This window comes from Calidris pugnax, unplaced genomic scaffold (assembly GCF_001431845.1).
Source record: "Calidris pugnax isolate Ruff unplaced genomic scaffold, ASM143184v1 scaffold127, whole genome shotgun sequence".
NCBI lineage: Eukaryota > Metazoa > Chordata > Aves > Charadriiformes > Scolopacidae > Calidris > Calidris pugnax.
Genome location: NW_015090883.1, coordinates 1,947,718 through 2,019,806, shown reverse-complemented (window position 1 = coordinate 2,019,806; position 72,089 = coordinate 1,947,718).

Here is a 72,089-nt window from a genome sequence, read left to right as displayed (position 1 = left end):
GCTGGCTCTAAAATCCCCACTGAGTCACCCTGCCTCTCCACGCTGTGCTTTCTACGGCTGTAAAATGGGGTTTTGGGCCAGTAGCCTGGGTAATGGTTTTATAAGGCATTATAAAGGACTACGAGGAAGATAAACAAATAACTTTGCTTTTTTCATGTGGGAGGGCGGGAGCAAAGACAGAAGGGAAAAAAAGCAAATACACTGAGTGGGAGTGTGGGGACAGGAGTTGGGACAATTTATTAATTTGGTTTCCATCTCGTTCTGGTAAACAACTTACAGCTGGGTGAATCTGTGCTGTGATCACTCACTTTGCTCAGGCTGGTCCTGGAGGCTGCCCCCCGCTGCCCTGCCTGCCAGCATCCCCTCCCTGGTGGCACTTGCTCCCACCCCGAGGAGCTGAGCCCAGCTGGCTGCCCCCCAGCTTTACCCCATGAGGGCAGTGGGGGTGATGGTGACTTTGCACCCTGGTGTCACCTTGCCTTCCCTCGGTCTGAAAACCCAGCTGGGGAAACATGTCTCCTTCTGGTTTGGTACAGAAGGGGAAGGGAAACTGTTTTTCTCCCCCTCCAACTCAGATGTCCCTCTGGAGACCTTGGTGCAAGGTTGGAGGGCACCCCTGGGACCTGGGAGGACAGGGAGGGGGAGCGGGGCAGGTCTGAGCCCTGGGAAAAGCCATCTGGGGAAGACAAGGTCTTGCTTTTGTCCCCTTCTCACTGAATCTCTGGGAAATCATGTCCTTGCCTGCCGCTATAATCACTGATTTCATGCCATTTGCCTGTTGTATTAAAGCTGCTTGCTTAATTAATATCATTTTAAAGGGCGGTCTTGGCATGAGGGAGACAAGCTGTTTTGAACTCCAGTAAACACATTTAGTATGTGATCATCGTCAGCAGCTCCTGCAGCCTTTCTGTGGCGAGCAGACAGAAAGCCCCACGAGTTAATGAACTGTGTTTTAACCACCTGATGCTGGTCAAAGCTTTGATCTATCAGGTTTAAGGCTGGGTGGAGGAGGGGAGGACAGAGCTCTTTGCCAGGCTCCCCGGTACCACCGAAACTGTTAATCAGCCTTGCTCTGCAGTCTACTGCGGAGTTTGCTTTATTAAAGCTCCCTGCTGCCTGTACACGTTCGCTGGCACAGACACCGAGAGAGACAAGCAAACACTTACCCGAGTGCAGAGTACTCGCTGCTGCATTGCAGAGTTTACTGGCATAAAATGATGGGGGTAGGTAACCGCAGGTGGAGGCTCGGGTCCTCCCTCAGCCCGCCCGCATCTGCAGTCGCGTGGAATTCTCTAACAGGGGATACCAGGAAGGCTGGGGGGCAAAAATATGCACATTTAGGACTCTCTTTCCAGCTCCTAGATGTCTGGGTAACTGGCGTTGCTTGTACTAGTCTCCAGTGTGGTCTGTGCTGTTTAATGTGGTTTTTATTCACAGTTATTCTGTACAACTAAAAATTAATTTCTTTTGAGGTACTCGATGGGGTAAGCGTAATTTTATTTGTTATTGTTATAAGCTAACTGTGCCTCTGCCCAGAGGCCCTCTGTAAGGTTGAGGATGCTGTTGAAGCATTCAAAGTAAATTCAGCTGCTTTTCAAGGGGCTTGCAGCCCGAGTGTTAGAGGCTTTCTGGTTTTCCTATACCTTGTCTCATATAGAAGCTTGAGTAGGATGAAATCACTTTCATAGGAAATTGTAGGTGACAAATTCAGTTCATTTTTTTCTCCCAAATAATCCCATCTGCAGGGTTATGATTTTTTTCTTTTCTTTTTTTTTTTTTTTTTTTTTTTTTTTTTTTTTTTTGTGCCAGCACAGAAATATTTGATTATTCAAATCATTTATTGAGGTTTAATACCAAATAGCTGATCTGTTTTGTAATGTCTGTAACCACATTGGATTTGTTGTTTTCAACAGACAGTTTTTTTCTGGAAGAAAGCTGGTATTTGCTTAAGAATTGTTAGGTGCTTCTAATGTACTGCTGTAAATGTGCATGTGGAAATTTAATTATAATAATTTTGTTCTTTGTGAGGAGCTGATTCAGGATTTCTTACATACCTGAGGAATACGAGGGCAAATATCTCAGCTGCTTTTTTTTTTTTTGTATTTTAATGGAACAAGGATGGCTCAGATTTCTTCTCCCTGCATGTTTCCCAGTGATACAATACTGCAGTCTCTGCCTTACTCAGCTTATGTCTAATTGCAGAGTATTTAGCAAAAGAATTCATGTGCAAGTTTTAGATTTGAAGTTAACCACCCATTATGCTCGGCTTTGTTAACTGATGTCAGCTCAACAGCAGGTACAGTCTAACAGGGAAAAATTCATCTTGAGGCCTACGTGAAGGTGGGCTCGCATCAGTCAGCAAGAAATTGTAGCTTGGGAGAGTTTAGGGAAAAGAAAATATTCTAGGCTGCTTTTCATCAAAAAGCCAGGATGTTTCAGTGCAAGTGTGACATCTGTGGCAGCACTGGTTACTGACAGTCTTCTGGGACAAGCTGAACTGGCTATAGTGGGAATTAAAGCTCCGTGTCCGTATGGCGGCTTAACTGGCGAGAGCACACGTTGTGTGTGCATAATTTACCCAAAAATGACTACCAGGGCTTGACTTTTGGAGCTGTTGAAGATCCCTTGACTCCCACAGAAATTGGTGGGAGACCTGGGTACCAGATGCTTCCAAAACCACAGTCTCATTGTAAAGAAAGATGAAGATCACCAAAGAAAAGCCAAATATGATTTCATTATGATTTTAACCTTCCACATCCCAGTTTTCGTACCAATAAAATGAGGACGCCATTTTACTACCCTTAAGGAGCTTTTAAGGGTTAATGAAAGATAATATAATCCTAGGAGTCCTGCAAGGAAGACATTGGGAAGCGGCACAGTTGTTATGCTGTTAAATTGCTCAAAAATGGCCACTTTCTCATCATCCAAATCCTGCTTTAATTCACTTCCTCCAGTGACCCTTTCAGTGTTAATCCACCACACAGAAGTGTTGCAGTTTTAATTAAAAAGGAAATCTCTATCTCAGTAAGCTTAGTCTGCCATCTGATCATGCAGTATGGTTTACGGACAGTATTATCTGTCTAATTTACATCATAAAACCGAGACCTAAGCAAGGCAGAGCACGTTGGCAGCCCTCAGTAAATGATGCTGCTCTAACCCAAACTGGCAATGTTTTAAGCAAAACTCTACTGTGAGAGTGGGGACGTGAGGACGTCACACACAGCACTGCACACAAGGAGGGTTATGGGGACACAGAGAGCTCTGTGGGATACCTTACTAAAATGAAATTGCTAAATTGAGTTTAGAGCAGCTTCTGAAAATATATGTTCCAGCTCAACCACAAGATATGGATTTGAGGCAGGATTTACGGGATTAAATTATTTGGCTTCTGGTATAATGAAGGCTAGTGGTCCCTACTGACCTTTAAAATCTATCATCTTAAATATTGGCAGTGGTTATGTCCCAGGTCATTAGGAACTCCATAAATCAAATAGTGTGGTGAGCTGCAAAGCTATGGACTGTCCCAAGGGCCTGCACGGGGCAAATATTCACCCTGGGCTGACTAATATCCCCAAATCCTGTCCCAGCAGGCGACGGCATCAGCACGAGTCCAGGACTCCAGCAAAAATCTCCTCTTAGTTGTTCTTGTGTCTGGGTGAAGGCAGGGCAGCAGTCCCAGGGCAACACAAGGGTGAAGAACAGCAGTAAAGAAAGGAGTCTTGCTGTTCAGCTCCCACCAGCGCTGGCACGTCAAGGTAGGGAAAGTGATCTGGGAGTCACTCACTCTGAGCAAAAACAGAGCCCTAAAACCATTTTTTTTTTTTCACATTACTGTCAGATTTTTAAAACACTGTGGGAGGAAAGCAGTGGGGGGAAGGAAGAGGAGAGAGAAACTGGATCTTGTATTTCTTATTAGCAGAACAAGGAGGGTGGCACAAGATCTGTGTCACACTGTAAGCGCTTTACCTCAGAGGAAGGTGAACCACACCTGGCAGAAATTAAATGTTAATGCATCAAATCATGTCCAAAAGCACATAAAGCTCAAGGGACAGCTTATGATACCCTTTGAAAACAAGATCTAATGTAATTCCTTTGCATATCCTGATACCCAATCCTGCAGATTAGCATCAGTGGGTTAATGCACCGCTACCATTAGGTTCCCTTGGGGTTATCAGAAAACTGTATTCAACAAACTGTGGGCACTGAATTGAAGCACCTGGTCAAGGAAAACCAGACCAAACTACATTGTCTTAATTGTGACCCAGTTTGGGATGCAGTAGAGTGGCAGCAACCCTTGGTAGAAAGAAATAGTAAATTGATTTTGCTGAGAACCTCATCAATCACCGATCACGGTGACCCATGGATCATTAATCTCATTAAAAAGTTCAGCCTCATGGCAGAAGTAATAGCAGGCAGACCAAAAGTGTGTAAATTAGATATGCATTCACAGATTTGAACAGGTCTGGCTGGCATCCCTGAGGAGAGCTCCATTTCTAAATTGGGCAAACTCTTCACTGACTCTGGTCGAACTTCAGCCATTTACTCTGTGTTAGATACTATCTTTAAGACCTTCTGGACAGTCTCCGCAGGCATCTGGCCTGTTATTGAGCCATGTTTATAGCACTCAAGTTGGGGAAGGAAGAGCTGAATCAAAGGGCACAGTACATCACCTCTTAATGTTGAGATCTTTCTGACAACAGACCTCTTTGCTGTCCAAGCTCTTTAGGTGAGGTGGTTGGTCAACAGGCTGGGAAAGGCATCTGGGAGTACACAGACAACTGTGATTTTCTGTGAATTCAAAGATTTTGCATTGTTCTGGAGGATGATATATGACAAACAGTAAAGAAAGTCAGTTGTTCATGCTGGTCCTTTTAACTATGGCAGAGACTATTGTGTCGCTGAGCTGGGATTCTGTTGTCTTCACTAAGGGCTTTGGTATAAAGAGGGTGAGTTGAGAGGGGTCCTTTTTGTTAGATGTTGGACTTTTGGAGGGGAAATTGCTTAATACCTTGTCAATACATTTGTTTAGTGTGTGGCCAAAACAGAGAGGTGTAATCCTGCAAGGCGGGATGACCATCCACCACTGGATGGGGAGGTCCTACTGTCCCCCAGCTTCTTGCATTTCCAGCTGTGCTTGCCTGCTCTTTACCTTGTGCTGGCTCTGGTGCTTCTCAGAGGCACCTGCGATCCACTTCCATTTGCTAATCCAGAGGAAACCTAACCCAGCAAAAAGAAAATATATAGCTTTCTCCTGGTTTATGGGGGTGCATGAGCTCATGGATAAGACCAAGTGTCTGAGCTCGCACAGCAGGTGGAGGGGGAAGTGAATGGTCAGGAACAGGAATGCAAAAGGGAAATAAGTGTAAGGAGGTGGCTCTCACCTGCTTGTGGAACCACAGCCTATGAGTAACTGGGTTGAGATGCCATCAGTAGACTGTTGAGATACAGATCGATAACTCATTTCCACTGCTTCCAGTCAGTAGAGAGTCCCAGTTTTCCAATAACAAGATATGCAAACCAGTGAACTTTAAAGCCCAACAAAGTGTCGTTAGTCAATTGAAAAAGTTGGTTGTCATATGCCTGATTGGTTTCTCTCTTCTTTCATGAGGTAGACAAGTGCATCTGGGGTATTTTTGAGTACCTATTTGTAGAGCTGTAAGAGCATGCATGCAGTTGCCAGAACTGCTACTGTGCAGAATACAGCTAGAAAAATTGTACCTGTTCCTCCCAGACCTTGTGAACACAATCGTTGGCTCTGGGCACATCCATGCAGTCCATTTGTAGTCAGATTTGCTACTTGGCCCTGGTGTCCTAGTCATCTACACGCAACCACATCAGTCCAGCTCCTACCTGAAGCAAGTTAAATAACTACCGCTGTGAAGAAACTCAGATGCTTTTGAGAGGGTTCTTCTCAAGGATCTGCACGCCACAGACACTACCTGCACAGGCCTGGGCACATTCACTCCCTCCCCTCAGGAGCATTCTCCAGCACCCATAGGTGTCACTCAGCTGTGCTCACAAGACTCCTAGTTGGCATGAGCAGTACAAATCTGGGGAGCTCTAAATCAGCCCTCTTGCTATTTGACCATTTGTTTTTGTATCGAACCTTGTGGTTGAAAAAACTAAAAGTTTGTCAGGTACAAAAAGAAATTCAGGACTTGCGTATTCAGGATTTCCAGGTTGTCCACATGCCATGAGCTGGCTGAGGCCACTTCTTGCTGTGGGTTTGGCCTGCAGCAGTAAATAATTTGACTTCAGATTCATCAAAAAAAAGGCTGCACATAGAAAGAGCTGTGAAGCCAACCATAATGCTGGCACAGCTTGACATGCATGCCCCTATCATGAAGCTCTGTGCTTCACGGTCACCTGGGACTTGACCATCACACTGAATCTGAGAGCTCTATGACCTTGACAACCTTTGAGACAGGTCAGACTCACTGTGACCATTTATTCTCCCCTTCTGGCTTAATTGCCACACTCCGGAGACTTGGAGGGGCCCCAAGCATGAGGCCATGACTCTGGCATTGCCCCTAGCTCTGGTGGGTGTCTTGCCTAAGTTATATTTACTGGAGAGATGAGCGTAAGAAGTAATGTTTAGGTACAACTATGTCTAGGAAAGATACGCTGTGTGATTCAGGCATTCTTCAGCAGACATGGGCAGCTCAGGGGCCAGGACAGAAGAGACCCATCTCACCCCATGCCTTGGGTACCACTCACACACACACGAGCAGCCTTCTCCACCAGCAGCCTCCCATCCTTGTTTGCCAACAACGACATCCAGGCCCTGAGAGCACTTGCACATAACAACTTGCCATGTCACAGCTTGGCTGGCAGCTAAGAGCCAGGCACGTAATTGGGGCAACAGTAGTGCACAAACACCATCTGGCCAAAATCAGCTCTAGCAGGCATCTGTGTGTAGCCATCCGTAGCCCTAGTTTGAGCTGGCCTTGCCTGCACCCCAACATGTGAGGTTTTCTGTGGTGGGACCCTGACATCCTGTGCTGAGGAAGCAATGGCAGCAGACACAGTCACAGCAGAAGGTGGCAGGGTATTTTCGCAGCAGTCTCTGCTCTCATTTATTTGGCTTGGTCACCTCATGAGGAGGTTGCTGGTGTGATCCTCTGCCGTGCATGGGGTAAGCGCATTCTGCCCTCGATGCTGGGGAGGTGTGGGGATGCTCACCCCACATGGGGATGCAGATATCAGTAGAGACTGGTAGGATGCCAGGTTTGTTCCTGGAGCCCTGCAGTGTGGTTGTGGTTCATGTGCTCCTGAGGGACACAGGACAAATCGTACAGGACAACCAGGAGACTGGGGCTTGCTCCAGGTGTGGGCTGCAAAGACAGTGTTAACAGGCTTTTTGCCTCCTCTATAACAGGGTCCCAGTACATGATGGTGTTTTTAAACACAGTACACAAAGCCAAGGCTTAATCGTGCAGGGTGCAGGGAAGCACACCAGACCATTGCTTCCTAGACTGCTGAGTTAAATGTGCAATGCCTAATGTTAATATTAACCTATATACTGAATGGTTTGGAAAGTACCTGTTTGTACCGAGCTCTCCCAACTGAAACACTTCAGCTGCAGAGTTCTCTGCACAGAATCGTTATTCTGAAACTTGTTTTCCCAATTAGCTGGAAAGAGCCTGATTGTTTTCACCTTTTGGATCACATTTTAACTCCTGTGATAGCTTTACCTGAGATAGATTGATGAGCAGAGATTTCTTTAACAATGCTACGATTACGGGCTGATTACACTTTCTGTGTGAATAAAACTTTTTGTGTAATTGGGCGTGAATTTAGGGAAAGCCTTTTTAAACTCTGGAAAGCCTTTTTAAACTCCATTAGCAATTCAGCTGGGTTGTCTCTTCTGACTGGTACGCCTTGCATCTGTCACACGAGGGTACACCATTGAGCCGTGCACGTTATCAAATGTAAATACATAAATGTAAAATTAGACCGAACTGAAAGTCCTGAGTCTGCTTACACCCCAGCATGAACCCAGGGTCTCTGTCATGTAGTTTCAACTGGTCAAGTTGGACATGACTACCTCCTGGCAACCCTATACATCATCAGATGTGTCTGCCTCATCCCTTCCTGATTAAAAACATAGATGATGTGATCCCAAGCTATTGCCAGCAAGCTGGGCAAATCCTGCATAGCTCATGGGTACCTCATGACTAAGCCTGTGGTCAGACTGGTGCTTTCAACTCGATATTGTTGGGTTTTGTCTATAGCTTGCAGAATATCTGCCCTGCCTTCGCAGGCAATACACCATGGAGTTAAAGACGTTCAGGAAAATATGTTTCATGAGGAAAGACTGAGAAAGTTCAGGTTGCTTTGTTTGGAGAACGGTTGACTGAGGAAGAAAGGATAGATGGTTTCAAATATAAAAAAAGGTCTTTGCAGAGGGGGAAGGATTATATGCTCTATGATTATATGTGCTATGGACAAGACAAGAAGTAAGATGCTTGGATTGGTCAAGGGAAAAACTTCCTATTGGTAAGGAGGTGAAGGATGGAAACCAGTAATCGGATGGACATGACATTTCCACCATTCCACCAAATGCCTGCTGGGAACATCGTAGGCAGAGACAGGCCACTGGCGTAGCATAAGCTGGCAGAGACAGGCTGGGTCTGAAGGGAGACCCAGCACCTCTGAGCAGATCCCAGGTCACCATGAGCAGCAGCAGAAAAGCTCACGTGCCTTTGGCCCCTCCATTAATGGGGTTGCATAAATATCTGCCACAGGTACAGCTCATTCAGACCTATCTCCTGGGCACCATCATTAAGTTGCAGAGCTGAGAGAAGAGTGCTGGTGTTCTGATTCTTAGTTATCTGTTCTGCCCACTAGACCACAAATACCGCCGTTCCCCTGAAACATGAAATTAAGCCAGGCTAATAATGACTTTTCACCACAGTACTATTTAACACAGAGGTGTTAGCAGTAGCTGCTCCAGGTCCTAGGAGACCATGGGAGAGCTTAATTAGGAGGTGTGAATTTTTCTGGAGGGAAGTGATTTCGTGGGCTAGAAAGGTATTCTTAGTGTCCTCCCATGGATGCGACCGTGAGCAATAAACGATCTTTGGGCCATCGTTTTTGTAGCAGGCCATATTTTCACGACGTCAAGCGTGCTGCTGTCTTTTCTGCAATAAAGCTCACCTAATCAAAACAAGTCAGAGCTTATCTAAGCCCCTAGCCGGAGATATCTCTGTGGTGGCTACAGAGCCGGGTTTCCTAGCAACCTAAAAGGCATTAGACAGGGCTTTGTCGACATTTATCAGTTACACACAAAACCCTCCGTTTGAATAATGTTATGGGTGTGACATCAACCGACAAAGCCAGGAAATTCAGAGCTGGGGCTGATTTTCTATCCTTGCTGCTCATCACGCTTAAAAAACAAAAGGCACAGTCATGTGAGTGATGAGCAGAGCAAACCAACGTTTATATTTCCTGGCTTTTGTCCCAAATGAGATGCCATTTAAATGAGCTGCTTGGTATTAATTTCCTCTGTTTAAGACAGGTTTAATGCTCACAGTCAGTAGCATGTTGGTAGCGCTGTCAGGTTCCTCACAGTCTCCCTTCTTCCACAGAGGGGACAGCTTGCATGAGGAAAGAGATATCCCAGCCCTTCTGTGATCTTTGGTTTCTCTATGGTGCAAACAGTTTTCAGATCTGTGCCTTCAAAGGCTAAGGCTATGAAGGTGCTCTACACAGGGCCACCACTGCGTCCTTCAGCAGTAAAGATGCTCCATTTTTGTTAGCCCAGGGTGGAGCCAGTGAGGACACACAGGCTGAAAACACTGCATCTTCCCAACAGTGCCCAATTTTATCAATAAGAAGATGCCTTTTATAGTTTCCAAGGAATTCTTTGTACAAGAGCTTGGAATGGATCTTGTTATCAAGCATTATGAAAGCAAAAGCTCAGGAAAAAAAAAGAATTCATGTAGGTGTTTGGTTTTTTTTCTCCCAAACCAAAAATTTATGGAGAACTGATGAATGATCTGAAAAGTGATGCTTCAGCAATATCTTTTATTGCTCCACTTGTAGTAATAGAGTGTTTAAAATCTCACAGCTTGTGGTTTGTGGAGGAGACTGGTGGAGGCAGAGATGGAAGAACTACCATTGTTGCTGATTGCCACTTCAAATCCTTGGGGGAAAAGTCCTCTGGAAGTGAATGGGATCTGATCACCTCCCCCCAGACTTCTTGAGTCATCCCACAGAATTTAACAGAAAATAATTTTTTTGCTTTGGATTGGTATAATTGGCTTAAAAGTGTTAGAAAAAAGATCTGTTAATTTTCACAATCTACATTATCAGCTGGGGTGAACTAACTTTATCTGACTTCTCTGCAACTCTTTGAACGTATATCAGCTCAGATTCTAACTGTATAGCTTTTTGTATGTGTCTTCGCAGTGCTTTGCTGGTTTCATCTCTGGGTCTTTCAGTCAAAAATAACAGCCCTTTTTGATGTTTATTTGAGGCCTGAAGGGTTTATCACCATGTAAATTTTTCCAGCCCAGTTATGAAATCTCTGAAATGGTTTGTCAAGAAAGTTCTGATGAAACTTAGCTGTAGTGGAGCACTCTGCTGTTGTAAGGGAAAATCCCTTGAATTGCTGTCAGTGGGTAAGTGGCTGGGCTTTCAGCCCCTCCATTCTTCACTGTAATCTTCATTAACATAAGAGTTGGTGTTTGGGTCCCCACTCAGGGATGCCATACTGTCTGAACTCCCAGGGGCTGGTGCAATCAAGGCACTTGCACAGGCCTCTCTACTGACGGCCAACAAGCATATCATGAATATATACCCTACCTATACCACAATGGAGAGGAATTACTATGCACAAGGCTTTGAGAGAAACAGAAGCAGGAGGAGGTTCTTGCACTTTCTGCCGACATCATCTTTACCGTCCATCCGTTTGTTCCCCATTTTCCCTCCCCACTGGCAAAGCCTCCATTATGTGCGGGAAGACGAGACAATGGGAGCCCACTACACACAGCAAATGTGTACATTGTTCCTCAGGCTCCCTATAGAAATCACTATTTTTGCATGACCCGTTTTCCAAAGTTTGGGATTTTTTTTTTCCTGAGGGGGGAGGGTAGGAGGAAAAGGGACAACGTCTCAAAGCTCTGTGCAGATTAGTGGTATGATCACGTCCATACATTGAGATGGATAAAATAGCCGTATTTTGTTCCCCAAAGTGCCAATTGGTGATGCATACATGGACTCACTTAAAATATTTAGTGAATGTTGAGCAGAATGGAGAGTATGGGGATGGACACACAAAACTAACAGAGATAATTGAACACATTTGGCAGTCATAGCAGCTTTACATAGCTGTATCATGTTCTCTATGGGTAACACAGCTGGGACAATATGGTCCGAGTTTTAAAATATCTAGGGATTTCTGTCTTAAGATAGTTATCAATAATTGCAAACTGTAACATTAAACGGTTTTAGCTCGGTTAAAAATATATACCTCTTTTCTTTAATGCATGATAAAATATTGTAAAATAGGGAAAATTTTCCCTATGTCATTTTTTCCAGGGCTCAGGTAATCAGGAAAGGTCTCTGAGATGGTCTCCCCGGGAACTGAAGTCTGTCTTGGGGAAGCCACAGGCTGCCAAAGGCGGGCGGATTAAAACATGGAAGGCAGAACTCCCTCAGATTTGACAGTGTGTGAAATGCCAGATGAGATCAAGGAGACAGGTTGCTCTAACACAGGTCCATATGACCTGTAAAACTGGTGAAGCCCTTCAGCAGTGGAGAAAATCTTGCTAGATCAAATCATGATTTTCCAGTTTCATTCCAGCTGAGCCTAAATCTGTACCTTTGCCCTTGTTCTGACTGGGACCAGGACCTCAAACCCACAGTCTGCAGCAACACATCCATCTCAGCTCACACTTAATTAACTGCTTAATTAGAGCAGCACTGGGGGAACTCTGCTGTTTGGCTTCCCTTTCTCTCTGGTGCCTGATGCTGCTCTTGGCGGGACCACGGTTCAGCACGGAGCGCTCAGAGCAGCTGAGCCTTCCTGGTGATGCACGGCAGGTTCAAGGTGAAGGTCTCCTCTGCTGGGGCTTTTCCTCTCTCTTCTGAGATAGTTGACCTTGATGCCACCACAAAGTTCTGCCCTGCGTCGTACCACTCGCACTGCAGCCAATTACCTTGGCTGGAGCTGGGGACTAATGCCTGGCCGTTTAATTCTGAAGAGCAATGTGAAGGTCACTGAGGAAGGTAATGCAGTCCTCTTGATTGAACATGTGGATAAGGGCACCACAAAAGCATAATCTACTTTGTTGGGGATGCGATAAACCAGGTTTATGTATGCAGCTGGCAAGCAGTACTTCTGAGTGTTACTCCATCAGATAATCCAGGCAGCAGAGCAATTATATATTCTTCCGGTCTCTTAATATGGCTTTAATCTAAGGATTAGGTAATTTTCATATTTTTAGGGTTTTCTAAAACAGTATAAAAAGTAAGTCTTATTTATTTCCTACTTTTTTCCTAATTTTTATTAATGAATTACTTATTTCTGTAATGAAGCAAAGGTAGTTTAAAGGGAAGATTTCTGATATTCCAAAGGGCAAAACCTCAGTGGGACAAGCCCTCTTTTTCCACCTGGAGTAAGATGTCCAGAAACCCCAGAAGACAAACTGGTGTTTGCAGAGAGATGCAGAGCTGCTTCTCTGTGTGTGTGCAGATGGCTCACGTGTCCCTCACGTGAGACTCACCACATGCATGAAGCCCAACTGGTCTGTGGATGGACAGCAAACTCTCTGTATAGGTCTATCCAGCCCAGCCATCCCAGCAGGTACCGGGGAGTTCAGGTCTCTTTACAGTGGTCCTGCCCAACAACTGCAGGGGAGATGGAACTAGATAATTTTTAAGGTCCCTTCCAACCCAAACCGTTCTATGATTCTACGATTCTATTAAAATAGAAGTGTGGCTTACTACCTGGTAATGTGAAAGGATAAGAGTGAAGTCTTGCTCTCTTTGGATGTGGATTCACAATTGGTTTAAACAGATCAGTGTCCAGACTGTTTTGCACAGGGTTTCTTGACCTCTCTCTGCCTGTGCTGTATAGTACTGACACCTCCTTTGGCCCAGTGCATATGCTTGGATAACTGTGGGATCGTGGATCTTTTCTGAGTTAATTTTCAGCTTAGATGGGTTTTCCAAGACTGGTTGACCATGAGCTCAGCAGTAGCGTGAGCACTAGCGTGGTACAGAGGAGGAAGTGTGACCACATTGTGAAGAGCAGAGACGCAGGATGCGCCTGTGCCACCGGCTGGAGGGAGGTGAGGGGATGCCTGTTTGGCAGCAGCTCACACATGGAGTCAGCTTAAGCTAAGCATGAAACCAGAACTGAGAGGTTAACTTCATCCAGGGAGAACTATTTAAGCTATGGTACAAGGCTGGCACAAGAACAGGTGGACATATGGCTATGAATAAAATTAGGCTGGAAATTAAAAGGCTTCTAGCCACGAGAGGAGTGGGGTTCCAAAATAGCTTTCCGATGGGAGTAGGGGGATTCAGAAGAAGTCAAACAAGTGTAAGATTGAATTTAAGAAGATTTACATGACATGGTGCGATAGTGAGGAACCTGGGCCTCACCCAGGAGGTATATTTTCACCCTACCTGCCCTTCTTGTTTTCAGTTTGACTTCCTCTGTTACCCTTCTTTGTACTTCTCTTGTTTCCTACTCCCTTTTTCTACTTGGATGACAGGCTGGAAAAATCCTCTCTGTGCATTTTCTCTGTTGCTGGTTACCTTAATTTGGCAGAACAAGGCAAGGGCAAATCCTGCTCTGGTACCTCTAAATGGGTCTATTGAAGGGCTCGGGCAGAGCCAGCGTGGGGTTGACCCTTAGCTGGGGCTGTGGGAGGCTATGGTGGCCTGATGACACAGCAGAGTCCTTGCCCTCACGGTGCACGGCTGGTTCCCCTTGCTGCTGTGCCATGGACATGCTCCTGCCTCAGCAGCCCACTCAGCGGCAAAGCACTTGTTTTCTGCTTGGGGAAGCTGATGAGACAGTACCTACTCTAGAAGGGTGTTGAGAGGTTAAATTTATTTAGAAGATGAGGTGCCCTGAGATGTCCAAATGCCTGCATAAACTGCTGTTTCTGTGGAGCAGAAAGGTTCAAAGTACATGAAGAGCTGTAATGAACATCTCTGTAAACATGACGTTCTGCTTAATTGGAAATGGAGAGGCTGAGCAGGTAGCACCTGCTGGGGAGAAGCAGGAGATGCCCTCGGAGTGTGGTGCCAGGAACTGCTCCGTGCCCGGCCATTGGCACTAGCTGTGGGTACCCATCACTTCTGGGGTCTGGTCCTCCTGCGCTCTGCAGGTGAAGCAGCACAGCATCAGGCTTCTTCTGCCATACCAGTGGCACCATCAGAGTGTGCGATTCAATCCTGCACCTCAAGGCTCTGAAATTCAGCTTGCAGAGAGCAGATTGTTTTAAGATACAATAACTACAAAGAGGGCCTCTTGGGCAGGGGGTACAATACTTCCTGGCACTGGCTCCCTCGTGTGCACTGGTGCCCACTTGCAGTGACTGTGTTTTACAGCTTGGGAAAGAATTCCTTGGTTTTCACAATATGCTGTTATGTAAAAGGTGAGCATATTTTGCAAGAAGTTGGTCGGTTAACAAGAAAAAAAGTAATTTAGATGCTAGCTAGACCAAGTCACTTTTTTCTTCTATTGCAGCAGATGTTTAGGTCGCTGGCAGTTACCTAAAAAGTTGTCCCACCTCTGTTGACATTTGTGCCTTCCTTTTATTGAAAGAAAACTGTTGCTTTTCACAGTGAAGGCTGTAATTCCATGAGGACCTCAGACATATATCAGTTAGTTGCCATGGTCATAGTCTTCCTCCCACCCTGGCCGTGGGACCCTGCCTTCTCCCTCAAACAGCTCCAGTACTAATCAGCCCTGGTGCCCATTCATTTCAGCATGTTAAACAGCCAGAAAGCCATTCACCCTTTTTTTTTGCCAGGCCAAAGGGGCATGCCCAAAGGCACGGGAGCTGGCCAGAGAGCAGCCAAGCCTGAGGAAGCAGCAGTCAGCTGGGTCCAGGCTGCTGAGGAGCAACAGCATCCTTGCGTTGCTCACAGTATGAGGGGAACAGATTTAAGGAGCCCTGTGGCTTAATTCAGCTTGGGTGTGATCCTGCTGGAGCTTTCCTTAATTGCCACCGTGATGAATTTAGCTCCTTTTGGTAAAACCTGGCTATTAGAGATAATGTGCACCTACGTACATCCCCATCTAAATAAAGTATAACCAGCTGAGTGAAGGGGAATATTAGAAGTACTGCAGTTTCCCCCTCTTCATCAGAGTTCTCTGGGTTTTCCCTTGCTGGAAAAATAAGTTAATGCTCATTAAGATGAAAGCAGAGTACAAAGTGGAAACTTCCAAAGTGTCTGTCACTTGTATTTGTGTAAATTAAAGTGTCTCATCTACAGGAAGCCCTGGGCCTTTGATTTTTTCTCCTGTAGATTTTAGATCCCACAGTCAGCTCTGCGGCATGTGATGCGCATTGTCGTCCTGCCCACTCTAAGGCAGCCCACGCTCCGTCAGTCCCACAGAACCTAACAACAGGTCGGTATCCCACACTGGTACCTGTCTCACCATCAGGTGCCAGGAGAAAGGGCTGCCAGCTGGAAGTGTCTGTAGCACAGGCAGGAGGAGGTGACCAGGCGTCCTTTGGGCACTGTGGTCCCTCAGAGTGGTCAGTGAATATTCAGAGTCTTTACAGGTTTGGGATTTTTTTTCCCTTCAGAAATTTCTCATGAGTTTAATCGTAAACAAAAACAGTTTATTTACAGCCAATGCACACAGAATCTTGTTTTTGTGCTTGCAATAGAAATAAAAAAGCATCCAGACCATTTTCACTCCCCAAATCTGCCTGTATTCTGTGTCCACAGAGCTTCCTGCAGACTCCTGCTTGGGGCTATTCTTGCAACATCATCCATTGCTCTTTGAGTAGGTTTTAGCTGGTTTTCGCCCTCTCTCTCACGTTGAACTTGTGTTGGTTTGGGCCAGAGAATCCCTCTGCTCGACTCATCATCGAGCTCAAAGGTTGGCCCACTGCGTTGGATGGCTGGTACTTTTATCAGGTGTTTCACCAGGTGTTTCACTCTACAAAGGGTCTTAACCGAGTCTGAAGGAAATGTTCTTTGTACTTTAATCAAGTATATGCTTTTCGGTAACACATATTAATGCCTTCCAGTACTGTTAATTCTCGTACAGCAATGGGTAAAGTATCAGATTTTAGAGAAACACTGATCAGCTGTGATGTACTTCTCATAAAAATCTGAGCCTATAAATAATGAAGTTCATCCCTTTCTGGAACATCCTTGATTATCCAGAAGTATTGTTACAAGCTGCAGGATGTATCCATGCACATAATAAAATTTTGCATGGTGCCAAAATATCTTCTATAGTTGGTGGGATCACATAATAAAAAAGGAAGAAATTGTCCAGCATTGTGGAAATCATCTGCTTAAAATGAATCATGATTGAATGAACTGCCTGAGGAGTGGAAGGAGCTCGAAAAGTCAGCAGAGCCCGTGTTCTGGGTGCAAAGTAATATTGTCTACTGATCTGCACAGAAATGTGCACATTTATATTACTTATATGTGAAAAGGCACGTCAGCTGAGGAGAAAAAATAGCTGGTACTCTATCAGGTTAGACCTGATGAATACCTGCCCAGGAGCTAACCTAATATCTGTGTGCTTAGACACCCTGACGTGATGCCCAAGCCACAAAACAGCCTGTGATAGCTTGACTTTTTGGTGAAAGGCTGTGTTTACTGAGGCAGATTAAATAATATGAGACAGAAGAACGTGGGGGAGAATTCAGCAAATGTTTGTGGTGGCTCGGTGAGCTGGGTGAAGCTTGGTATGTTTGTCTCTAGACCTCATTGCTGCTCCATCCTGCCTTCAAGTTCATGGCTGTTCTGGCTGACCCACCTTCTGAGGTCTTCTTCAGACATGGTCAGTGGTGCCTCCAAACCTGAATCCCCAGCCGTTCTGTTGGCCATCATTCGCATGGCATCAGCAAGTAGCACCTTTTCAGCCACCAGCTTCTGGATTTCTTGTATGAGGTTCCTGTTTCAGTTGGAATAATGTGGGATCAGAATGAGCCGTGGATCGATAGATGGTTTCCTGTGCTCTTCCCTATTCCTCATTGGATTGTAGTTTCACAAGTAGAGTTTCATTAGAAAGGCCCGCAGCGGAGATTGCCTTCCCACTCTTTCCTGTTTACATGATACTGCTTATGCGTGCCGGGCAGAACAGTCCTTTTCTTCTCTGCATTCCCAGTATCAGACATTTATAGATGCATAGAGGCCACTTTGGTCTAATTTTACAGTGTTTCTGTAGGAGGGAAGGTAGGGTTAAAGCAGTTCACTGGGGCTCAAGAACACCAGGATCAGTTCTTCACTTGATATACAGATAAATTGGATAATTCGGTTCATTTCTTTTTTATCTTAAATGTCTTTTTAAAATGGGGATAATGACATTTATATAGGTAGAATCTCAGCAGGCCAGAGATGACTGCTGCAGCAGTGGGCATCGCCATCACACCTTTAAGCTCGCTACCACTGGTAGCAAGGAAGGAGATTTCAGCCCAGGCTTTCACACAGGTGTGGTCCAAGATGCCCATTGGACTGGTATAATTTGTCCCAAAGCCTGTGCCTGCTGTAACTGCTGGCTGCCAGCAGCTTGCCTGCATGTGGCTGCTGTATTTTGTCTGGCAGGGACACCTCCCAAGGCACTTAGGAAGACAAGGCAAGAAGCAGCACAGAAGGCCAAGGGTGGTAATCTGGCACCAAGAAAAACCCATTCCTAATACCCCATGGTGAGATAATACATGGAACTTGATTTATATTCGCCCCAAAATTCTTCGTGTTTGTGCTAATTACATACTCTTAACCCATTACAGTGTCTCGTCTCCCTTTGAATGTATACTTTCATTCTACTCTCCACTCAGATATCTAACAGCCTGTGACAATGAGTTTCCCTGTCTAATTATTCATTGTATGAAAAAATATTCTTTGAAAGGCTCTGAATTATCAGACTTTCCCGCTAACAAATATCCTCTGAATCTCTGATAAGAATGCTCTATCTTTTCTGTGTCAGTTCTACAGAATTTTGGAGGGATACCCACATGCTGTAAGAACTTTCCAGTATTGTGTTTTCTTTAGGAGCCCTAGTGTTGAAGTGGGATATGGTAAAGCCAAAGAGAAAAAAAAAGGTCATGTTTTTCCTACCATGGCCAATGCTTGCTCAAGCAAGAAGAAAAAGGAAGCTTTTTTCACTTAAAATTTGTATAACTGCTTTGCTTCTTTTCAGCCAAACTATGCCTGGTACAGGCACATACAAATGCATATGAAGAAATTTCTGTTCTTTCTGATGAGGATGATGCCATGTTTTGGCAACTAACTAGCACTGAAGATTCAAATGATGGAAATAACTAGTTTTGATTGATTCACATAGTTCTATAATCCTAAATTATGAAACTTTTCAGAGAAGGAAGACGTACTTGAACATAATATTAGAATGTTACCTGTTTGATCTTATATCTTGCCCTAACTGTTGACTTCTCTAGTGCTATATTTAGTCTCTGGTTCAAGAATATGCCCACATACTACAGTGTTGAATCAGTTCCCGAAGGAGAAGACACATTTTCAGAGCTGGAATCAAGTCAGCATGACTAGAAGTGCTTGAATATACACTGCATTTGGATTGCATCTGGGTTTGCTTCTTACAGACATTCCTCCCCCTTGCAGGTTTCTGGTCTCTTTGCTCACATGGATTGGGTATTCTCAGTATCTGCTTGGAAAATGGGGTGACTTAGATGGGCTGCAGCAGATCTAAGGTTTGGATTCAAGAACCTCTCTGTGTGTTTGCTTACTGAAGACAAGGAGCAAAAGAGCAGAGCTTAATTTATTCAACAGTGACTATAAATACATTTTATTCTCTGCCTGTAGTCACCCAATTCATTCAGAAACCACAGAAGCAGGAATTTCTGACGTGAAAAGCTGTGTTAGGTCCCCTAGGTCTCTCTTGTGCCAACAGCAGGGCAGAAATGAGGAAAAATTGACACTTGCATGGGAGTTTCAGGTAGTGGCTACCGCATATGCTCCAAACTTAAACAAGCACCGTTTTTTCTGCTGCAGAGGCTGACTTTGAATGTCCTTGAAGTATTATGCATTCTGGCAAGCAAGTAGAGAAATGAGCCAGATGCACCAATTTGGTCATACAGGGAGGTTTCTAGTAAACTTCTGCACGGCGGGGTAGTGACAGTGTACTCAGTAAAGCCACATGCTTTTTTTTAAAAATAGCACTATTGATTTTGTTAGTGTGTGTATCAAATGTTAGCACATTCATTAGAACAGCAGCCTTCCAAACACTGCTGCAGAACAACCAGCAGGCCCAGAGTCGATATCCATCTGAATACTGGCTCGCTTTCAAAGGGCAACTTAAAATTAGGGCATTGACTTTTCATGTTATAGAGGAAAGATTTTAAAGGGAGCATTTATCAAATAGAGTTAGGCAATATTTATCAAATGCAGCTGGGCTGTGAGTCCCGTTTGAGCAGGCAAAGATGTGTGTGTACAGCCACATACAGCACCAGCAAACCAATACAATATATGTTTGTACATATATATTAACATCCAGCGTAACGGTCCAGTATAGAGGCATAAGAATAAAGAAGAAGGCATTTATTGAAGGAAACTTCCAGTTCCAAACTTCTGTGTGGGTATATTGAAACATCACTGAATAGGGATGTAATGTATTACAGTGATTAAATAGATTCTGTGTCTGTGTCCTTATAATGTAATTTCTGTACAGCGCTGTGAACAAAGCAGCACATTAGGACAAATATATCCTTTGTTGGCAGCAGGTTTACAGCAACAAAATACAGTCTATTGTGTCTGTTGAAGAAGAGTTAAGATAACATAGTAAAATCAACTTTTTTCTCTCTCCTTTGTAAGGATGACAGTTGAGGGAAGACGAGTGAAGGTCGTTCCACTTCTCATAGATTTACTATGAATTTGTGACTTACCTTTTTTTACTTTTTCCCTTTTGTGTCAGTTCATGCAAGCCTTCAGACTTTCCTGGTCCCTGAGAAAATCTGTAGAATGGGTCAGTACCTGTTTCGCACCTCTGTATTCTCAATGTAAAGCCACGAGGATGATTTATGTCTCTGGAGAACAAATGCTCCCACTATCAGGGCACTGCTTGTTTCCTCCACTAAACTGATTAGGTTTATCTAATATCTGTGGGGTTTAGTTGGTTGGTTGGTTTTTTGGCAGGGTTCCTTTTAACCCAGGTGGGGTCACAAACCCAGTTCAGCCCGCTGCTCCCCTGTCAGCCACCCACCTGCGATGGTACAGATGGGGAGAAGAGGAAGAAGAGATGTCTGATTACATTGCTATAGCTGCCAGAAAAAATGGCTATAGGGACAAAGCCAAAAGTACCTCCTGAAGTGAACCGATTTCTTTTTTATTAGACAGGGACACAAGAACCTCAAAGCTCCTAACTTAAGGATCTTAGGTGAAAGAGAATAGGCATTTCTGCAGTTACATAGAAATTGTCGTTGTGTTGATTCACCTCAGCGATGGTGAAGGGTGATGATGATGGGGGTTGGACTAGAGGAGGTCCCTTCCAACTCCGTATCATTCTGTGATTCTGTGATGCCTCCCTTACTGTTGTGACTGCAGAAGGGCACTTTGGTGAGGTGTCATGGGGTACCACTGTGTCCACAGTGGTGGCTCCCAGCTGGCCCAGGCTAGGACTGCTGGTACAGATACTGAATTCAGTGAAATCTTCACAAAATCCCATGTTGACATATTCCTACTTCCTAGCCACATGCTGAAAGCATGGAACTGCATTCTCCCTCCTTTCTGTATTTTCCTTACTTTCTAATTTTTAATGCAGAGCATCAGTCCAAGAGGATGATTTCATTGGTTTTATTGTTTACAGGTCCTGTTAATTTTTAACCTACTTGCCACTGTGACTTGTTTGGTGAGGTCTTGGTTTTGCAAACTTCTTTTAAGTATCAGCTAGCACACACTGAAAACTGCTTTTGGGGTGGTGTTCTGTGGCAAGCAGTTAGACAAATGTCTTGGGGAAACTCTATGTTTGTAATGGAAACAAAAGGTAGAAAAGACCTGTATCTGTATTATTTGATCCATCCAGCACCAACTCCCTAGACAAATGTCTTGGGGAAACTCTATGTTTCTAATGGAAACAAAAGGCAGAAAAGACCTGTTTCTGTATTTGCTCCATCCAGCACCAACTCCTCATAGTTGGTACTGGATGCCTCTCTCCAGTGTATATGTTATTTTGATCCAGGTTTAAATGTTCCTGATGATGAGACTTCCCTTATTTTATTTTCTTTCATGTTGAGTGCATTATTACTGCAAATGAATTTTACTCTTTGTATCAAGATCTTTATTTGTCCCAAAAGATCTCTATTGTCCCAAAGATCTTTATTTCCTGCTCCAAAGAAGAGAAACCATGCCTTTGGGCAGTCAGCCTGTGTAAAGCATAGTTTTAGCAGTTTTATTGTTCCCCACAGATTATGATCTCTCAAAGTCTCTCTGAACTCCTGAATCTCCTCCTACTATTAGCACTGTGACCAGAGCTGGGCTTTGCAGCCTAAGGGGTCACCCAGGAATCCTTATCGTTATGATATATTGCATTTGTCTTCTCTCCTTCTTTGATGAATGCTGAGAAATCATTTTAGACCTTGCTTCCCTTAACAGCAGGCTAAGTTTTCATCTGGAGTTGAGTCTCTCCAAAGTAAATCCAAGATAATCAACAGAATGAGGGAATGGAGTGTTGAGGAGCAAATATGGGGGGCACAGGGGGTTCTGAGTTTTTCTTGTTGTTATCCCATCAAAAAGCCCTATTGTAACCAGTGAAATTATTTCTTGACTTTTTTTTTTCCATTTAAACTCCCAGTTCAGAGGGAGGCTTTAAATGAATCTTTTAGAGCATCATTTCACAGGTGACAGCAGATTCAGGGTGAATTAAAAACGTTGGTTTGAGAAACTTGACCCTGTGGCAGAAAAGTCTAGTTCCTAAACTGTGAAGTGTCCAAAATATGGACTTATATCTCTGTCTGATTTATGAAATGGGACTAACATTCTTTACCATGTTTGTAAAATACTCTGGGTCAAGGCTGCCATGGGTGTGCCAAGTATTAAATTAGACTTATTTAGGTAACCCTTCTCCTCCTTAACCTTCTTCTCTTCCCTCTAGTTTTGGGCATCTTGTAGCTACCAGTGACCCAGCTAGGATCTGCCATGTAATACTGAATGGCGAGCGCTGAGGAATACTGAGTGTAGACACTGTTTGGAAATTAGTCAAATTCCCAAGCTCAGATGGTTTATAAAAAGTTAACATTTTAAGTCCTTTTAAAAAATTTTGCTTTCAAAGCGATCAGATCCTTGTAGAGCATGTGAAACAAAAACTGCAGCACTAGTTACTCCCATGAAAACTTCCCTTTGGCGATGCCTTCCTGTAAGAAAAACACAGTCCCCCAAACTGGTTTCCAGAAGGAAAATGTTCTCAGATGGCCATGGAGATAATATAAAAAAAATGTTTTTTGGAAGCATTGACAGGCAAGAACCTCAGAGGATCTCCTTGCTGCTCTGGTTGCTGGACGATTCTGGTGAGGAAGGAGGGCAAAATCCAGTTTTGCCCATGCTGGTCCTGCCCAGCCAGAACCTGGACCCATTTTTAGGGTGAGTGTAACATCCCCCATGTGTTGAGGACCACAGTTTGCTCTCTGCCCTCTGTACGGATGGACACATCAGGGAGAGAGAAATGAGTCATAGGTACACCCCGGGGACGGATGGGGCATGAGGCTAAAATGGAAGGGGTAATAGAAAACTGCTCAAAAATCAAAAGAAGTTCTGTATGTTATCAACCTGATTTGTTAAATTAGCCCCAGATTGTATTTTTCATTCAAACACAGGCTTCTTCCTGACTAGAAAATTATCTATTTGAAGTCTAAATGACTTTGGGATTAAACTAAAAATTAGATTTCTGGATTTTAAAATTCAATTTTAATTGAAAGTTGCAGCCCTTTGGAATTTACAGAAACTGAAACTCTCTGAAGCCAAATGGCAGATATATTATTTGAAATTTGATGACGAATTTGTCCTTAATTTTATCCAATTATATTAAGAGGTCTTTCTGTTACAAAGCATTAAAAAGCACTACTGAGGCCAGAGAGGTGGCAGCGAAATCTTTTTTCTGTCATGCGGAGCCCTGTACAGAATTGCGTGGGCTTAAATAAAATGTATCTTGATAGTTTACCTTAAAACTCTCTGTCCTTTTCCTCAGTTCAGCTGAATCCTATGAAATAGATACGCAGCTTGGAGAAGTTCTTCACACCCCCACAAATGCTAAAAATGGCCCTGATACAACATGTATTTATGTAACAAAATCATCTGCATTAATATCTTCCTTTCCTTTCTGCGAGAAGCACAGGAGGGACCCAGGCTGACACATTTTCATGCAGCCCCTTCCATTCTTCTCCTTGCATTTTGGGGCAGCAGGGACAAGCCGTGTTTTGCCTTAAAAAACAGGCCACTGAATAAGCAGGAATATGACGTGACTATTAATAGGGTGCTCGGCTGCAAACCCAACTCTCTCCCTCTGAATATTCAGTACCCTGCTACGGGTCAAAATCGCTTGGTAACAAGAGTTCTGGTCACTGTTGTTATCCTGCTCTTCCAAAAAAAAAAGACGACGTTAAGAACAAACTGTTTCCTCTGCTTTTACCAAAAAGCCAAGAGATCGGCGGGATGGATCGAGCCTTTAACCTCTTATTCACATCTGGCAGAACAAAGAGGAACACGTCCCCACTCGGTGGCTGTTTGCTGTCCCGTTTGTCACCGCCACATTCAGGTGGACTTCTGCTCCCTAGATCACAGCCCGTCCCCAGGTCTGCAACCCCAGAAGAGGGCTTGGGAGCCGTGTGAAGAAAGAGAGGGGCTTTATTTTGGCCTCCCAGGGCTGGCTCCCCAGGCTGAGATGGAGGTGTGCTGTTAGGGAGGGGAAGAAGAACAACTGCTGATAGCACTGGGGGAAGTCTTGGTAGCCCTGCCATGCTTCACGTCACCAAAATACCTGGGAAAATCAACAGTCAACAAGCCTCCCCATGTTTCATACGGAGATTTATCTACTGGCTCCACTGTTCCCCTGTGGATGCTGATGGCCGACGGTGCCATAGCCCTTCCCTGTGCCATGGCTCGTTGGGATGGCTACCAGCTGCCAGCTGCATTATTCCCAAGGAGCAATCCCGAAGCACAGCCTGCTAAGCCTGTTAAACCAACGCTCGCCGCCCCAACCTGCTGCCTCTTGTGGCAATGAATCCTGACCGGCAGCGAGAATCAAACCAATATTCTCAGCAGCAGCTGTAAACTCGATAAGCTCCCCGTCCTCCTTTCTCTCCCCCCGCCCCGTCCCTCCCTTTGGTGTTGAAATGAAGGCAGAGACACGCTGAGAGAAGCAGCGCAGCGCTCCGTTTGCAGGGTAATATGCAGACCACATGTATGTATTAAAGGCTGTATGGAGTTATAATGAGCCAGGAGCATTTAAATGCAAGCCAAGGGGAATTTGCTATTCTGTGTGGGCAGATTTCAATTGTAAGGTTGGCAGCTCTGGTATCCTGTTCTCTAATGCCATGGGATGAGAAAAAATAGGCTTTTCTTTCAGAGCAGTTGATTATTGAATCCGCACCAGCTGTTCACCCTAATCCAAGCTTTCTGTGCTTGCTCCTTGTAATAGAGGCATCCCTCACCCGTCCATCCATCCGTCCATCTCCCCGTTCTCATTTTCATGGCTCTTTTGTAGTCTTTCAGAAAGGTGGTTAGCAGATATCAGCCATCTAAAGCGACATACGCGTCAGTACCAGGCAAGGGTTATAACTAATTAACGAGAGAAGAAAAGCACCCCCAGCCATATATTGAAACTCAAATTATATTTCCCATCCACTGCAAGATGGGAAAAAAGCCATCATGAATCAGAAGGCAGGGAAGCGTTTTTTAAGCAGTGACACCTGACTCTGTGCCCAGCAAACTGTGTGGGATCAGAGCTGGAGCAGGTCCCGAGCCGGCGCAGAGCGGCGGCCGTCCCTCCCGCCCCACCGCAAGCCGAGAGACCTGCACCCAGGGATGTGAAAGCAGGAAAGGGAATTTATCCTTGGGGTTTTTTTTGTTTTGGTTGGTTTTTTTTTTTTTCTTTCTTCTTTTTTTTCTTTTTTTTCTTTTTTTTCATAATAAAGGGGGAGGAAGGGGTGAGATAAGAAGTGAGTTCCTTCTGGGCGCTTCTCACTCAGCCTGCAATGTTATGTAAGGCTGGCACAGCTAATGCCTGCTCTGCTTCGCCATCAGCCCGGCTGTTCCAGCCCTGCTACACAATTATTTCATCAGTCTCTCCTACTAGACATCACAGGCTACTGCGATTAGTCACATCTATTAGAATAGAGGCTAAAAAAAAATGAAAGAGCAAGCACAGGGACCCAGTTGCAGGAGGGACTGGGTGAACAGGGCTCCAGGTGGTCCCTGCCCCAGAGACATTCAAACCTCCTGGAGGAGGAGGACAAGGGGGTGACATGCAGGAGACAAAAGAGGGGTGTGAAAGCAGCAGGAGAAAAGCTGTTTCTGTGAAGAGCTTTGGCAGGGGAGGGTGAGCTTAAGTGGGAATGAGCCAGCTGGGAATTAAAGGCAGCCGCAGAAAGGACATTGTAGGGGAAAGGAGGGTGGAGGGAAAGGTAAAACAGTAAGTGACAAGCTGAAGAACAGAGGTTGATGGTGAGGAAAAAAGGAGGGTTTGCTCAGAAAGGCAGCCAGTGCAGCAGATCCTTCCTGCCTGCATGTCTCCTGACCATTTTTTCTGCTGCTGCTGTACATTTTGGCCCTCTGTCCAGTTCCCTTACAGCGTTTCTCTGTCTGAAAGATGCCTCCTTCCCTGCTCGCCGTGTTCTCCTGGGCTGGGAGGATCACCCCACGCGTTGTGAAAGGGCAGCCTGTAGCCTCTGGCTCAGGAAATCTGTGTTGAGTTGCAGAGACTGAGTGTAATGCCAGAACCGTGCAAACTCCAAAGCTGCATTAGCTTTAAAGATTGTGTGTTTGGGTTTGGAAAACACAGATCTGGGGTGCTCTGAGGCGTGGTGGGGAAAGCGGACTGTGTGACCTGGGAAGGAAATGACAGGCGGGCAGGTACAATTGCATTCCTGTGTGATATAGGCATACAGAGGGAAAAAGAACTGCTTGAAGCAACTGCTTGACTTCCAGGAGCTGGAAATTTCAGACAGTGTGTGTGACTTAGCTAACGATTTAAATCAGTATATCTGGACAATTTACAAATAAATCTCCATAAAGAATTGGCTTGGCAACTCATTAGCTGACAGATGTTAATATAAAAAGAGGGCTAAATGTGATTCTTGGATGAGTAGAGAGGGGAATAATAACTTGCAGCAATGTGATTTTTCCTTTGCAAATGGCATTGGTGACACTTCTGTTGGACTATTGGTGGTGTGGTTTGGGCTGGACTGGCCACTAAAACTAACAGATGCTGTCTTTTAATTTCTGTCCCCAGAAGGAGAAAGAGAAAATAAAAGAGAGAGAAATAAGAGAGAGAGAGAGACTTAGGAGTTGAAAAGAAACTAAACTACTTTAATGAAATAATAATAATAAAATAATAAAAAGAAAAGATAAAAATATTAATAAGAAGATAATTAAATACATACAATATATACAAAATCAGTATCAAGCTTAGGCAGCAGGCACTGGGAAAGTCCCAGACTGGACTCAGCAACAGACAGGAACTGGGTTCCAGGTCTAGATTCACGATCAAAGGCAGATGAACAGACAGAGTCCTCCTCAGACTCTGGCCATTGAAGAAAGAGCCTGACCCCTTTGATCCCTCAGCTTTTATACTGAGAATGATGCCAATGGGATGGAATACCCTGTTGGTCAGGTTTGGGTCACCTCTCCTGTCCGCTTCTCCACGCAGGTGTAACCCCTTCATGCTCTTCTGCTTCTGACCCTCCAAGGTGGTGCATATAATGGAGTGCTTGGTTGTTAAAGCAATAAGTATAAGCAGGAGCCTCTCTGCAAACCATCCCTTGGTGTTAATTATAAACATCAGGCCTTATCTCTGCTAGAAGCCGACACGATCTGAAAAATATGCTGTTACTTTCAGAGAGTTCAGTTAGTTAGAAGAGGCTTAACTGGAAAGTAAAATTACTGAAAAGTGAATTGGTTCTGGTTTACCTCAAACCAGGACAACTGGATAATGCTCTTGTGTCCACATTTTCAGCAGAATATTCAAAAAAAAGTGAGGTTGCAGAAAAGACGTTTCTCAAAAGGCTTTGAGAAAATTAGAGTTATAATTTGAGATAATACTTTCTAGTAAAAGATTCCGAGTGCTTAACCTGTTGCATTTATCGAAAAGAAGATTGAGAAGTGGCTTGATTACAGTGTGAGTACCTTCATGGTGAGAAAATACCAGGTATTAAAGAACTCTTTAATTTAGAGGAGAAAAACATAATAAGAAACAATAGATGCAAACTGAAGCTGACCAGAGAAATATAAATGAGAAATGAGGCATAATTTGTTTTTTAACAGTAGGAATGATTTCTGACTGAACAAATTTTAAGTGGCAATTGCTTCACCTCCAGATGTGTCAGATGAGAACTAAGCTCCTTTCTGAAAGGTTTGGTTAAACACACATTTTTTTGTAATTCACTGCAGATGATATTGGGTGAAAGGCTGACGGTTTGCGATATAATTTGGTGGTCTTTTTTGCCTAGAACTCAATGAACAGCCTATGTATCCACAAGATCTCAAAGCTTTTTACTCTACCCACTTCATCTGATCAGAAATTTCCTTCTTTAGCCGTTTATAGGTAGAAAGCTGATGGATCTGTACACATTTGCATACCAGTTTGCCCAAATCCTGGAGATCTTTCAATTCACATGCTAAATAACTAATTAAAAGTTAAAAGACTTACAGCCTCAGTTTCAATCAAGACTGACTTTCAAAGGTATTTTTTTGGGCTGACAGCAACAGGAAGGCAGATACGAAGGTTACATGAACTGGGTGAAAATCGGACAGAAGTGTTGATTTGACAAAGTGGAAAGATGCTTAAATTTGGCACTCAGCAGGTGCCTAAAATGGTTAAAATTGACACACAGTTCTTTGCACGTACTGTCAGAGGGTGGCTGATAGGGTGCCGGGAACTGCTTGGGGTAGAGTAGATGACTCTTCTGGATTAAACCAGTATTCCATGGAATCTGCAATCATGACTGGATTCAGTAATTGAGTTACTTATAGTCGTGGCCATGGAACACTCACCGCTGGGCTGTGTTGGTGTGCCCCAGCAGGACCTCTAATCCCAGCGCTGCAAACATGTTTGTTTGGACCAGTGTGTCCACACTATTGCTGTGGGCACTCCCTGAGTAGTCCAGCAAGGGAGCTGGTTGGCATAAATCTTGGTGTCAACAACAAATGAGGGCAACTATGTCCCAGATTTAGGGCCAGCAATTTTAATAGCCATAATACTTTATAGGACTGCTGAAAATGAACCCCAGCTGCCAGGCTGTTTGTCTCAGTGACTTCTACCACCCCATGGTTCCTGTCAAAAAAAAAAAAAAAAGGGGGTGGGGGAAAGAACATCCCATTGAAGCAAAAGCTTGGTACAAAGCCTGCCCAAACTTGAATCAATGCAGAGCCCTTTAAACGCTGTGGCCCAGCCCCACTTGTGGCAAATCTACCCCAGGATGAATCAGTGCTAAACCCGTCACATCTCAGAAGCCTTGCCTTTCTGTGCGCAGCCTGCTCCTTTTTCACGCTTTCCAATGCACAGCCAGCCCGTTTTGTACACAGCTGCCACGGTGTGATCTGCTTTGTGTTGATGCCTCCAGCTTTGCCTCCCTGTTCCCGTGTCCGCAGCCTCAGTCTGTTTTATGTCCATCCATCCTGGCAGGGAGGCGAGGTGTCCCCTTCAGCCGCACGTGAGGGCGTCGGGGCTGCAGTGACACCGTGGAAATGCGCCTGGTTTTTTCTGGGTGCTGCTGTGGGGTGAGGGGGTGTCCTCCTACTTGTCCTCCTACACTTATTCCCACCCAGCATCCCAGCAGATGCGGCTGGGCCGTGGGTCCTGAGGTCTGGCAGCCCTGCTGCTGCATCCTGTCCATCATCCTGGGAAGGTGGCGATGCAGCCTGGCAGGGGACAGACAGCCTGACAGAGTGTGGCACCCAGCCCTGGCACCCTGCGGCTCCCAGCTCTCTTCACGTGGGCATCACAGGTTGGGATCCAAGCCCCGGGGCCGTGGTGCAGACCCCAGGGTGGTAACGTGGGTGTCAATCAAGTGCAGTGGTTTCCAAGTGGGTGAGGTGGCACTGGTGTGGTCCTGGTGGTACGGGGGCTGAGCTGCGGTTCGAGAGAGGGGGGGAGAAAGGGAGGGAGCGTTAAGGTAACCACAGAAACGTGGTATCCTTGGATATTAGCAATCGTGACCTACTTCTGGGTATTCACTCACTTTTTTAGTGCTGTTGACAAAGGAGGAGTACGCGTACAACGCCGGGGGGGGGGGGGAAGAAGAGATCTTTCCATCATTTTCTAGGATCAGGATTATTCATGATAATATTCAGCTAATGTAAATCTTTAACAGTTTTATTCCCTCGCACATCATACTGGTTTTATTCCTGCTTTGTATACTATAGAAAGTATTTTAATAATAGATTACTGAAATATAATTGACAGAGCTGTATTGTTATGTGTGCGGTGTGGATTGGAGTGACTGACTGGGGTGTCGTTGTGCATCTGTAATCTCGTTGCTGTCAGCGGTGTTAATCTTGGTCCGCGTTTGATTTAGATCAGACAGAAGCCTTTCTTCACACGTGGTACCTGAGCCTGCAGGGCTCCTGGTGACCCTGCTGCAGCTCAGGAGAGATCTCCACTAATATCAGTAATTACTGTTGTACGTGCAGGAAAAACCAGGCCCTGGGCTCCAGCGAGATATGGAGAATTTATAATAGTATGTAACCGAGAGCAACTGAGTCCGTCTATTTTATGCCAGATTAAATACCTCTTTCAGACCAAAAAACAAACGACAAGGAAAATGACTGTGAAATTCACAGTCATTCCTAAACTATCAAAGGGGAGGGCTTTATTGATAAACAAAAACAGATGGGAAGACAAGAACTTGCCTGCTTTTGAGCAGTAAATGTGCACTGTAAAGAGTGGAAAATACATCATCTAGGGCTTCCACTGAACACTATTAAAGCTTTCACTTGGGGGGACTATGGACCATTGCAGTGCAAAAATCTGTACTTGATGTGTTAATAAAGACAGAAAATGAGCTTTAGCTTCTAGTCTTCTTTCACTTCTGACAATTCTGTACCAAAAAAAAAATAATGAATCAGGGCTTGTCAAGGTGTTTTTTAATATTTTTCTCAGCTGCAGTTCCTTCCTGCATACACAGTCTCAAACATTTAGACTATGCTGGCAAAACGAACCAGAAATAAAAGACTCTGGAAGTCAACGGTAGCGAAAGTGCAGCTTTCCAGCATGACTTCCTATGAACTGCTAAGTGAGGCCCGGGCTAGCTAACGATACTAACGTAATGCCAACTGAATTCCATTCCAATATTGGGTATGTGCACAGCTGCCTTCTCTACAAATTGAAATCCACAGGTATTTTCTAGCTGTATCTTCTGCAGAACTTGAATCTCAACAGCAGGTACTGACTGAAGACGTCGCTTGAAGAAATCCAGCGTGGTCCTTCACCTACAGCAGGTATGACTCAAGCCGTTTTGTTAATTCTCAGAGGAGAAATAAAAGTGCTCAGATTTGACTATTCCCACTTTATGGGTGGGAAAATTGTGCTAGATGGAGGCGAGTTAACCTACCCAATGCCACACAATGATTCATTTTGCAGGATTGAGTGGAGATTCACGAATCTCTGGTCTGGTAGAGCACAAGGGTGAACCCTTGCCTTTACAGGCATTGACCTCCAACTTCTATTTCTTTCATCTGCTCAAGAGGGATTCATAGTCAACTGGTTTCTGCTGATGATTTAAGCATTGTCTCACATAGGCTTGCTTTGATTAGGCTTAGACTGTCTGGATTGAAATCTTGGCTCCACTGGGGTCAGAAAGAGTCTTACCATTGACACCAATTATGATTAATGAAACTAAATCTCTTATCAGGAGCCTTGTCTACTGTACATGGTAGAGCCTCGCATGCATACAGCTACCCTGGCAGTAAACATCATATGAAGCTCTGGTGGAAACAATGGCAAATTTGGGGCAGGCACTGCACCCTGCCTCCCCTCATCCCACGTCGTCAGCACAGACATCCTGGGGAGTGCATTAAGCAGGCACAAAGAAGCAAATGTGGAGGGGGGGGATGTGTCAGTGGGCTGTGGATAATGCTGAGTTCAACGTGCAGTTTTGCAGTGCTGTCTAATGCCTGTGTCCTCAGGGAAGCAGACTTTCTTATTTTGAAAAGGGCTTGTGCAGCAGGTTCATGAAAGATTTTTCAGAAAAAGCCTGTCTCAACAAGCTATTAGTAACACAGCCTTATGATAGACTCACAGATATTTCTAAAGCTGTTAGCTTAATTTATTGTGGTTGGATTGGGTGATCTGAGGCTTTATTTTTTGAGGAGACTTTTTTTTTCTGTTACACTCCAAATTTGGTGTTTTTCAATGAAAAATACGTGACACAGATTGACTTTCTGGTCAGATTTTTAATACACCCCCCCTGCATGATAATATACTCTCTCTGCTAGGGGGTCTTCTTCATTGAATAGTATTTCCCACAAGCCTGTACATTTCCTTCTTCATTTAAATAGTTCCTTATTCTTTCTTTACTCTAAAGCTGAACTTAAACGAAATGTAATTTACATAACAAGTCACTCAGAGCCTATTGTGTGTCAAATAAAAAAACCTGCCATATTTTATCCTTCCCAGCTGACAAGTAGAAAGAAATCTGTTGAAAGGGACATACCCCGTTATTATGGGGTTTTGACAGCATTTTTTCTTCTTTTTTTTTAGATATAATTTAGTAAAGTGCCCTTGTCATAAACTAGGATTTTTAAAAACACAAAGTTCCTGAAATATTAGAGTGTGCTATATGGACTTTATCCTCAACAACAGGCAGATTTACAAGGCAAATGGCTTGTAGGAAGAAGCTACAAGAAAGAGGCAAAACTAGTAAGGGATCCATGATGGAGTAGAGACACCTTAAACTAGTTCTTGCGTTCTGTACATGAGCAATTCCATTGATTTTAAGTACAATCATTGTCATACCAGATCCTTTAATTCTTATTCATCTGCTTGAAGTCTGAAGATGTGCTTTGCTGCATGGGATTCACGGTGAAAAGCACTGTGAAAGATTGAGTTGTAGGTAATTAGCGGAGTGTGAGCTTACAATTGCCATCAAATACCTGAAGTTGTAAGGAGTATTTGGGCAGCAGAAAAGCCTTACAACCTGTGAAATGCACAACTGAGGTCATGACCACCCAAGGATATTAAATATCCAAAGCAGTTTTCTAAGTCTAGCAGTTGGTTTTGGTGTACAGGTCACATTTCAAAGGGGTAATAATTTGTCTATGGCAGTTTTACCCAACTCCGGTGTTATATTCTGTCCCAAGCCACAGCTGGACATGCTCTTTGCTGATAAAAAAGCTCCTGCTCTTCGGCAGAGAAGTGACAGTCTCTCAGTGGACAGTGACACCAATGTGCCACAGTCAAGGTGACAGGAAAACATTTGTGGTGAAGAGAAATAGGTAAATACAAGTTTTTCTTTGAAGAAGGTGGGGTCTCCTGGGGCTCGAACCCACCTGTGAGCCCTCAAGACCCAGAAGGTCTGAAATCCTCCAGCACCAAGGACCGACAAGTCTGTCCATGGCCTCCATCATCAGTAGACATTTCTGCCTGGTGTCTCCATGAGAAAATTAGCCCTATATTTGCAGCTTTTTACCAATGACAGGATTAGTGGGAACACTGGGTATCCTACTGGGGAAAATCTAAGAATAACATTACTAGTGTAATCCTTCCGAATTCAAGCATCGGTCAGGGCCTTTCAGAAGCAGTAGAAGGGACATGATACATCCTGCAGCTAACGTGGCAACTTCAAAGTGCACAGACAGCGTACTCACAGTGCCACTAAGTGATATAAATACTTCTCTTAACACTCCGTGCCAGGCTCCCTGTTGATACAAGCTGTTCACAAGAGATTCAGGCTAAACCTATCCACAGACAGAAGGAACCCAAAAGGTTAGGTTTTTTTAGATGGAAAGTATATGAGGTCTGCAAGCTCCCAGTTACTAATTATCCAGTATTTCCTTTGAAGTATCGTTTTCTGTTGGGAACTAATTTCTGTTGTGAGTCAATCTCTGTACTTTAATCTGCATGTTTGCCCACCAGGGACAGCTAACTTTAGGAATGATGGGGTCCATCCTCACAGGAATGACACAAAACTTAGTAGGATCCTTTTGTGCCTTATCCCCACCCTTGCTATGTGAGTACAGCACACACATTAGCACCGAGCCCAGCACCACCTCCCACCACACTGGGAAGTGCCCACCATGAGGGGAAGCACACTGTGCCTGCACAACACTCCTCAGCAGGGACCCCCACCCGTCAAAAGGCCTTAGAGCCAACGATGATCCTCAGGCAGGGTGTAAATAATAAAAAAAAGATTATAGAAGCACTTGTAACAGGACCAAAGTCAGAGCAGAGATTCTGCAGTCAGAGGATCTGGCTACATTTGACTCCACGCTGTTGTGGGGAGACACCTTCATCCCTGTCAGCTCAGAGCAGCTCAGCAGAGAGTATTTCTGCCAGTTATTGCAGTGCTCACTCACAACACTACAGCAACGCGTTATGCAGGCGAGGATGAGTAAGAACATGCTGGCAGTGCCAGGCAGCTATAGAGATTTGGAGTGTCCATTACTGCATCCCTATAATAGGATGTAGGTTGCATTTTCCAGAAAAGGAATCTGTCCTGAAGGATAGAATGAGCCAGTAAGTGGCCACTGATCTTTGGGTATTGCCTCCTTTTCCTAAAAATCCCTAGTTTTCAAATACCACGTTTGTGAAGGAAATAACTTCTCTTTTTCTTCAGTGTGTTCTTAGTAGGGTGATAGGTACGGTACATCTGCCATTGGGTTACCCGGTTATTTCTGAAATGGAAAGACAAAGGGTTAGCATTCACAAAGCCCATTATTATTCTGTGGATCTCAGCACAGGGTGAATTTTGGATGGGAAAGGGGCATTACTATAGCAACACATAATGCAAGCCTACAACCAGAGCTTCCAGAAGCTCCTAGAAGTCTCATCTTCCTTTGGAAAGCTCTTCCTTTTCCTAAAACAGATTCTGTGGAATGTTGGCTGTAGGGAATTTACCTGTTTTACCTGCTTTGGTTACTGGTGAAGGAGAACAATGACTGGAGGCATTTGCAGTTAATTACATTTTTAAAATCTGTTTTTTGCACAGCTTAGGAGGCTATATGCTTTTCTGGAAAAGCTGCTCATTGATTAGAGCACTAACTCAGATGCTCAAAATGCTCCTGGCTAGCTACAGAGTTGGGTGACCTTGGATGTTACTTAACCACTACACATTAGTAAAAGACAACTTTCTTTTATAAGGTTTTTGTTAGAATAAGAATATAAAAGATTGTAAACAATGTGGTACAGTGGAAAATATACATTCAAGATAGATATTTTTGTATTGATAAAGCATGGGTCTTAAATGATGTTATTTGGTATGCTTAATCAGACAAACACTGAAATAACCAGGGAGCTGATTAAAAGTGGTCTGTATAACCTTACTGAGGGCGTAGCAAGTTGTCCACTTGATTTGGAGAGTATCTTGACAGAAAAAGACCTTCCAGTTCAGAACCAGAAGCTTCTGTACGGCAGCCATATCTCCCAGTCCTTACTCCTTTTCTGAGCTTATGTCTTGCTGTATTCCCCGTTCCTCCCGTGCGAGGATTTTCAAAAGAGGCTACACAACTTGGATGCTTCCATTTCTAGAGAGCTCTGAGGTGCCCCCTCAGTGCTCAGATGGCTGCAGGTACAGTAGAGCAGAAGATGCAGACCCAGAAACAGGCTCACAGTTCAATCTCTTTAGCCCCTAGAGCTGCAGGTGTGCAAGGCAGGAACTGAGATCAAGCTGCTCCACATTTCTGTGTGTGTCTCCTTGTATGTATCCATCTGTGAGAAGCTCTACTGAGCCTGGGAATACATATATATATAGTTGGGGTGCTAGAATACATAAAAAGTCACATTCTGCATTTTTTGCATCCTGTAACATGTTAGAAACAGGCAGACTGATAGCAGACTTATTTAACCTTCGTTGATGTGTTCAGTTCATCCCTGGGTATTGAAGGGCTTTAAGTAGCAACCAACATGCCCATGTGAACGCATGCCCACCAGCCTGATGAACTGTGTGATTTGACTTTTGAACAGTACAATACAGACAGAAATAGCAAATAAATAATGAGGACCCCCTTTGGTTTTAGAAATAACGATTTCCACCCTCCAGCAGAGCCCTGCTTCTAGGACAATCCCCATTCAAAGATCAATTCCCTCAGGGGAAGCCATAGGAAAATGCACTGAATGCCTATGGAAGAATATGCCAATAGTGGAGGTTTCTTCTACTCCTGCTTAGCATTTAGCCTAGACTGAAAACATGGGAATGAATTGCCCTTTAAAATGTTTTTAATCCTGTCTAATGCAGTTAGGGATATTTTTGTCATTCATATCAGAGTATAATTCATCTTCTCTGTCCTTTCAGGATGAAAACTCTACCTCTGGCATTACAGTTAATGCCACTACCTGCCCTCCAGAAAATCTGGGGCATTGCACTAGGTCCAGCCTCTCATTCTTGCCATGTTGTACTCTTTTCTCTTCACGCAGAGAAACTAAAGCACTGGCAGACAGAAGGTGGATAGTGTCTGCTTAGCTTCCCCTTCTGTTGCTGTATTTTACTATGGTCTATTAGTGTTGTGCTGAATTCTTCTGTATAAAAAGTCTTTTCTGGAAATGAAGTAAATGAACAAAGGCCAAGATGGGCTCCCTTTGGCTACTGCTATTGTCGCTAAGGCAATGCTAGCACCCTGGGGTCCTGCTCACAGCAGCATCCTTGGACTAGGCTTCCTACAGGCCTGGCTCTGATGTACATGTAACCAGGCCAAAATAGTCCTGTGATGTCCGATGTACTATAGCGGCACCTAAAGAGATTAATAGTCTCCAGATAATGAATTAAGAGAAATATAGACAATGTGTATACTGATACATTTAATACAGAAATATAAGATAAAAGCGCAAATATAAAGCTTTCCCCTCTTCATTCTTTTTTTCCCTCTTTTATTACAAGCTGCGCTGAGACTAGTCTTCTTTTAAATATTTTTAGAAATAATGAAATAACTGATGCATTGTAATCCCAGTAGAGGCCTCACCATTGTACCCTCAGGCATTGCTCTGCTATTTCAGGCTCTGAAAGAGTGCAGTTTAATAGAATGAGAAGATCAGAAAGCTTTGTCTTTGTCCTAACTTGATGTCTGAGTCCTCTAGGATCTGCCCAAATGCCTTGGGATTTCTGCTTAGTTCTTTTAAGCATTATTCCAATGCTGTAAGAGAAGACTCTTGAGCTGGGACCATGCTTCATCTCCAGAGGCAAAGAAGCTTTAGGGTAATCATTTCATTGCCTAGGGATTTGGGGGAGGTTTAAGGCATCATTGTGCCTGAGGATTTCAAGCTATATCAGGGACCAGAAGAGCCACTGGCATACACCAGAGTAGGATCCACAGCCCAAATCAGCACACAGCCTCTAGAGCAGCATATGCTACAGAGTATTTTCTGCTCTTAGTGCTTTTCCTTTCATCCCTGCCATCTTTGCTGGCCCTCATAAAGCACCACTCTTGGAGGCACAGCAGGGAATGTTCTTGTCTCTTAGTTACTCAGCTATAGTCCACGTGTGCCTTTAGAAACGTATACCGGGACCAGTCCTTGGGCAGAATCTGCCTTTGTTCGGCTGGATTTCCAATGGTTTTCAAATTGTGACTGATGCAAACTCACTAAAGAAAAAATCTAGAGGGATGTCATGTAACAGGAATAATTAGTTATGGTCATAACTGAAAAATTGTTACTCAGTGCAAATGGCTGTGCATCTGCTTCCATCTTTAGGCAATCAGATCAACATTAGATATAAAAAACATGTAATAGGTAATGAATACAATAAAAATTTCTCAAGCATATACATTCAGATTTTAAATGAATTTCCATAAATTCTGCTCATGCTTTTCCTCCCATCGTCAATGAATATTCAAGAAAAAGGTTCATGGTCAAAAGCGTTCACAAAAATAGCTTATTTTAATTAAGCAATACAGGATGTTCACAGAAGTGCATCTCCTATTCATAGCTGTCCAAATCACACCAGAAACCTTTCTTTAATAATTTTGCCCGCTCTAGCAGGACATGGAGACCTTCCACTTGACCTCTGTGTCCCACCAAAGCATTCAAGCTTTCTACATGCAGGAACAAGGCTCCTCTCTAAAAATTTTCTCTTTGAAATCCTGCTTGATGCTACATCATATCCACAAGAACCTGAGTATTTTTAAAATATTGTCCTCTGCTTTCTTATTTGTCTGACATTTTGCATCAAAGCCCCTTTGTTGAGCAAGATGATATAAACAGCTGAAGCAATTGCCCAAAGCAGTGGCCAAAGGGAAAATATGAGTGAGGATTTGATTTCTGTGAGCAAGAATATATACTGTAAGCAGTGGAAAAACTCAAATTAATAGTTAACTATGGCAGAGAGCCAGGAGCACGCATGAGCTTTTTGTGCAAGAAAACTGAGAAAACTGCCTTTTTACTAAATCTTATTGTGATTGTGGATTTTGTGGACGTTCTTTGTAACCAAACAGGGATCTGTAAAACCCGGTTTCCATGGACAACATATGCAACCAAAAAGCATGATAGTCCTTGTCCTGTCAAAAAACACAGGTAGGTGTTAAAGAGCTGATATTTAGCTGGTATTTTGGGAAAAGAAGACAGAGAGGTTAAGCCAAGGCAGAGGAGCTGTTGGGGCTGGGGTGGGAGGCCATGGCTGTGGGGTCTGCCCTGTGGGCTGAGGTACTGTCAGAGGAGCTGGGCTGAAAAAGCAAATGGAGGAAGGAGAAAAAGCATTTCCGATCTACCTCAAAAAACCTGTGCAGCAGTGCCATGCTTCTGCCAGCCATGTGGCAGGGCAGAGGCAGGGGACCCGTGTAGGAAGGCCACAGAGCAGACAGCCAAGTCTTTACCTCACTGCCCTCCATGTTTGCTTCAGGCAGAGGAGGCAGCCCTTCCTGAGGTGTCTTTAACACAGGTTTTAATAATTCATTTCATGTGAGTTTCCTGCTAACGTGAGGGGAAAGAGGAGCTGGGGCCGGCTGTGTGAGGGACACTCATCGGTATGGAAATCACACGCTCCCAGTCATCTATTTAAGAAACGTGTCAGTGCAGGGGTGGGAGCACGATGACTCAGCACAGGCAGCAGCAGCAGAGGGGACCTTCCATGGCCTCTGTCCCCCACCAATGACCCAGCTCGGCCCCCCTCCCAGGTTGCCTTCCCTCCTGCCTCCCTTTTTTACCTCAGAGGTAAAAAAGGCACTTCTGGGGACCCACTGATCAGTTGCCCCACATCGCCCCTCTTCTCCCCCAGTCTGTGGAGGAGCCTGTCCTGCGGTGCCCTGGGGAGGGTGTGGGGACACGGAGTGTGAGGATGTCTTCCTTCACTGGCAGAAATGGTGATTTCTAGTTTCCTGCAGCAAGGTTTGTAGCGGGGTCACTTCAGTATTACATAGGGCCCAGTCTGCCCCTGAGCTGCTGGAACAGGCAGAGGAGACAGACACGACGGTGGCCCATGCCAACCCTGAGTGCCAGGCCTGGAGCCATGTTTCTCTGTGGCAGGGCTGGTTGCATGAGGTGCTTTACTGATGGAATTTGTTCCAGATCAGTGAATAGCCACTTAAAATTGGTTTAGATAGTTCTTCTCCCTTTACAAAACCATTTCCCAGAGATCACTTAAGAAGTCAGAGCAGAAGGCGAGGAATGATTGTGTCTGAATGGTATAGTTACGATATGGGCCTACCTGGAGGGGCCGAAGACAGTTTAAGTTAAAAGGGATTTTAATGTTGGTAATGCATGTTATTACATTCTGTCTCAAAAGTCCTTTGAGGTAGGCAAGTTATCCGTATCTAGATATTGAAACATGGTAAGATTAACATTGTGTCTCATGTATATTAAAAATTGCAGATTTGTGGTATGAATTACTTTATTTTTTGCCTGAAAAGAAATAACAAGTGAGGAAGAACCATTTTCAGAAGAAGAGAATTTGTGTTTTGCAGAGTGTCATGTGAATCAAGTCTCAAAAATGGCTGCAGCAGGCCGTCAGTTCAGAGGCTTAAACCAACTCAACACAGAAACTGAACCAAACTCAAAATCTTCCCAAGTGGCAAGAAAAGGATTTCACCAAAATGAAGGCAAGTGATGTTTGAAAAATTCTTCAGAAAGGCTGCTCAGGAGGGAGCCGCTAAAGGACTTCTAGCTGTAGGGTAAGTGGAAAAGCCCTAAGGATTTATGTACAATAACAGTCTCAAGAGTAACCTGTCATTGCTTCCCAGAAGGATAACACTGAATGTAATAATTAACCCATCTATAACCAGCATTTCTCTCCTAAGAGAGGAAAGGGGTGGAGAACACCTTATCAGAGTGTTTGCTTTCTTCACTGTTGACAACATACCCTCGCAATGGGTGCATCTAGAGGGAGACAGTACAAGATAGCACTAACTTCAGAGCAGTTGGAAGGAGGGGAAAAAATCCCTTGGTGGAAATCTGGGAACATGTATAGCCAATTGGCATTTTTGAATGGATCTAGGAGGACAATTTTCCTTCCTTTTCACCTATTAATAAATCGCTAGAAATAGATTTGAGTCCTGGTGGGAAAGCACAGTCTATTTTTCTGCTTCTCAGCAGGATAACCTGGTTGTATGGAGGGCTATCACTAGCATGTATTTTGTTTTGAGGCAAAGAGTGTCAACATGTTGCTCAGAAAACAAGTTTAGACTGAGTAAACTCAAGGGAGTTCCTATTTTTGGCCTCAAAGACCAAATTCAAACATTGAGAATTCAGTTGCAAACCTCCAAAAGTTGCTGCCATCAATTGTTCCTGCCCAGCTCCACAGAGGGGCTTCGCTTTCTTAGGATGGGGTCAGCTCTTTCTGAAAAATCAGACATTGTTCATGTGCTACTAATTTTGTTAGTGCTCCTCCAAACCCTGGCACAGGTTCTCCCTGCCTGAACTACCCCAGGAGCCAGTGTTTGCTGAGAGTCAGATGAGGATGAAGCCTCATTTTTTGACTTTGATACAGTGCCGTAGGAAGCGCTGACAGTTAAATAAAACTTACTGATTCAGCTCACCCAAGTATCTCCGCAGAGGAGTTGCCACACTCTTGACAACACATTAGTGCGGTGTTATGCTCCTTGAGGAGCTGAATGCATGCTAGATGGAAAATGCTCTTCATTTTTCTGCCTGCATCTATGCAACTTTCATGGGGATTTTTCTTAAGCTTGCCACTGTTCTCGGTCACGCTCTGTGTCAACAAAAGGAGAAAATGTTTGCCCCTGTTGCTGCTGAATGCAGATGTCTTTCCCTTGGCCTGAGTCCTGGTTATCAGGGCGCTGTAGCACAGGAGAGAAAGGAGGAGGGAAGGGGAGCAAACTTCAATATTACCAGCTTTCCTTGCTCGTGCACAGTATGCAGGAAAGACTGGAGCCAATGCAACAGGCCACTGCACTAGTCCAGCTGTCACCAGGGTTTGCTACATGAGACATGAATGTTGAAACACTGTCATGCCACAGTGATGGCTCTCCTGTCACCAGGGGTAACTTTAAGTCATCTTTAGTCAATTCTACAAGTGGGGTCTTATTTGATACAAAAACAAGTGTGGTGTTTCCTTTGGGAGACCTACTGGACAGACCTGCTTGCACAATTCCCTTCACAGCAAATCTCTGTTACATCAATTCTCCCCTTCAAACATGGTGAATATCCTTTCTCATGCGGCATCTGAAAGCATACAGTTACTTGAAAGCTGGGTGACAGCTTGATGCCTTACAGTGAAACCTGTTTAAGGGTCTGTGCTCTTGCACTCAAGCAACAAAACTAAGTAGCCTTCAGTTGCTCTTTTCAACACCGAGTTGGTCTGTACTATTCTAAACACTGTATGTTATTGATGCTTCTCAGTATAGCATGCAGCAAGACAGGAAGCCTTTTTATACAAGAAATGATGTTTAACATGTTTAACAGATTATTTTTGTCACTTAGCCAAATGTGGACTTTTATTGTGGTGCAAGGTACTACCCTTCATCCCTAAGCATCTGAAGAGCATCTGAAGAAGGTGTGAGCAGACAGGATATAACCTGACACTGCTCTAGCATCTTTTGCCTTTGATTTTAAATGCAAGGCCATGATTAGTAAATGAAGGGCTGAAACCTGAGCTCTGAATATTAAAAGGCCCTCGGGAGTCATCACTGATAGTCAACTAAATGTGGTTTCCTATGAAGAGCATAAGGCAGAAAGCTTAACCTCAGTATACAAAGAGAGGCATCTAAACAGCTGGGCAACTTGCACTAAGTATGCCACCAAACATGAATGTAGTTTGGGATCTATGTTTTTTGGGAAGAATTGGGAAAGATGTAGGCATTGTAAATGTGCTTGATGAAGAGATTCCCAGTGATAAACTGGATGTGTTTTTAACATTATGCAAACACAGGCTACTAACCTGAATGCAAGCTGGATGGAATTGCATCAGCTGTGTTAGTCGGGAGAGAAGATTAAATAGCTCTAATAATCTTATTGGCCTTTACAAATGTTGTGATTCCTGGTAAGTGTGGTTCCTGTGATGAGCTTTGTTTAAGTTACGACAGGCAAATGAGTGCCTAACTGCATGCTAGAGTTGTTCCTCTGCCTGAGAAGCAGCCAGCAGCTATTACCAGGCAGTAACCAGCCTCTAAATATTTTATTTTGACTCTTATGTTCTCTCATTAAAATAATTGAAAGATGATGGACTGGGGTAGAAATCGGGAAATAGGCACTATGCACTGAAGAAGCTGTGGTTTGGCTGTCATTAAGATGTGGTTGACAGTTAACTGTATTGAATTTTTGTCTAATGCCAAGAGTTGGGATCCAGCATTTCAATGTTTTACCAGTTTTAAAAAAACACGCAAGCAATCCTTAGGTTAGGGAAAAAAATCTCTCCATTTATATAGGTTTGGCATTTAGAGGACAGGTACCTTGGTGATAGACAGTTGTCAGTGGTCCTTGGTTAGTTTTCATTTCTTTTATGTCTAAAACAAAAGGTGCAAAAACCTCTTGCAGTGAAATAATGACTCTGACTGCGCATTCTGAACTTCCCTATTTGGCAAAGAAATGAAGGGAACTTAAACATATGAGGAAAAACAGTCCTCCCAAACAGAAGCACAGAAATACATCTGTAAAGCGGCAGGTGCAGGCAATGATTAGGACCCACTGAAACCAGTATCTCCTGATTTGTGAGACTAAATGTCTGACAGCAAGCCAAAGATGAAATTTTTAAAACTTAGGTTTCTGAAAATGACTACAGAATCCATTCTTAGCTGTCTGTCCAGCTTGAGAAAATAGTTGAAAATTAGTTTGGTTGCCAAAGGATAGTTTATTAGAAGTTTGTTTTCAGAAATGGCTAAAGCATCTTTGATCAGAAAATCACTTTTTGATTCTTGAGCCTTCTGCTATATATAGACATCTAAGGGGAAGACTTTTTCAGCTGCTCTGGGCAAAGTCATCCATGAAGTTGCTGGGAATTCAACATTGGAGAATTTTGTCTTTTTTAAGACAAAAGTTTAGCTTTCATAATCAGGAAAAAAGAGAAAAACGAAGGCTAAAATTTGAAGGCCCATAACCCAGGAAATAACATAAAAATATTAATTTTATTTGTCAAATGTAATGATTTTAAGGTAAAGTGTGATCTGTAGGGAGCCTAGTTCATGATTAATTTCTCTCTTCCCCCACCAAGTTCAGGATCAAATACAACGTTAGGAATTGAGAATTGACCATTTTGACTAGAAAATAATTGTGGTGGCTTTGGTGCCCTTTGTGTTATTACAAACTTTTTTTTCTGAAGAATATCCATAATAGTTGGGAACAATATAGCTTAAGTTTCAGCCAACACTGGCATCACTGAAGTTCAGCACAAGAGCACCATTACTCCAGCCCGTTCATCAAACCCTGGTTAAGTTCTGCTTTTGCTATTATTGGACACATTAGGCAAGCTGACAAACTTAGACGTCAGCTGGTTTTTCTCAGTAAAAGAAGGTTGAGACAGGAAGGTGTCTATCTTTTGATTCACCTTGTCTAGCTTTTTAATCCACCTGGAACTGCAGCCAGTGTGACATGGTTGACATTGAATTTAAATATTGTGAATTCCTGACATGATTTGTCATGCATATAGAGGGGAATGATACTGGCAACATCTCCACTGAGAAGAAAGGTTGCCTTGTTAAGCCCCCCATTTTATACACCAGAGAATTCACACAGGAAAAAGCAATCACAATTTTCCTGCAATTGGAGCCAGCTGTGCTCATAGTTTGTACCTATTAGGCATGACAAACACCAACCAGGAGGCACAAATCCCTGGGAAATCATGCTTTCTTAGGTTTTGTGTTATAGAACTATTAGTTTTTAGCAGTAAAGCAAAGATTACAGTTGTGTTCTCTTCCTCTACCAAAGGAGTTTTCCAGATAATGTTTGCAAAGCTGTGTTTCTGGAGAGAGTAGTTGCTAGTATAAATAGAGCAGGATGTGAGCAAGAACATCAGGAGAGGCAAGAGCCTGGGCTGCAGAGAGGGCTATGCTGAAGGACCTTGCTGAAAAGAGATGGGAGAGCATGGAGAAGGAGAGGCAAGAATATGAGGTAATTACTTTAATGAAATAAGGAATAAATATGCATGCCTGAGAAAAGAAACAAAATATTCTGCAAAGTGACAGAGTTAATGAAATCCTTTAGATCTGTGTTCTACAGGTGAATTCCCTGGTACCAAATTTTCCAGTGCAATCTCTTACCATTTTATTTTTTTCCCCCAGCTGCTGGGAATCAAGTCTTCCCTGGGTGGGTTCCCTGTGTCTGAATGAGGGCTCAGCTGCAGTTTCAGCACTCCTCAGTGGGAGAACTAGTAAAGTCTGAGAGAGGATTGACAGGAACAAGTAGTGCATGAGTGCTGGTTTGCTCTGAGCAGGTAGTTTCTGTTTAGTCACTGGATGGCTTGGATGTTTTTCTGTAGATCATACCTTGTGTTAGGAAGGCTTTCTCTGCAGTGATGCCTGTGAGAATACATTTTCTTACTTCACCACTCATTTTGCTCACTAATGCCAGACTGTCCACACCCAGACATCTTCACACAAGGAAGAAATACCCAAATTTAAAAAACACTTATACCTAGTCACACTGAGTTTCAGTCTTATGCTGTTACAGTAATCATCAGACTCCCAGGGACATAAAAGAGGGTTGGTGTAATAGAGAGTGGAATAGAGAGGAATAGATGAGCTTTTAGTCATTGTTTACCCAGGTTTTAGACTTGTTCATGTGCCTTAAAGCAAGAATAACATTAGGTTTTAGATTTCCAGTACTGTGGTCAGATCTTACTCAGAAGTAAGAGGAGGAAGTAAAAACATAACACGAGTGAACCTACATACTGTTTAAAACGCAGTAGTCTTAGCTGCCAGAGTTGCAGCAAGGAAACCAATTATTTCAGAGAAAGTCCAGTTTTGCTCGGCTCTAGGCGTGGCATGGGGTCAAAAGCTTGCCAACACTTTGGGTTTTAGGTTTGGTTGTTGGTTTTTTTTTCCAGGTAAGCTGTTCCCCACATCACAAAGCCCATTGAGGTAGGTCAGGGTGAGGTAGGAGGCAGCGGGGCAGCTTTTTGGGATCCTTCAAGGGGCAAGCTGCCATGTGTTCCTCCAGCCCCACACTGGGACATCTGCCCCCAGGCCTCCAGCAGAAGTCGTGGTGGCCACTGGCACAGCTGTGGGAGGCTGTGGGACGCCCAGGGCTGAAGGAACGGCTGCTCCCAGGGCAGCACACGGCAAGCACAGCTTCTGGCCCCGGGTCGCCACGGCTTGGCAGCATCTCACAGAGGGCTCAGCTTGCAATGCTGTGTAGGAAATGCTGCTTCCCACCCAGTGTTGCCATGGTGATGGGGAAACAGGCCCCGTTTCGGGCTCTTTTCTTGGCAGCAGTGTCTGAAGGGAGCGGCCAATGCGTGGGCGCATAAGTCAGCCGTGCTCCACACACTCTCACTATAATTGTGTATATACATGTATAGATATATAAAAATACATATATACACTTTTTTTTTTCTTTTGCTAGAAAGCCCTTGCAGAACCTGCTTGAGGAAGTAACATAAACAATTGATATGCACCATAGAATCAAGAAGGCAGTTTTGGTAGGGGAAATCCTAATTTGAGGAAAACAGACCACCAGTCGAATGTTCACTGTTCAATCCAAGGTGGCATTTAGCTCTTTCCAGTGCTGCCAGCTGTGCAACAGGCGTGGGAGAAGCCGAGTGCTCAGCACAGCAGCACTGGGTGGGGAGGTCCCATGGAGCTCTCAGCAGCTCCTCAGCCATGGGCAGGAAAGTGCCTTCTGTGGAGAGGGGGGCTCTTTGGGTGAAACACAGGACATCTTGGTGTGCCAATGGTCCCGCACTCCTTGTTTTTGGCCCCGCAACGCTCATATGACTGGGGAGCTTTCAGTTGTCAAAAGGAGGTGTGCATCACCACATTGAGAACAAAGCACCAACGGTGACCAGATCCAACATTTTGGCTACAGGTAACTGCACATAAACTCATCATGTTTGTGGCACTTGGATCCTTTCTACTTGCTTTTGCAGAATTAATATAGTGAGATCTTGGAGTCTTTCTTGTTAAGTCTTTACCTGAAAGATCTCTGTATATCGGCAACCACATCCATCAGTGGTCTCGCAATAACAAAGTGAGCTGTGCTTCAGCAGTGAGGCAATTCTGGAATAATATCTGGTCTGCAGTGTAGGGACTATTTTCTCTTTTGTAAGGCTGTGCTGAGGCTCAGCATTGCTTTAGGCTCACTTACTCCAAGGACTTTCCTGATTCAGAATACAGTGAATTGTGAATTTCAAGATGGTTTATTTATTTTTTTTTTTTCAGGTGATAAATTAGAGATGTGATTAATTTTTCATTTATTCCAGCATAAATCACAAGCATCCTGTTGAAGTTGTCAGAATTTTACTGATATAAAGCTCTCTGGACTTCTTGGCCCCCAAATCAGTACCAACCCCTGACATTTCTGTTGGATAACATTCACCTCAGCCAGAGCTTTTGATGCAGGTTATCATGTTGTTTTTTTTGTTTGCCATGGCTCAGTAGACCAGTTCCAAGTAAATTACCATAGTATTATGGGCTTCTTGAAGATTTGAGAGTTACTAAAATAAGACCATAAAGTAGGAAAGAAGAACATTGGTCCTATGATAACAGTAATCAATACTCATAAACGAGACACATTTAAGCTTAAGAAAAAAAGAAATTGTATACATTGTGAAGTACAAGCTATTTTTTTTTCCTGATGTTTATCTTCTTTACCAATGTAATTTTCTTATGACATACCTTTGAGATACATTCTCAGAAGCGTAGGTTTCTGTCTGGTAGAACTCTGCAGCTGTTTCTGCTTCTAGAGGAAGAAATCAGAAACACAAAAGGGAATTACTCAACTGGAATTTGGCCAGAATTGCAGCAAAGTCAGGTAGCAGAATAAGAGAGAAATTTAGCAAATTAAGACAAAAAGGAAATTTAAAGAAAATGAAGCTTTTTTGGCCTAACTCACTGCATGATGCTTCTCAGATGTTGCTGATGTCTCTGAACTGTAGGAGATATGTGTTCCCAGACTCCTCTTTACAGCAAAGTGAATTTGGGGCAGTAGGACCCTACTGTTCTGGCCTTATATTTGAACATCCTTGGTCTCACTGTATCATGGATGCTTTCTTAGTGTTATCATTGTCAGAGTCACGTCCGTGGGAGTGTGTGAAATACCGTGTAACTATGTTAGTTTGTATTTAGACTACTACTAAAACTCATTCTGCCTGCCCCTGTGATCGTTTGCACTAGTCATTGGTTATTTCTTCCAACTATCTGAGCAGCACTTGCCACTTCACTGGCTGATCTGTTTCCTGTGTAGGATCAGGTAAGGATTTGGCTTCTGTAGAAGAATTGCCAAGGAATAGGATGCCGTGGATGTGTGTGCAGAGTGAGTCCTTGTCTGTGTGACACAGCAAGGAAGCTCTCAGGGCTCCTTGCAGGAAAGGCAGAGATGGGTACTCAGGGAGAGACAAGGTCCTGACAGGGCTGAGTTGGGATCTGAGGGATCTGCAGAGCTGGAAGTTGACACTTGCTAAATCACTGAACCAACAGATAGTTAAGGGCATGAGGGGTCTGGGCAAAGAATTCAGAAGACAGATCCTGGCCAAAATATAGCCACAAAAAACCAGCATAACTCCAGTGATTTTGGAGGCAATCATTACTTGAGTCTGAATCATGACTTTTGAATTTTTTACATACTGATTATTATTTACCTGGAGCAAAATATGCTTCTCTATCATTGTGCTGAGTTCCCATTGCAGAACTAAGCCAAATTTAGCATTATACTTTGCCCCTTTTTCTCTGGAGTTTGCTCTCACCTTATGTACAGAGTGATCTAAATTTACTGGAGCTTTATCAAATGCTTTGGAAAGAAACACCTCCTTTTTTCTCACTGAATCTGCAAGTTAAATAGCAGTGAACTCTAAACAGCCAGGGCAAGCTGAGTACACTTGAGGCTTATGTAATCAATATGTTAGTGTATCTAATAATTAAAAAATATAGTTATGTCAGTTACTGTTCCCTGAAGAGTTTTAACTTTAGTTTAATGCTGTGAAGCACATAAACTGAACTCCTTCACAGACTTGCTTTGCCTTTTTCTCCACTGGGTTTCCAATTTTGCTGTGATACAGTTTTTTAATTGTAAATTATTTACCATAGGGAGGGTGGAATTGTTTTAATCATTCAGCCTTTTATTAAGAATCTTTAAGTTGCAAACCAAATGCACATTTTCTTGCTCGGAAACCTGTTTGTTGCCACCCAGCCTATTTGTAGCACTATGAGGGCACTGTGTCCCAAAAATCCTTGCTATCTTGGCAAACTGCCCTGGTCCTGGACCTGCAAAGGTGATGGACCAGAATAGGATCATGGTATACAAGGAGGGGCCTGGGCTGTATCAAACACCTCAGGCTTTTCCCAACTTCCCTCTAGGCAGACAATAATCAAATCTGATTTTGTGGCTTTTTAATATCTGAAGTACTATCAGCTTGAACAGTGACTGTGTGGTAACAAATGAGAACAAGGAAGTGGAACTGAACAGTCTGCTCTTGTGTTTTAGACATAACAGAAAAACACAACCAAGAAATAAGTAAGCAGTATATATAGCTAAGCTTGTTAAGGTAACTATAAAACATACCCAAACCTGTGCCCTGTTGGAATTCATGAGCTAAAAGCATTGAAAGTAAATTGGGCGTTTAAATCTGGTGATGTGATCTGGGGTATTTAAGGGACAATAACTTCTATCTCACCTCTGTGTGAAGAAATATGTATATTCCATTTTAATAGCCTAATATCTTGTGGTTTGAGAGGGAAAAATATTTTGGTAATTTTATATTGGCAACCTCACTCACTATTTCTCTTGTTGCTATTCAGATTGTTTTATGTTCTCATTGTAACTGGAAAACCTCCCTCCCACACATGCACACCTCAGTCACTCATCTAATTGAGTACCTGAACAGTCTGGTTTGTCAGGGTGAGCCAACTCTGGCACATTCATCACCATTAATGCACTATTGAACTGTCACATTGAAAGTTGACTAATATTTTACGATGCTCTGTCGTTTTCGATAACGGTGAAGAGATTTCTATGACAGGTTGTAATTTCTGTTTTCTCACATGTAACTAGTCTCCCATCCCATTAAACTCAACATATAATGTTTGTTTTTTTAGAAATATTCAAGTTGGTATTTTGTTTGAGCCACAAGTGGAAACAAAACAACCAGGTTCTTTTTTTTTTTAATAATTTATTTCAGAACAGTGAGACCTCCGAAGAGACCACCACATTGCTGCATAACATAAACATTTGAAAGGCATTTGAAAGGGATCATGACAAATGCCAATTAAAGGCTGCCTCATAAGAGGATAAGATCCTGGTGAAGGACCCCTCAGTTACAAGGCAGCATGGTAGTCTCCTTGTATCACATACAAATTCTCTACAACTGCACTCTATTCCTATAAAATTTGTCAGTCAATGATCTACCATCCCTGGAGGTATTTAAAAGACAGGTAGACATAGTACTTAGAGACATGGTTTAGTGATGGTTTTTGTCAGTATTAGGTTGATGGTTGGTCTAGATGATCTGAAAGCTCCCTTCCAACCTAGGCAATTCTATGATTTTTACATTTTTACTGGAGTTTTCACTGTGTTTTCAGTGTGGGTTTAACTTCAGAGAGCAATATGAAGCTTTAGACATGAATTCTGAACCTGAAGGATCTAAGCTAGCTGTCAATGGCCTAAATGAGAGGGGCTGATTACAGATTTCTCATTGAAGGAAGAGTTCCCTACTCACTCAGCTCATCTGAATTGGGACTATTATTTGCAGGTTGGCTCTCCTCTTCTTCACACGGTTTGTCAATGGTAGGGAAAGTGAATATGCATAAGCAGCAGTTATAGATGCAAAGTATTTACTGGAGATTTGGCTCAAATTATGTTTTGTCTTGTCTCAGTCTCATGTTCCTCTTCACTGCCTTTCTCATTTCCCACGCCTTCCTCTTTGAAGAACTGTCCTGGAGAAAAATTCCCCCATGGTGTCTATATTCTGCAGGGCAGTTTGGGATCTCATCACCTCCTTCCCATCTTCCTCTTCTACTCTGGCAGCAGCTGCCTCTGGTATAGACAGATATGGTATCTGCAACTCCCATTTTTAGTGGCATTATTAAGTGTAAACTCTTTTTCCATGGTAAAGAAGCTGCAGAGGCAAGGGAGGGAGAGGGATCATGGACTCCTCTTCTGTAGGCACAGGGAATGCTGTTGCAACAGGACATCATTCATGTTTGAGCAGCATCTTCAAATCCTGAAGGCTGCTGGCTTGGCCACTTTATAGAAAAAAATACTGAACCTTTTCTGGCTAATTAATTATTCAGCACTGCAGAGTGATTTAAAACACATGCAAATTCTCTTAGCAAGCAGCCCCTAGTAAATATATATTCTGTGCAATCCTGAGTTGATTGTGTTGATGGCAATATCTGTAAAGATTTCAGGGGGACTAGAATCTAATATGAACTACTCAATTTAGTCAAGATGTGGGCATCAGCATGTCCAATAAGTGAACTATCATGTTTCTATGGGGCTTGTTGTAATTGTGCCTTAATTCCTCCATCAAAGTACTCGTAAGTCTCCCATTACTACCTCATGCAAATATGAACTAGACCTTACATAAAATCAGCTTAATGGAGATATTCCTGGTTTACAATGGCATCAGTTAAGTCAGAACTGAAACTTAAAAAAAAATAAAAATCTCTGCAGAGTGCTTTGAGCATTATTCAGAGTGTTGTAAGGGAGCCACAAACAAAGGCATTTTTTACTGGAAGTTGAACAGATTTACTGAACTGTTGCAATGTAAACACCTTCCAACTGGGACACCTTTCTTCTGACCCACTCCAGTCCTGGGTGCAGAACAAGGTGAGATGAGTAACATGAATGGAAGGCTTTATCTAATCTTCTGACTTGCTGCAACAGAGAGAATTACTAGAGAGTGTGTTGAGTGACAGTTCTTTTAAAAGGGTTGTCTTGAGAACGCTTTAACACTGATAAAATGGTGACTAACATTTCAGAGCTGTTACAACACTGCACCTGCAGAAAGGCCACTCCTTTGGAATCAGTCCAACAGAGAAAGCGTGAACTATGAGAACACAGGAGGAAAAGACCTGTGGAATGAAGAAACAAGAACTAGTGAGAAATCCTAATTATTTATATATGAGGAGTAGACTCCTCTCCCTGGTGCCACAGCCCACGTTTCCTCCACAGGCCAGTTGAGATTTTCAAGGGCTGGGTTTCCCTCTTTGTCCTCTGACACTGCTCTATGGCTGCCCTGGTATTTTGTGCAAGATCAAAGGTGAATGAATTTGTGTAAGAAGAAATGAAAGAGGTGGGGGCTGCATAAGATGAGTCCAAATCTCCCCCTTGAAGCAAACCTCTCCCTTCCTGAGCCCTCAGTGAGCCAGCCTACTATTCACCGTTCTCTGAATTCACCAGCTGTCCTGCTCATGGCCACCCAAGCTGCCAGTTCCCTTGCTTGGCACCCCTGCTGCCACTCATGCAGGGGAGGAACATAAATCTCTCCTGCAGTGTGTGCAAGATTTTAACCTCCAGTTTGCCCAAATAAAATAAATGAAAATCCAAGGGGAAAGGCAGAGGGGGAACAGTACTGGACAAAGGGAGGGCAATGTTTAAATCCTCAGCAGTAGTGCTTTTGAGTTTTCCTTACATGAATGTTGCGTATGGTGTTCGTAGGGTCTGGTGCTGTAGGTGCCTGCTGTCTTTGGGATGTGATATTTAAAACGGTGCACACACACACACAGGTCTGTCTGCTTGTACTTGCTGAGGTTCTGGATTTGCATGTTCACAGCTACAAAATTAATAGGCCTGGTGTCCTGGACAATTTGAAGAATTATTTTATTTTGTTTTTCCTGCCTACCCTTCTTAGCAGTTTTAATTGGAAGAAAGCTTAATTTTCTTTAATTTCCTACCCTAAACTGTGATAGCAACTCTCTGTGTATTTTGCTGTAGAAAGGGATGTTCCAGAACAGATGGTCTTCAAACCTTAAATACATCCATTACTGTGGCATTCGGCTACCATTTATCTGTGGGTAGGGAGGTTCCTTTCAACCTGCTTTGGACTTTTACCAGGGAACTGGAAATTAAAATTTATCCAAGAGTCAAGTTCTCAAGTTTTTTTCTTGTTTGTTTGTTTTTGTTTGTTTGGGTTTTTTTTTTTTGACGTAGAAGTCTGTCTTTCTCCAGTAAGCTGTAATGAGTTCTGTTATCCTAGAATATCTGCTCTTTGGGCTAATGGCTAGGAAAGAGTAGCAGACAACTCGTCTGAAAGGTAGGAAATGACAGAAAGGGGACTATGACAGGGCAGAAGGGAAACTCACCAGTGTCTCTGTCCCTCTCCGTGGCACCCTTCAGCTCTGCCCCCCCAGTGAACCACCTCTGGGCTTGAGCAGTAACCCAAGAACAGTCAGATCTCAACATTAACAAACCTGCTTTGTGGTACTTCCAGGTTCTAGCCCTTTGGAGTCTTTGCCACCACACACATTCAGAGACTGCACAGCCTCCTAAGTCACTTCACGGGGTTGCTACTGCTGCACGAGAATTTGGGGGGCTTTGCAGAATGTATTATAACAAAAATACATTCCTGGCCATGTTTCAAACAATCAATCATTTCCTTTATAAGATCAGTGATGGGTCATTCTTAGCAAATAGTTATTTGACAATGTTACAACACATGGACTAATGCAGTGCATGCGATCTCTTCCTGTGACCAATGTATGGGTGCTGAAAGGAAGAATTTAGAAAAAATCAGAAAAAAGCAAGATAGACTAAGATTGATTATCAGTAAAAACACCAGAGGAGCTAGAAAAAGTACCACTTTAAAGGTTTTTGGGGCCCCTCCTTTCCTAAAAGTGAGCAAATAAATTGTAGACAGCAGCAAGCTGACCAAAGATAGATTTGGGGGGATATTTTTAAAATTCTACTAACCAGGAAGTGCAAATTATAAATGTTTGAGAACAGGCTCTATATAGCTATTCCAGGTGACTGTTAGCAGAATAGTTATCTGGGCCTCCAGTCTGGAAGAAGTTGTATGTATGTATATGTGTTGGAGTAATCTGATTATGACCCAAAAATAAGCAGGTAGAGCAATGAGGCTATGGAGGATGAACTCAGGATAACATAGCAATACAGTGTTGAGTGACATGGTAGCTCTGACCCATACTTCATAAAAAGTTGTAGATAATAGCCCTGCTGTAGATAAAACCAATTAAGAAAGTGATGAGTTGGGTTGAGTTTAGGGGGGTTGTGACTGGGTCATCTCATCATGATTATGAGAATGGAATACCAGGTGTGTTTTCAGTAGCATCTTTTATTACAAGAATAACATCTCTTTAAATGTATTACTTGCTCTGAGTGGGAAATTACAGTGACTATCTCTGGAAGGAGAAATGGTTTGGTGTGCCAAGTTCAGTGCAGCGAGGTGCTACCCGTAAGATAAGCAAGCTGAAAAACTATGTACATGTACATAAGGAGTATTATATATACTACCTTGCAGCATACAAGCAAAGCATGCTGTTGGCTTTTGCTGTTATTTACAAGTTTAATTCCCTTTCAGTCCTATAAAAGGACAAAATACCTTAATGTCTTAGGGATGTATTTTTAACATGCACCAACTGGGATTGTGAGAATGATAAAATGTACAGCTAAATAAATAGCTCAGACTGATAAACAGCAGATACTAAACCTTCCATGCTGGATCCTCCTAGGAACTGTACCACCTACCCTGGCTATTCCCCATCTATAGTCTTTTGCTCAGCTCTAGGTCACTCCATATTCATTCTGCTTCAGACAGCTCTTTCTGCAGAGTATCACAGATACTTGTGACTTGAAGAATACAGGGGAAAGGGACAGGGAAGGAGGAGATTTCTCCTTTCTGTTAATAATAGATCAAAATAGATTGGAGCCACTGGATTAAGGCTCTGATCTTGATGGATTAAGCAAAATTAGTTAGATCTGTAACTAAATGAGTCAGGAATGGACAAATTGGGCACTGACAGAAACAGTATTGGATCTTCTTTCCTTTGATTCGGTTCAACGTGCTTTTAACAGGCAGTGCCATTCAAGAGTTGCTGTATTTTTGACAAGTAATGAAGTAGATAAAAAATAAAGTGCAAGCACAGTCATTCTTCTCTAACAGTATAGGCAGCTGGTTTTCTATTTAAGCTCTCTGTAATGTACCCTTAGCCTTCAAATCTTCATCAAATTCCAACGTATACTGTTAAATGCCAGACTTGCTTCACAGCCTCAAATGTTTGCACTGTCTAAATACCCAATATATTCTGCTAAAATGCAGCTGTGTTTTAAGAATGGATGCATATTGATTATAAAGCACTGAGATAAAAGCTGCCCTGTAACTGAGATGTTACTGTATTAAAAATTTGTTAAAGAATATAAATAGTTGGAATTAGATGAGTATAGGCCATAGGATATTTGCTGAAAGATTTTGGTTAATGGATTTCAAGATCCCAAAGTAGCCATAACACGACATCCCATTTTTGATTCTCAAAAAAACCCCAGCTAATACACAAAATACCCCTACCATGTATGGTATATATTATTTCTGAGCCTATCATTCAATCTGGCTAGATTTTAATTTAGTTGATTCTTTCTGCAAAATCTTCCCTCTTTTTTTTTTTTTTTTTTTTCCCCTCATGTGCTGAGTCAGTTTCTTCCAGGTTAGCTTCTTAGTCAATCAGTAATCACTGGCTGGACAGCTACTGTTTGAATTGCTTGTTAATGTTGACTGGTCAATCAGATAACAGCATTTCTGTGCCTGCACTAAACAAATACATAAAGAACTGCCGTTTCAGTGTATGTGTTTGGAATAATGAGAACTTGAATATCCATGTGTCTCAGGCATATATGGTCATGTTATTTATTAGTGCTGGTAGCTGCCACGTGACCTAATCTTATCTTAGCAGTAGGAACAATACACATTCACTGGAATTTCACAATTTGCTAAAACAAATCTGCCAGTAAACTATGCATTGTGTTCCTAATGGTCATTGAGTAGAATGGATGCGTAACGTGCTTTGTGTGTGTGTGTCCAGCAAGCCCATGTTAGAAGCTGCTTAGAGATGATGACTGGTTCCTCTTTGATTTGTTATAAGAATTGCTATATGACTTGTTAACTCTTCTGTGGATGAGGTATGGAATGGGAGACGCTTGTTGACAGGTTTTGGAGGAACAGAAGTACATAAAACTGACCACAATAGATTATATTTTCAGTCCATTTAAATCAACATCCTATATTGGACAAACTCATGCATCAGACATTTTGGGTAAAGGTGAAGATGTGAGAAATGCACTGTAGGCAAACTGAAGTTAATTCTAATCTGGTTTTGTAGTAGTTATTGGCATCCTAGGTAAACCATTAAGTTAATAGAAAATCCAGAATGGCGCTAGCTTTACATTTTGGACATAAATTAATATTGGGTTTATATTTAGCATCAAGTATGAATATATTTAATATGTTTAATATTAACTTTAATGTGGCTTTTAAAATAAAAATTCTGAAAGATGGCTCCAGGAGGCTTATGGAACGCTGCACCATGGACTATGTAGGCAAGGGGAAGTCACCTGGAAGGCGGAGAGAGAAATGACTGACAGCCAGTGGGAATGGTTTTATGCATTCCTGTCTAAGCTAAACAGGGGAGACCCTCACTAAGCAGTGGGTTTTAAAAAGCTAATTGAAGAAGTCCTTCCAATTACAAACCACAAATGAAAATTGACACTAATGCTGCATATTCAGAAAGCTGGCATTGGTAAGAGACTTATGTTGCCTATTTTCAAATGAAAGAGGTCACTCCTTTACTCATTTGTTTGATGTTTGTCATAATAACTGTAATTACGAGGCACTACTGTGATAATTTAATGTAATTTAGCACATAATTAGTGAACAAAAATCCTACACAATAATTCTTTCATGGAGCTGTGTTACTAATAAATAGTGGCATTCAGTGACATCTTTCCTGTCAATGCGCTCATCAGGCTTATGTAGCCTATAGTATTTTTACTTGTCTTGCTTTTTTTTGAAAAATGAGTACAAGTATCATAGCAGAATTACTGAAATGAGAGCTGCAAAAAATGCTCTGCCCTTTGGCAAAGAACGCTAACTTATTCATTACCCAGTGAGTACAGCTAAAAGAAGAGTGTCCTCTGAAAGCTTCATTGTCCTTTCCACGCTCCGCTGATGCTCAATAATGTCATCGCCGCTGATTCCAGGGAAAAATACTTCTATAGATGGGAGGGGGAAAAGTAATTTCAATAGGCTTTTCTGGTGCAGAATCCTCTCAGTTGATCTCTAGACAGGAAACAATCACTGATGTTTTCTCCTTGTGTTGAAGAGGAAAGGTTTGAACTGAGGTGTTTTGTGTCTGCTCTGCATGCAAGCCACAGAAAACTTGGACAATGCAGTTGACACATTCTACAATCACAAAGTTGAAGTAAAAGAACCAAAACCCCTCTCTTTCAGAACCCTCGTAAGTGTTCATGTGACTTTGTAAGCAATACTTCGTATACCTCTCTTCTCAAGGGAACAAATATCTGAAGCTATGAGTTTTCCGGTCCCACAGCTTACCTTAAAGGAGTGACTTAATGCTTTTAAATCAGATTTTAAAATCCAAAGACTTCGTTAAACTCATGTTTAGCCTGGAAAAGACTTGTGGGGAATCCTATCAGCTGGTATAGATACCTGATGAAAGGGAACGAAGGCAAGGGAGCCAGACTGACAGGACAAGAACCAATGGGCACAAATAAGGTGTTCTGAATACAAGAAAACAGCTTTTTACTGTGAGGGTGGTCAAACACTGGCGCAAGTTGTTCAAAGAAGTTTTTAATCCTCCATCTGTGGAGATATTCAAACCCCAACTGGACAGTATTTCTGAGGGAGGGGAGTAATTCTTTATTTACACTTTATATAGGAACAGGGATGAATCAAGTACATTGCCTGTTACTGTGGATGAACACTGTTTTTGAGTGGGACCTCCCATCTCTCAACCTGATCTAGGCTTTAGAAATGACAAAAATCTCTAGAAATCTGTAGCTGAATGGAGCATCTGCAGCTAAAGTACATTTGAGGAGAAAGGCAAAAGGTATCCCAGGAGTAGGGTTCCCATAACCAGATGTTGATTGAGTTAAAAAAGAATGGGGAGAGCACTCTATTTGCCTCTGCACTGTGCTCTTTTAGCCCGTCTGAGGGCTGGAAGGGTGTGAGCTCATATTGGCCCCCTTTCCACAAATCCACTTTCATCAGCTCTATTCAAAACCTTTCATTCTAAAGCTGAACCCTCGTGGTCCTGCCCTTTCTGTATCAGCCTATTGTATGGGGACGTGGTTAATCCCCAAGCCCTTGACCTTTAGTGATTTGTACTGCTGTCAAGACACATTACACAGCTTTGCAAGCTGCTCTGCACTACAGAAGAAAATGTCCACAGTAGGGTTCTTTTGTTTAAACTATCATGCAACAGGCATCAGTTTTATCATGCAAACCTTTTTTTTTTTTTTTTTTTTTATTTTTTTCTTCTGCTGAACCATTTAAAATATTTGGCTCTACCTCCTGCAGTGGCACCATGATGATTTTTTTTTTTTTTTTTTTAACTTTTTCTTCTGGGGAAACAAACCCCCCTGTCCCTTCTCCAGAAGAGTTTCAGTATGAAAAACAGAGTTGAGAAGCTAGAGTAGGTGTAGGGGAGCTGTCTGCAATTTGCAAACCAATGAAGATTATGTTATTCCTGCTGGGATAGAAGCTGAGAGGAAAATGTGAGCTTAGTATTAATACCTAGGAAGATGATGGCTTGATTTTTCAAAGAAAAAAACATAATGTCTGAACCAGCCCATAGCTTTGAAAAATGGGTTGCTGGGGTCTGGGAGCATTTGTAGGACACTCAAGGACCTCAGGTCTACTCTCCATGGCTTTTGGTGAATAATAAGTCGGTGGAAAAGTCTGCAGCAACTAGATAGTGTTACCCTTGTATCCACAGAGACAAAGACAGCAGATGTAGCATGTATATAGTCTCAATGTTCCTTCATTCAGAGATTTAACCTTAGAGTAGCAGGAACAATTTCGTTTCTCTGCTGATTCAATTCTTGTCTTTTTGAGGATTTCAGCATGTGCCTCAGCTGGACTAATGGGAGTTTTGAAATGGACTAAAAATAGCAACTGATTTCACAACCATCAGTGATGACTTTCACCCATCAGCCTAAGCTGCATTTTGATATGGAGCTGATAGAAGAGAAAGGAGTTGGATGTATTAGAAATTCTCATAAAAGAGAAGGTTAAAGAAAGAGTTTGCTCCCAAGATTTACCGTGTTCCACTTAAGAACACCATTCTCATGCCAAAGAGAGATTTCATACCAAATTTTTCAAGCTATTACCTTTAAGAATCAATTTCTCACATCACCTTGTCAACAGGAACCTTCCTTGTCAACAGGAACCTTTACCTTGCATGGTAAAGGAAATGAACAACAGATAGTTTGAGAGGGTGGTAGCCTGTAAAAATAATCCTAGCCTTACATGGACAGTGATGACCTTTAGATTAACAAACACAACTCAGGAAAGAGATCTTTGGGACACAGTGGATATTTTTCTGAAAACCACAGCTCAGTAGCTGTCGAAAATACACATAATGTTTGTAGAGCAGGACCTAGGAACAAAACACTAATGCACCATTGCAGAAATCCATAGGTTGCTGACATCTGGATTAACATCTGCTTGCAGCTGTGATCATGCAACCCCCCAAGGGGAATAGTGGGACTCAGAGACGCACTAACAAGAGTAACTGGGGTGATCATACATGGGGAACAGCTCTCTGCAGGGAGAATCAAACAGCCTCCTGTTCTTTGTTTTGAAAGAGAGATGACTGGGGTGGAGTTGATAGAGTTGATATTATCATAGATGTTGTGGAGAAAGGGAGTGGGAAATGATTATTCTCTAGCCCTAGCAATAGGAGTTAACTAATTATGTTATCCATTGGCAGACATAAAACAAACAAAATGAAATCTCTTTTCCCCACACAGTCCATCCCCACACAATACTTCCAATCCTAAAACCATGAGACTCATTGCTATGAGCTGTTGTGGGGGGCAAAAGTTCAGCAAGTGATTAGACAACTTCAGGAAGGGCAGGTCTGTCAGAGCCTATCAGATATCAAAGCCTGGCAGCAGCCTCCAGCTCAGAAAGTTCCCAAACTGCTCATCACTGGAACTGGGAGGCTGTTTGCTGCAGAGGGATTGCTCTGTCCACACCTCACTTTGCTCTTGCCTGAGCATCCTCTCCTGACAACTGCTGGAGACTGTAAGCGGTAGATGGTAGACAGACCTACAGTCAGACCCTGTCTGTAATTACCTATTCAGCTTACCACCCACAGCATTAAACACATCTATAGATGCTACAGTCCTGATAGCTTGGACAGAAATTCACGGCAACAACAGCACGGAGTCTCCAGTGAAACATGCCCATGGTTTGTGCTTTGCTATTGCAGCAAAGGTCTTGCTGTGATTTCTGCGCAGTGCCACGGCTGAACCACACGGCTCACGTTTCAGTGTGACTTCTCTCTACACTGATGTGTTTTGTAATCCTGCAAATTGTACGAATCGTACAATTGTACAGGGATTTCTAACTAGTGAAAAGATTTTCCTGGATTCCCAATCACTGGTGGCCTACCCAGCAATAGAGATTTTTCCAGTCTCCAGACTGCTAAAAATCACATCTCCCTTTATTGTTTTTTTTTTTTTTTAACAGTTGGGACCTCTGATTGAGCATCTCTCCCAGTCCGCTGCTTTCCCCAGCTCCATTCATGCCAAATAAATATGGTTTTCAGAAAGGAGAGACCTGCCTGGCAAAGTGAAAGGTAGGACAAAAGGGGAGATGGGCAAGAAAGGGGAGAAGAGCTAGGCAAAGGGCAGATGGAGCTTTTCTGGGGCTCCTGCCCAAGACCAATTCCTTGTCCCTTTGCTGGGAAAGAAGCAAGCAGGAAGCCACAGGGTCCATTGCAGCAAGAAGGGGGAACACAATTAAAACAAGGCTGAACCAGGCTGGTAGGATCACAGCTCACGGTCCCTTTTAGGAACTGCAGCTGTAACTTTGCCATCATGAGCATGCTCCTATGCATTTTTCCCTGGTGCTTATAGAAAGGCAGGTTTGCCGAGCTCAGCAGGAGCTGGAGGCCTGAAGGGAGCAGCTGCCTCCCAGAGATCTGGCTCCCAGACCCCAAGCTTGGCAGGGGCCAGCCTGCCCTTCGCAGAAGAGGTTTCTCTTACTCCCAGGGCCTCTGCTTCTAAACCCAGCTCAGCCCCAAGAAGATGATGACTTCAGAAGCCCTGGCTTGTGGCTGTGAGACAGTGACCAGTCTGTGACCCAGCAGCAGCGCAGATTAGGGAGGCTGGATCCTGCCCTCTTGCTTAGGAGCATGTAAGATCCCACTGAGTGCTCAGCTGGGCTTGCTGTCACCCAGCTCTGCTGTCAGTGACCTGATGAGGTAACTTGCGGTCCAGGGGACACTTGCAGTGTGGGCAGTAGGCTTCCAGAGTGAGAAACAAGTCAGAGGGCTTGCCAGGGCTGGTGCTGGGCTCCTGTGGGCATTCCTGATGGAGCTGCTGTGCCCCAGCGCGGCCACAACACTTACATTCGAAATCAAATTTGGTGTACGGTCCCACCTCAAAGGTATGTGTGCGTACATACCCTGGGAGCTGCAGGAATACCTCATTGCTGAGTGTGCAAAGTTACTTGGGTTTGCAATATGGTATCAATTGACAGAGCAAATTATTAATGGAACAGACGTTGGCAGGGAGGTTTGGAAAGCGCGTTAGGATACTCACCCACCCAGCTCCAGCCACGTTCCCTCCTCGTGCCTCACGTCTGTGTTTCCAAGCTAATTTGTAATCCGTTGCAATAGCTCTCAGTCTCTCCTGAGCTTCAAGTTTGCAAATCAGCCTGCCTGTCTAGAGCCATATCAAATGCTTTCAACCAGCTCCAGCTCTTTCACCCTTGTCAGCCGTGCTGACGAGATGAGGAGGCTCGGGAGTCGGGCAGGACTGGCAGACGTGACCTTCTGTGAATCAGCTGTAGACGGGCTCCATCTAAGGGGACCAGAGACACTCTCCAGCAAAGCTCGCCATCGTAATTTAAGACTTTACCATCTGTGGCTTCCCCTTTTTTAGGACTTGCCATTTCATAGTGGAAGAGAAGTGCTTGCTCCCACCTTAACTTCCTTGCTCCCTTTTATCAGCTTCAACCACCTCTGAAAGCCGGGCCAGTGATCATACTGACAGGGGGCTAGTGCTTAGTCCACCCCAAAGAGATCTCTCTCTGCTTTTCTGTGTTCCTCAGGAAACAATATCACATATTCAGATGTGGGCTTTGCTGAGAAATAGGTGATTCTGCCCCCCCCCCCAATAATTAACTCAATTAAGACAAGATACTTTTGTTTTGCTCTGGAGCTGCAATAGGCAATGTCAACTCTAGAAACAGCTGCTGGCTGTAGGTGAATTCATTTTTTTCTTTTTCCTTTCCCCTGGAATATGTAGGGTAAGGTAAAGCAGCACATTCTGTAAATTAATCTCAATCTTACTAAATTTCTTCAGTGGGAAGGAACCCTGGAAAAGCCTTTTAAAACATAAAAGTATTTTGCTGGGATGCTTTCAAATATTCTTTTCATTTGAAGCCATACTTTATTTAGAAATTTTCCTTACTGTTTTGAAGGCTCAAAAAGCCCATTCTGGGTCATTCTTGTGTTTCTTTGCATTGATAAATAATTTTTCCCACATTTTGGGTTGCACAAAATGCCTGTGTTTTTTCATTGTGGTTGACCTGAATTCCCAACATAGATCCAATTTTATTAATTTTTTTTTTTTTTTACAGGAAAGAACCAAAGCATCAGCTATTAGCACAGCTCAGAGGGCATCTTGTCTGTTTATCTCACAGTTGAAAAGATGCTTTCCTTTGCTTAATTACATCCTATTTTATACAGATAGAGTCTCCTTGTGTTGCCCTGATAGTTCCTCTGCCCCCTCCTGCCTGTCCTCACCTCTCCAGGCCTTTCTGTTGTACCCTTCTGCTCTATGTAGGTCACTACTGCACTTCCCTGGAGTCTCCCCTTGTCGTTTCTGAAATGAGATGCTTCATTAGCTGCTCTCCGGTCTTCTGGCACTGCTGACTTCTGCAGCCAGCTTGCAGACACCTCTGCTAGTGGCTGCCTTCCTCCCCTTGCTGTTTGCCCTGCAGAAATAGCACCGAACACATCCATGAGTCAGAAACTCCAGGGAATGCCCATTAGCGTGCGCTGGCTTTCTCCTGGGTGTGTTTCACACTCTGAATCTTATGGAACCTCATTATGTTTCTTTTGTATTTAGATGCTCGGCATCACTAATATTTGAAGAGGATAGATGAAAGGTTTTAACAGTTTTTTTTTAAATCCCTTAAATTGCCGTATTTTGGGGTAGAGGGAGGAGATTTGCAAATAAGAAGCAGCTCTGTGCTTCCAGCTCAATTGGCTCTTATTTTACCCTAGGAAGAAGAAAACTAAATGAAGAGGAAGAGAACTATGTATGCAAGGCTGTGCAGCTCCCTGTCCCCTCCAACAGGAGCCCTGAAAACCACACAAGGCATGGCGGTTGTCTTCTGCTGGGAAGACACATTTCAAAGGTAGGAAACGAGGAGAACAAAGTGTGTGTGTTCCAGAGCTCTGCACACAATCACTGACAAATAAGCCTGGCAGCGTCTTGGTTTTCTGTAGGAGTGTGCTCCATGCAGCTAATCCCCTCGTCCTGAGTTGCCATCTGGAGTATGCCACCAGCAGGTCCTGTGTAACAGAGGTGTCGCAAGCCTGCGACAAGCCGGGCAGCGTGCTGAGGGCCTGCCAGCAGCCACGGGCTGTTCTTGCTCAGTCACACTCGGAGCCTCATACACACAATGTACTCGGCGAAGGGCAACCGCCTCTTCTGAGAGGCCTCCTGGAAATAAGAGCCCACATCATACCAGCGGGATGGCCCTCAGCACGCTGCTCGGAGTGCCACCAGCACCCTGTGTCAGGGAGACTTTCAGACAGCAGAGGAAATATCGAGGGGAAGCAAAAAACTGCTGAAACCCACCGAGAGTTTGCAGGTTTCCCCAAACCCATCCCCAGTTGCCCCCTGTGCTGGTGCAGCACAACCAGCAGAGCCCCAGTGGTTCAGCTGGAGAGCCCCTGGGCATCTGCCCATCTCTGCCAAGCCAGGGGGGCTGTACCTCTCCCTTGGCCCGTCACCATGGGCCCCACACTGTCCCCCACTCTTCAGCAGCCACAAGTCTCTGGGCAGTGGGGCGAGAGGTCTCTGCAGACTCTTTACAGCTATTGCTGTTTCTGCTTCTGCTGGATGATACATTTCGCATTTCTCCTCTCCTTCCCCAGCCTCATCAGCATCCTAATTGTACTCAGCTCCCTTTTATGGCAGGCACGTGTAGGCAAGTACAAGTTTCCAGGCTCCTGGCAAAGCTTTCTATTGGAAAAGGGGAAAAATTGGCAAAAAGTGCAGCCAAGCCCCGATGGCCATAACCACACAGGACTATTTATTTCCCCTTTTTAGGTCTGTGCTCATTACTGGGCTGTCAGAGTAGCAACAGCTCCTGGCGGTGGGGGTGCTTCCCTCCACACGATCTCAAAGCTGTCTGCTGAGAGCGGTGGACTCTTGCTAATCACACTTCAGGGACACGGGGAAGGAAGGACAGAGACATGACATGATCTCCTGCCTGCCCTGCCTTGCTCCTGTCTCTCCTGACAGCTGCGATTTCTCACCACCTTGAGACTAGGGCCCACGTGTCACAGAAGAAGTAGGAAATCATCCATTAATCTTCTTCCTGTTTTTCCCCCGGGAGCTGCTGTGTTTGTTCAGGCAGGGATGCACTTGCTCAGAAAGGCAAGCGCTGCCCATCGGCACAGACGCCCTTTCTCTGCCCCGCTCCGGAGGGCTCTCCCAGTGGGGAGGTGGCAGCAGTCTCCTGCTTGATGTCCACCACTGGCAACCTGGCAGACCAGGTCACCCTTCACTCCAGAAGCAAGGCACCCAGCCCCTTTGTCGACATTAACCTCAATAATGAAAGGTGCAGCTTCTGTTTGTAAAGAAAAAGAGGAAAAATAGGCAACGTTTTTGATCATGTGTCCCCCCCACCCCTCCCTCCAATGGCATTGATCCATTTTGGGCTTTGGTCCAAAAGCTCATTAAAAGGAATGTACAGCCAAGTATTACTCTGAAAGAGAGGGGAAAAAACGACTCATCCATCAGAAGAAAGACAAACAGTGTTAGATACTGGTTGCTAATTTGCTCTACCCAGGGAGATCTGCTTCTTTTTAACCAGAAGAGTGTTTTGCCACAGAGATGCTGAGTCAGCCTGATGCTTTCTTATCCTGGGCTTCTCCCTTTCCCAGCATGACCCCGGGGTGAGCATCTCCTGTACCTGTTGACCTCCTGTCAGGTGCTGGATGGGTACTCCCTGGGGAAGGGACAGCTTTCCAATGCTCAGATGGCACCTGGAGTCTTCTCCAACAGCTGAAACGTGGCGAATAGACGCATCCTGTAACAGCAGAACGGTGGCAAATAGGTAAATTCAAAAGAGAGAAACCAGTCTGAACTATAATTCTATTATTCTATTAGTCTGGAGAAAAGGAGGCTGAGGGGAGACCTTATCACTCTCTACAACTACCCAAAAGGAGGTTGTAGCGAGGTGAGGGTCGGCCTCTTCTCCCAAGTCACAGACGATAGGACAAGAGGAAGTGGCCTCAATTATATCAGGGAAGGCTTAGATTGGATATTAGGAAAAATTTCTTCACTGAAAGAGTTATCAAGCATTGGAACAGGTTGCCCAGGGAAGCAGCTGAATCATCATCCCTGGAGGTATTTAAAAGAGGGATAGATGTGGTGCTGAAGGACATGGTTTAGTGTTAGGTTAATGGTTGGACTCGATTATCTTAAAGATCTTTTCCAACCTAAAGGATTCTACAATTCTGTAAGAGCAAAGTAAAGTAAGATGCTTCTATGTTGTTAAACATATTTCAGGACAAAACTAGTTATATCAATGCTACCCGCCTAATACTCAACAGAGTTCTCCATCAGGCCAAGGATTATGGAGAAAGCTAGATGAAGACGCAAATTTGACAATGAGGAACTTTTTTTTGTCCAAAAGTCACTCAAATGGCTTTTGAGCAGAAACAGCTGAATATGTTGATTTGCAGTGTAACTAGAAGCACTAGGGAAATGCCAGAGAAGTGAAAGAAAGATGATGGTTTTACTACTATTTAAAAAATAAAAATGAGATCTCCATTCATGACCTTTGAGTCCAGGCAAAATAATGGAATGGCTGAATGGGATCCTTTATTTAAAAATTAAGGGGAAGGGGGCTAATTAATTCCAGTCATCACTGTCAAACTTACTGGGGATCTCTTCTTTGTTGAGATTATAAATTTGATGCGTAAAGATAAAAAACTTCACGTGTTTAAATTTAGTTTTCATCCAGGCATTTCTTTGGGAAAACACAATGTTTTGATTCAAAAACTCAGAGTGATACATAATTCAAAGCAGAGTGTGTTTGGTGGCTCAGAAAGTGACTCACTGCCAGAGCTCCTGTGTAACCATAACTGGAGAATTGTTTCAGCAGACTGGTTTCCAGTGGGTCCTGGGGGGAGTGCAGTGTTAATCTTGCCTTTTGTCCTGCATTAACTGCAGCTCATGCTCTGTGTGTGTGTGCTTGTGTAAGTGTGTACCTTTTTTGCTGGTGGGTTTGCACCTGCCTAAAGTGGCCGTTCCTTGATCCCACAGCTTTAATGGCTTTTTTTTTTTCAAGGTTCTGAGGGGCAACAACATGAATCCTTCGTTGATCACTTTTGCAAGCTAGATCCTGGTTAGGAAGGAGGACATCTGCTTCCCTGATATGGCACAGGTAAGAGTGGTCACTAGGATGGGCAGAATGTGAAATGTCTGCTTGGCAAACGCCCTGAAAGTCCTGCCTGGCTGTGGGAGCTTCTGGGAGCTCTGTCCCTCTGGTTAAATCCAGCTTTCTCTATCTATAGGTACTCCCATCAGAAACGTGCCATTTCAGGGGTCCTCAGTCTGGCAGGCAAGATCAAAGTAACAGTAAATTCGGGGGGTAAGTTCCATCTCAACAAATTCAGCCTGGAAAAAAAGCCCAAATTATTCATGGCCAGGGGAACCTCTCCTTGCCACAGCTTGCCAAAAGTTGTGGTCACTGGGCACTTAGCATTGGGATGGAATGTTTTTCCAAGTGATTTGTTCATGTTCAAGAGGAGTTGGTTCAGGGAAGGCCTGTGGTCTCTAATGGTAGTTTTCATGCTCTTTTCATCCAAAAATTTTTGCTGCTGAAAATGTAGATCCCTTAGAAGTGACATTTATATAGATTGTAATACAGATGTAGAACAGTTTTAGTCATCGAAAACCAGTCTACACTGTAGGTCAGCTGTCACAGGATGACCCTGGCAGCCCTGGCTAGCTCATCCGAAAACTGGTGCTTGTACCAACTTGTTCTCAAGAGAAAGATGTATCTTCTAGTACAGCATTAGTCAGCACTCTCCTCTGTTTCAGCAGTTGCTATATTTTAGTCACTGGAAGGAGGGCTGCTTTAAGAAATACCGTTTGAGTCATAGGGAAATTGAGCAGGGGTTAAGTCTCCCTGTCCTGAGTAGGAAGTTGCACTCCCACTTCCTTCCTGCCTCTTTCCAGAAGATCTTGGTAATCCTCTCCCTCCTGCCTTTCTGTCACTCAGCTGCCTGGGGAGTGAAACCTGCCCCACCTCCCTCAGGAGCATGTGAAATGCTCCAAAAAACAGCCTCTCCCAAACCCCACTAAACTGCCTCTTCTGGTGAAGCTGCAGGGTATCACCAAGATTTTTTGTGAACCCTTTGCTTGCTCTCAGCTTCATGCCCATCCCTTACTGTGTGTCTTATGGCTCCTGGAAGGGCGAAAAGTGCCTCCAGCTGTGGGAGACTGGGCTGAGGACCTGGAGAGTGGTGGAGAGCTCTCCACAGCTGAACCCTGCCTTCAGGACCTCTTCCTACTGGGTTACCACACCTCAGCCATGCCCACTTCACCAAAGCACTTTGTCAGCTTTAATTATTATTGGCTTTGCTGCAAGTCAAAAGTTTATGGCTTAGTAAATTGACACATAACATGAGGCAACTATGATTTAATCCCATTTTGCAAACGGGGAAAATTTAGGCCCATTCCTGTAAGTGACGCCATGAAGGGATGTGGCAAAGAGCCACGGGAAGAAGTGGGCTAATTCTCAGGCTGGCTTACCAAGGAGGAAACGCCTGAGGATACTTTCATCTCAGCGTAGCTGGATGCCTGCGTGCTTCGTGAGCTGTGCTTCCTCCCTTCAGCGCACGGAGGAAGGAAACTCCGTGGTGATAATGTATGGTGGAAGGTAGTGCTGGCTCACAAGAGAGGATGTGACTCCACATGGGGCTCTGGAGTTGGGCCAGGAGCTGTGATGGGAATTTCCAGTGGCCATCGCCTCTGTGCCTACAGAGAGAGGGCCTCCCCAGGCTGGATGCCACGTCCAGCAAAGGAGAGACCCTGAAGCAGGAGAAAGGGCTGCCCCAGTAACAACAAAAGCACTGCTGGTGCCCGCATTACCCTGTTGAGGTGAAGTGGAAAGATAGGAGGGGGAGTTTTCTGACTGTTTCAGAGGAGACCTCTACATCCGGGAGATCCCCACTTGGAAATGCGTGTCTTCATCGCATAGGAAATGTCAGTGTCCCCACTGAGTGCTTTTGGCTGCCAGACCCAAGTCTCTGTATATGTTATCCCTCATCCAGGGTTCTCAAAGCTGTCTGCAGTCCTTGATCAAACCAATGACTTCCAGAAATACATAGGTAATAACACAGAATGATCTTCATATTATAATATACCTTATCTTTTTTTTTTAAATAATTAGAAACAATGTTAATTTTTATACCTGCTGAAATACGACTGGCTCTCTTAGCTGATGTGAGGAGGGAACAAAACCGGATTCTTGCTTCCTGCATTTGCAGGACACACTTATTCAAGACTAGCAGAGAGCTTTGACAATACCTCTGGGCTCATCGTGGCTGCTGCTGGCAGTTTCCTGCACACCAGCACTGGTGCCCAAGTGCTGTCATGGTGCAATGAGTTACCCTGCTGCAGCTGAGGCAGCGTGGGTTTGTTCAGCTGTGCCAATTGCTGTATTCCTTTTTATTTTCACGGTGACAGCTTTTAGATTGCGAAGCCAAACTCTCCTTCTAGCTAAACCTTTATATTATTCTATTGCATTGCAATAGAAAATTAGAAAGACTATTATTGTCTGCAAATGCCTATACCTACAAGTAATATATTATTAGGTAATAAAAGAGGAGGCTCCAAATCCTTATTTTTAAGCAAAAACTAAAATTATGATAAACTGTATCTCTTTTGCGTGCTAAAGGATTGGGTGTAACACATGTTCTTGGCAAAAAGTCCAGCGGGTACTCGTAGTCCTTCTTCTGAAATCTTGTCTTTCATTCATCTGTGTGTGGTCTGATCCCATCAAGCTGGACACAGTGTCTCTGAGAGCAACGGGCACAGAGAGCTGTCACCAAGCATCACCAAGTGCAGGCAGTGGCTACTCCACATCTGTCAGCTGGACGCCTCTGCAAGGAGGGTATGAAAAGTTCCATGAGTTTTCTACATATTTTAGAGCCCTCTATAAACAGAAAGCAATTAGCAAGCTGGTATCTAGAAAACGTGTAAAAGACAAAAACTCAGACCAGGTTTTACCATAGTTTTAAGTAGAAATACCCTTAAAAAGACAAAAACTCAGACCAGGTTTTACCAGTTTTAAGTAGAAATACCCCTGTGGACTGTGGTTGTGCCCAGATTTCCCCTAAGCAGATGTTCCCAGAGGCATCTTGTCTGAGGCCAGGTAATCTATTTTGAAACTACATTTCTGAGGAGACCTCATTACGTTGCCAAATGACACTGAGCTGGTCTAACACACCGCTCTTCCAGGGCAGTCAGGCACCATGCTCAGCATTCAGATGATTTTCCTAACACTGTCTTGAGAAGTCTGAGCTCGGAGTCTAGTGACCCTTGAACAGGGGACAGAGGGAAGGAGAAGGATGGCATCTGTGGATGCAGGTGGAAATGGAACAGGATCCATGCCAGGATGTCATGTTGCATTGGGACAAATCCCTGGCCACCAGGGAGCCCTGGCTTGGTAGACTTTATTAGGATGATGTGACATGTCCCAAAAGACTTCACAGAGAAAAGTGTTTCTGGTTTCCTTCTGCTGTTTCTACAAGCCCATCCTTTATTTTCACCACTACGGAGAATTTAATGGCAGGCATGGAGGAGAAATGACTGCAGTGTGCAATAGGTGGTGACCAAGAAGGAAGTGTTCCTGCAGAGATGCCTGAAGCCAGGAAGAAGGTCAGTCTGGGCACCTGGACCATAACAACAAAGGGCAAGGCCTGTGGCTTGCTGCTGCCTCCTCCTGACACAAAGCCTTGGTGGCAGAAAAGTGACCTTCTGCAGGAGCCAGGCTTGGGCAAAGGGTGCTGGGAAGTGAGCCCCACTGACAGGACATCAATGTTTCTGTAGCCTGGAATGGCTTGGACACCCTACAAGTTGGTGATGGGCACCATGGCTGCACTCCAGTGTGAAGGAGACTCAGTGGTAGGGATTGCTCTTCCTGCAGTGTATCTCAAAGCAGTATTTTTGTGGATGCCTGAACATAGATTGTATGGTATTTTCCTCCTTGCAATGAAGGACAGACCATTTGACTAAAAATAAACCCCAAATTCAGCCCAGAGTGGATTCCTCCAGAATATTGCTTTTGGCCAAGCTGCTCTGAATTGGACAACAACGTCTGGAAAAGCTTCTGTGTCCCTTGACTGGCTGGAGAAAAAAATTGTGCTTGATCTTGGCAAATATCCCAGCTCTCTTCAAAGCACAGAATGCTTCTCTCCTTTTTGACCTCGTTGCTGTTGGACTCTTAAACGAGCCAGAGTTTAGAAGCTCTCAGTTTATTGCAACAAACTGAAAATGGCTGGTAGCTGAGTTCAACACATGCAGGAATATTGTGGTTTATTCCTTCTCCAGAAAGGCACAGAAGAGAGGCTTCGTCCAGCCAAGCATCACTCACAAAAGGTATGAAGCAGAGCAGATTTCATCAGCTCCAGCTCACAGACACTGCCCTTCTTAGGAGGAAAAACATCACTCTGTACCACGTAAATGAGTATTTTGCTCTGTGGGTCAGGAGACCTGTCTGCCATGTACCCAGCTGGGCTGTTGTAGGAGCTGTCGGTGACGACATGCCACCTAAATTGTTCTTCTAAGGACCTTAGTTCCCCCGGTTTGAAACACTGGAGTTAGTCATCATTACTTTATTAGCCCACTCTTCCATGACATAGTACACCAGTACATTTTTAACTATTGTTGCAGTGCTTCATGGCATTTATTTCATTGAAAGGCAAAGGAGCAACATCTGTTTCAAAGGGAAATGCAAGTGTGGGCAGAAAGTGCCTCCTCTCTCCATGTGTGGTGAAGTCAGCTGCTGTGCTCTGGAGCTGGCCCTTGGGTTGGGCAGAAGGAGGAAAACCCTCAGGTCCATTTGTGGGGCACAGGAAGGGCAGATCCAGCTCCCTTTGGGAACAGACATGAGCAGGATGCTTGTTTCCAACATGGCCTGGCAGGTGCTCAGGACAGATGGGCCAAGAGACTCCGCAGTTGACTCTGCAGTTATTCACTAGAGAGATTTGCCCAGTTTTCCACCCACCTCCTGCCTGTGTCCGGAGAAGTGTGAGAATTTGATTTTTTGGCTGTTTCCTGGCCTGGCTCCCAGCCCGAGGGGGTGAATCACGGCACCACCATCCTGCAGCCAGACTTGCCCTGAGGTGATCACTCATCGCCAGCAGCATTTCCACAGAAGTAGGATGGCTCCTTCACTCCACTTCTGAAGGTCCCTCAGATTTTGGGCTGGTGCAGTCTCTGCCTTGTTGCTGACCTCATCAGGAAACCTGCAGAGGGCAATCCAAAGCATCCGGGTGCTCCAAATTAGGCAGGCTTTTCACTGCATGCTAGGGAATGTTGGCTCATACAAGTAGCATGCCTACACCTAAATAAAGCAGAGAACCTTTTTCACATCAAAAAGACCACCCATTTTGTCTGACATGGCCTCCCTTCATCACCCCCTCCGCCCCAGCCACCACTTGCTCCTAGATCTGTGTATCCACTTAGATATACAGGGTTTCAACTGTGTGGTTTTTTTAATTTAACTTTGATTTTGAGAAAGAACGAGATGAGCTCCAAGTAACAGAATGTGATAGCTCTGGAATATTACACAGCATTAATCTCAGCAGTGAGTGGGAGCAAGACACTGAGGGATGCGCAGCCTGAGAAAACCAGGGAGGCTCAGTCAGTAGCAGGAGCAGATAGAAGCAGACAGCTTGGGAAGATTTTTTGGAAGAGAAATGTCAGTATAAAGAAGGCAGACAGGAGAGAGACAACCCAGGCCACTTCCAGGGCAGGCCTTTCAGTGAGTGCCAGCAGCTCTGTGCTCCTGGATGTGGAATTGTTTTATGGGTTTCTCTCATTTCCAGGCTCTTGGAAAACTATTGTCTAGTGCCTGACCTAACGGGAAGTGCAACTGCTCAACACAGGGAGCACATCCAAGAAAAAAAATGAAAAGCAAAAAATTGAATTCAGAGGTTGGCTTTCCCTATTTTTAGCTTGTCTGCAAGTTATCCGGAGATGCATGCAACTTATTTTGGAAGATTTAGGAAGCAGAGGGTGTTGCCAGCTCTTGCAGTATAAAAAACCAAATGTGCTGCATTTCTTGTGACAGATGATGAGCTGCAAACGATACCTAAATAGGCAGCGTGGTTAAGGGAGGGTGTTTTTAGACTGTTGCATTAAAGATTTTTCAAGTAAAACTGAAGCGCTTGCCTCCCTAATGTTAGAGAGACACACAGAGAGAGGGGGACAGAGACCCAACACAGGTACAGTTCTGTGGCTGAGGTCACAGGTTGTGTAACTGCACAGAAATTAA